We start from the raw sequence: 70,548 nt of genomic DNA, 5'->3' as shown, positions 1-70,548 counted from the left end.
CCTGCAGAGGTGCTACGGAGATTAAATAAGTGAATGCAAGTGAAGTGTGTAGAACAGTAGGGTTTGTAGTTAGTACTATTACCCCTGAGCCTGGCTTTTGGGGACATCCTTGTCTTAGAGTCTTTACGAATGCTGTGCTTTAACCAACTATAAAGAGGTTACCCCAACAGTGACACTACTGCAAGTTGAATTCCCCAGGACGCAGATTCTGCAATGGGGCTCAGCTTGCAAGAGATTTATTAGGGAGTGCCATCAGGCTCCACACTGCAGGAGGGAGGGAGGGAGGAAGCAGAAGCTACAAAGCAGGCCCAGCAAGAGCCCTGGCCAACCCCACGGGGAACTCCGGAGTTAGAAGGGCCCTTCAGAATCATCCTGAGCTAGGCCATTATACTCTGCCCCCATCAGTCATCAGATGCAGCTGCCGAGGGAAGGGCCTGGCCGTAGGAGGAACAGCTCTGCCCAGCTGAGCCCATCCCAAGGAGCTCCCACGGGAAGGTGGTCTGCGGACAGCACTCCCAGCAGCTTGGGCAACTATTTCATGGAAGGGGCTCTGGGCAGCCCACCACAGTGTTCCCCACAAGCACTGTGGTGGGAAGGAGGGTGAGGCAGTGTTGTCCAAGTGGGAACAAATGCCTCCTCAAACTTATGCTCCACCTGTCATTTGCCTCACCTGAGTCCCAAACTAGTTCCTTCCCTATTACAAACAATAAAATATCTTTTACAAGGTTCTTCAACCTCACGGAGTTAATGGGCACAGAGTAGATTCTTAGTAACTGAGCAATGTCATTGTTGTCACCCTCCTTCCAGCTCAGCTAAATGCTCAACAATCATTTGTTAAATAAATTAATGAACAGTGTGATTGTCGTCTTTTCCCAGGAAGCTTAAGTGGGTTAGCCGATTACTGAGTAATCCTTTTGAGTTCCTTAATCCACCCTTGCCTCACTCACTTTGCTGTTAGAAGTGCTGGGTCAGGATTAGTGCCCACCGGAAGACCAAGTTGGTACTTGTTGAGTGCCTACTGTGTGCAGGCACAATGGGAACAGGGAGGGCCCTGGTAGGTGCTCTTTTCTTCTCTGGCCTCTCTCTTGGTCTCCACCCACCCTGTAAATAGCGTTACTAGGTGCTGATCCCTATCCAAAGGTCAGAAAACTAGGGCAGAGTCACACCTTATCTATCCAGTTTCTTTCTCTCTACAATAGGGAGGAGAAGAACCCTAACATCAAAAATATATGTGCAAGGCTTCAAATGAGACTAGATTTCTGAGAACACATTGCAAATGGTTCTGTGCTGCTTGGTCAGATGGGTCTGGGGATGGACAGCGATGGCCTCTGCTCTCTAGCTAGTCTGGGTAGAAGAGGCCTGCACATGCTGTGGGACTTGAGATCTGGACAGCCTGGAGCATGTGACAGAGAGTCATGTTGAGGGTTCCAGGCAGGCATGGTTGAGCAGCTCAGGAGCTGAAAGGCTGAGAGCTTATGGTGACAAAAGGGTGAGATGGGGTCAGTTTAGGGAGGACATGAAAGTGGAAGGACTGGACATACATACAGGGCAAGACCCAGAGGGTGCTCCGACAGATGGAAGATATAAGGGTGCTACTCTGGGCTCGGTCTCCTCATCTGTCAAATGGAGACACCACAGGCTTCTTGTGAGGATGAACTAAGGGGATGTCGAGTGCCTGCCTGATGGGCAAATCAAATGAGAGCTGCTGCTGGGAAACGTGACCACAGGAAGAGAAGGAGCCCCAGGTACGCTCCCACCCAGGCTCCTGACACACATGCCCCTTGACCTCCTGGCCTCTGTGACTTTGCTGTACTATGGCCATCACCTGAACTGCGCCCCTTGGGGTCTTTTCCACCTATGAAGGGCAATTTTATCACCATCAGAGCTGGTGAGGGGTCTTTCCCCACCAAACTGTAAGGTTCTGGGGACAGAACTTGACACATGATCATCCCCACCTCGTCCCGTGTGTGATTCAGAGTCTGTGTTAGGATGTGCTTTAGGATGTGCTGGAGTGAGTGTGGCTACCCTGGCCCCGACCTGGAGCTGAGGCTGAAAGAGAGCCTGGAGCTGGATTCCAAGTTGGAGCCAGGAGCTCTGAATTCTAGTCAAGCTCAATCATGAACTTGTAACCTTGGGTATGATATTTTACTCTCCAAGCTCTGTAGGATGGAGACCACATTCTCCGTACCCATTGCCTCCCAGGCGCTGGGAGGTAGAGATGGGCCAGGGTTGTGGGGGACAGAAGCCTTGGTGTGCATTTTCTCCTTTGGTTCTCACAACAACTCCAGGAGGTAGGTATAGTTATTGTCCTTATTTTAGGCAGCCACAGGGCTCAGAGAAGTTAAGCAACCTAATCAACAACACCCAGCCAGCCGAAGCGATGTACAGACACATAGTAAACCACACAAGGCCCTTGGTAAAATATTGTTCTTATTGGGGGGCGGGGGTGGACATCCATAAATATCAAGTCCAGATGTCCTCTTAGAGCAGAGGTGTGGCAGGGAGAGCAGGGAGCACCAGGCAGCTCATCAGAGGGTGGGCTCTAGAGGAGCTTATATCTGTGCTTCTTCTAGTGAGCTTGAGACTTTGCCATAAAATGGGCACCTCCACACAACAGGATCCACCCCCTGCCACCCCAGCCCTTCTGGGCCCAACAGAAGGAGATGAGTCATTCATTGTTTCTTCTTTTTAATTAGCACATTGTTTTAAGTCAAAAATAATGGATGCTCAAGGCAAAATCATTTCCTAACAATTTAGGAAGCATAAAGTGAAAAGTTAGAGACTCCCAAGTTTTTCCTTCAAAAATATATTATACACTCATTGTATCACATATATGTTGCACACATATACATAACATGCTTTTATGTGAATGGGATTATAATATTTTCTCTAGCTGGATTTTTTTCACCTTAATATGTTTTGGAAATCTTCCCCATGTCAGTGAATATGGCTCCCCGCCCCCTTTTCTTCTTCTTCTTTTGCAATGCCGGTGTGAAACCCGGGGCCTTGTGCACGCAGGGCAAGTTCTCTACCACTGAGCTGCACCCCAGCCCTCCCTCCTTTCAGTGACTGCCTTGAACATAATCTACTTCACCATCCCCTATTGATGGGAATTCAGCTTGTTTCCTAAATTTCGCTGCTACAAATAATGCTACAAGGACATCCTTGCATATTTACTGTTGAACACTTGTGGGACTATCTCTGTAGAATTAATTTCTAGAAGGGGAATTACTGGATCAGGAGATATGAGCAAGTAAAATTGTAATAGCTAATGCCAAATGGTTCCCAAAGTGACTAATCCCATTTATCTGCCTGCACTGAGTGAGAATGCCTGGTGGTTCACGCCCTCCACTACCCTAGACATTAGTGATATTTTGTATATTTATCTCTGTAAATAGAGTCATTTAATTTCAACTAATTTGATTATTGAGAAAGATATTGTCTGTTTTTATTTTTCTGTGAATTACCTGTTCATAAGCCTTGCCCATATTTCTACTGAGTTATCTTTTTCTTAATACTTTTTAAGTGCTCTTTATATATTATAAATAGTAAACTTTTATCTTTTATGAATGTTTTAAATATTGTCTCCCCATCTATCACTGGTCATTTAACCTTTTGGAAGGCAAATTAATTTTTATGTCATCAAACCTAGTTTTTTCCACCGAAAGCTTCTTTAGATTAAGGACAGTAATGGAGATCCTGGCTTTCCTTGGAGATCATCTTAGAATCTTCAGGATTGTGCTTATGCCCAGACTTTGCACTCAGGGAATAACATGGACATATTAGCAGCTGGGGCTGAGAGACAAGCCCAGGTCTTGGCATCATACACACCTGGGTTTAAAGTCTGCCTTCAAACTACATATGACATTTGGTAAAGCTACTTTGCGACTTTGTGCCTCTGTTTTTGTTTTTATTTTTAATCTAAAATGCATTCAAATACAAATATACCCAACTGCTGGGATTCAATGAGCTATTGGCTAATGTGAAGTCAGTATAGTGCCTGGCATGCAGAAAATTCCCCATAATTGATAGCTGTTTCCAACTCGCAGCAAGTGCTGAGTAAGCAGAAACTGTTTGCCTGTCCAAAGAGAGGGTCTGGAGAGCAGAGGTGTGACTTCAAACCATGTCCCTTGTAAATGGCCCTTCAACCTACAAAGACTGGAGGCAGATGCAGGTATCTGTGGTTGGTGCCTTCCAAGATTCGGTCCCCTTTTTCTGCTGGAAAAAGATTTTCCCAAATTTTCTTTGAGGAACCATCTCTCCCTCACTTATAGTCCATGCACTTTGGGTAAGTGGGCCTGATCTTCTATATGTGCTTTGAAATAAATAATTTGAAATAATACTAAACTATAAAATCAGTGGAAGGAAGACCTCAAATTTTTCATTTATCCATGACTATTTTGAAACGGCAAATCTTCATCTTTTTCCTCCTCCTCCTTTTCCTTTCCTTTTTCATATCAAAGTCTTTAAAACTTGCATCTAAACACATGTGCTGTCTGCTTGTTAGGTCATCCATTACTGACTCATAGTATCTCACCTGACCCTCCATAATCTGACTTAATGCCTTATTATTACAGGTTTTATAAGGTTGAGGGAACCGAAGCTCATAGAGGTAAAGTGTCTTGCCCATTACCACACAGTGAGTAATTTATTGAGTCAAAACTTTAATCATACTCAGGATAGTACTTTGCACATAGAATGAGTTATATTTAAGTGTTAGAGCAGCTGCTATAACAAAAAGACCCAAGAGATTTTTTTTTTTCCAGTACTAGAGATTGACCCAGGGGCATGCTACCACTGAGCTATATCTCCAGCCCTCTTTATTTGATTTTAAGAAAGGGTCCTACTAAGTTGCCTAGGATGGCTTTGAACTTGCAATCCTTCTCACCTGACAAGGAAATTTTTAAAGTGTCTTAAAGAGCAGAAAATTTTTTTTTCTGGTTTCTCCCTATGACTCAGCTCCAACTTGCTTTTTTCTTGCTGTTCTGCTGACCATGACCTATCAAACTCATGAGCCACACGGCTGGCTCAACCAAGTCAACTTTTCTTTTCTTTTTAAACTTTTGTCTGCAGAGCAGAAGCTGGGGCACAGACACTTTCATTCCATCTCTCAAATAGAAGAGAAGTGGGCACACTCAATGTTTTGAGGCCCAGCAACACATATCACATCACATTTAATCACAGGATCATACTTAGCTGCAGGGAGGCCTGGAAAATATGGTTTCTAACTAGTAACCATGTGTTCATCAATAACTCAGGTATTATGGAAGAGAGGAAGGATGGATCTGGTGGACAACCAGCAGCCTCCAGCTCAGCAGGTGGTAATAGCAAGTGGCTCAGTTGTGATTAAGAGCTCAAGCTCCTGGGCCCCAGGGTACTTGGTGGGGTGAGGAAGGTATCAAAGGCCTGAGTCCTGTCTAAAGACAACTGGTGGAATTCAGTAGACCTGGCTTCAGTCAGTCATCACTCTGAATGCCCACCTTGGGCAACTTACTTCCCTTCTTTGAGTATTTCCTTATCTGCCTGTAAGTGGCTGCTGTGAAAGCCCCTGCCATAGCTCATGACACATACTAGGTGCTCACACAGTAGAATGGATGGGGTAGAATTTGGATATGGGCATCTGGAAGAAGGAAAGTGCAAGGCAGTGTGTGGGGAAGCCAACAGACAAGAATAAATGAGGCTTGACTAGGAAAAGCAATGAGTCCAGAGTGATGAACATAAGGGATCGATGGTCAGAGGCACAAGAAATATACTTAGATAGGAAAGGGCCAGAGGGATGGCCCTTGATTATCAGACTGAAGATCTTGAACTTGATCCTGTTGGTGATGAGGGGGCCGGAGAGGATATGAGTGAGTGGGGAAAGTGTTAGCTTTTTTCTTTGTTTTTTGATTACAAGGAGGTCACTCGACTATAAGGAAGCAGGTAGATGGTCCAGGACTGTCTGTATCTAGGCCCTTCCACCTTGTTACTTTGTCATTTGTGGGTTAGACCTTGTGATCCAAAAAGTTTGCTTCAACTACCATATCATCATTGCAGCCAGGGGGAAAAAAGGGAGAAAAGAGAAGGAGGGGGCTGGGATTGTGGCTCAGCGGTAGAACACTCGCCTAGCACAGGCAGGACCCAGGTTCGATCCTCAGCACCACATAAAATTAAAGGCATTGTGTTGTGTCCATCTACACTTAAAAAATAAATATTAAAAAAAAAGAGAGAGAGAGAAGGAGAAAGGCACTTTCTAGAAGTGCCCTCGAATCACCAACCCTCCCCAAAAGGCTCAGGAATACGGTCTTTATTCCAGGTGGCCGCGTGTCTAAGTAGAATTTGGAGCTTCTGGTACTGAGGAAGAAGATGGAAATGGAGACTGTAATCTTGATTTTGCATCATTAGCTGCAGTGGAGGTTACAGGAAAGAGAGGACCAAAAATGACTTCCAGGGGTGTGGTTTGGGGGACAGGATGACCCTTCCGTGGAGAGGAAACTAGAAGAAAGAACAAGCTGCAGAGAGAAGGGTAAGAATTGAATGAATGCGTTGAGTCAACCAGTGTTGACGTCTATGAGACAAGGGCCAGACAAATAGATCCAGAGCTCAGGAGGGAGGTCTAGATTGAAAATAAACATGTTTTGCAGTTATTAGCATGGTTGCCATGGGAATGATGATGCAGAGTGATCAAAGAAGGTGGCCAAGGACAGAACCTTGGGGGATCAGACACAAAAGAGAAGAGATGGGTGGAGACTGAGAAGGAACAGCTGAGGCAGTAGGAGAGGCAGCATCCAGGGGTCATGGAAACCCAGGAAACTGTTTTCCAAAGGAGGGCATGGTTAGCAACCCCCAATACTGCTGAGAAATCAGGTAGAATAAGGGCTAAAAAGGGGTCCTTCAATTTGATAACCAGGAAATCAAAAACCAAGTTGCCAGAGCAGTTTCAGGAAAGCAGAAAGGTGGGGTCTGGCAGCCATTGCTCAGCAAGAAAAGAGAAAATGGAAATAGGATCAGCAAGGTCACCATCTTGTTTAGGAAGACTTTTTGGACCTCAATGTTTTCATGAGTCAAGTGACCCATGTCTGGGGCTTCTTCAGTGGCTTTGTTTGGTTCGTTGGTTGGTTGGTTAGCTGGGTGGTAGTGCTGGGGACAGAAAGCAGGGCCTTGTACATGCTAAGTATAGCCTCTACCACCGTGCTATACCCTAGCCCCTTCACTGAGTTTTCACTGGACTTAAGGGCATTTGAAAAATTCTACCCCTGGGTTTGGCTCGATGGCACCTGCTCATGTGGGGTGGAATACCTCCCTTTATTCTGCAGATGACAGAACCACATTAAGTGAGGCTACCTGGACCATATATGGCACATACGTGGGTTTTCAGAGAAATGAAGGTTAGTTCCCCAAACACCAAAGTTTTGGAATTTTCCACCATCTTGAATGGGACCTTTGAGTAGAGGAAACTGAATGGAACTTTTGGCTCAAATCCTGGCTCTGTTACTTACTGTCTGTGTGACCTTGAGCAAGTCCTGTGACGCTGGAGCTTGCTTCCTGGTTGGCAAACGGGATGATAACAAACCCCAACCTACGTCAGAGTGTTACTGTGAGTCTCTAGACAAACACGATTATATCTAACATTGTCATAGACACAGGGCTGGGACAGGCATGCAGGGTGGCCTCAGGAGCAGGAGGTGGGTCCAGCCCAGAGCCCAGCCATGGAGAATACCTGGGGTCTGCAGAGGGACTATGGAACTGTGGATTTGGGGTCAGGAAAGTTGGGTTCAGATTTTGCAGAACTGAGGCTCACAGAAAAAGGGAAATGACTTTCCCAGGTCACACCCTCAAACAGGCAAAGCAGAGGCACCAAAACCAAAATCTGGAAGAGAATTTGATGTGTGATATTTTTTGGAGAAAAAAGGTTTGAAGTTGTCATGAAAAAAATCAGAATTTTGCAGGACTTCTTTAACATCACTGTGTGGTTTGTGTAATTTTCTGCACTAAAGGCTTTACACACACACACACAAACACACACACACACACACACACACACACACTCCGTCACTGCCCACATTCTAAGAGCACCCTGGCCTCTGCTCCCTTTCATTAAGATGACACATGGCAGGTTAAGGACGGGAGGAGAGAAAGGCCATCCAGAGACAAACCTGGGAATCAGAGATATGGGCTCAGCTCTGAGCTCCGCCCTGGCTTACTGGGCCTCAGTTTCCCCATCTGCAAAATGAGGCTTTTGGACCAGCAACTTGTTGGGGACCTTGGCAACTAGTTCTTATGAAGGCTTTTGCTTCCCCTTGAGCTTATCTGATTGCCAGCCAAGCGAAGCCCTCCCCCAGCTCGGTCATTACCTCATTTCCATTTTATTTACTTCATAACTCTTATCACCCTCTGAAATTATCTTGGCTTTTGCTGTTATTATTGTTTCTGTCTCTTTCTTTTAGTTTATTTTCTGTCTAGTCAGTGGTGTACTGTCTACTCCAAGTAAGCAGAGACATTGTGAGTTTGAGAGAGCCTCTGTGACCTTGGCCCCAAAACAGTGCTTGCTGCATAGTAGAAGTGAACAACCGTACAATAAATGAATGAAGGCAAAGCACAGCCCCAGACTCTCTGAGGCAAGTCCTAGCCTCCTCATTTCTCAGCCCTGTCACCTGTTCCCAGACATATTGGGTCTAATCAAAGGGCCTTCCTGGTAGAGTTCCTGGCCCCCAAAGTCCAGACTGTTTCCTGGCTCCAGCTGTGACACCAAGCCAAAGTCTTTACTGACGCCTTGTGGCCACAGAGACACATAACAGGGAGTAGGAGGCTTGTCAAGAGGTAGGGGATGGATCAGGTAACCCTGCATTCCTCCCTTGAAAACTGTTTATTAATTACCCATGTGCCCCGCCCTGTGCTGGAGACAGTGATGACCACAAACAGGAAGCAGATGTTTCTTGCCCTCCAAGAGTTGAAGTCATGTCTGGAGCAGGGGGGAGATCATGGCATCTAGGAGAGGAGCCAGGGGAGGATCCTGGCAGGAGGAAGGAGGGTGCAGTAAGGGCAGACCCACCCCAGTCTGAGTAGGCGTTGCAGGACCTCAGGATGCTCCTCCTGGGGGTATCTGTTTTCCAGCAAACCTCCCACCTCTTTCATAAAATCCTCCATGTCTCCCACAAATTTTATAGGCCATTGAAGGGAAAAGAGATAGAAAGAGAAAGTATCTAGTGTCCAGAGAAGCCATTTGGGACAGAAACAAAGAGGATTTAAGAGGATTTCAGCAAATCCTTTGTGATGTGCAGTGGTAATCTTCCACCTCATTGCTTCCAGTCAAATCCACCTTACTAGCTGTATTAGTCAGATCTGGTGATAATGCTGTAAAACAAACCAACCCCAAATCTCAGTGACCTACAAAACCGACTATTACTTCACACCTCTGAGTCTCCAGGTCAACTACAGTTCACTTGATGCTGACTGGGCCACGCTGGACTTCCCAGTTTGAATGATTCAGATCTGTTCTCTATATATGCATCCTGGGCTCAGGGTGAAGGAGCACCAGCTTACTTCAGATGGGGGATGGAAGCACCATGAGGTCTGGTCTTAGACTGGAACAAGCACCCTCTCCTTTCCCTCTACATTCAATTGGCCAAAATAAATCCCATGACCTAGCCCAAAGTCAATGTGGTAGTACAGTGGATGTTGTGGTGCTCCTTTCAGATCCCCCCCCCTTTTAGGGCCTATGTACGTATTCCCCAGCTGCTGGGAACCACTGCTGCTGGCTCAAAGTTGTGGCACTCATTGGAAATTGCCCTTGGCCATCAGGATCTGCCTCACCCAAAGTCATGGCCTGTGATTGGCTGGTGCCTGGCAACAAAAGCCTGAATCCTTCCCTCGATTTGGCACAAGCTCTAAAGCTCCTGAGGATTAGCCAGTGCCTTGGGTGACATCCCATAGCAGATCCCTCTGCCCACTCCGCCTCCTGCCCTCCACATTAATGAATCTGAGTACACTCTCCACAACCCTTCCGAATACTACTCTCTATCTCAGAATCCACTTCCAGGAAACCTACTATAAGGCAGATAGGCAAGTATATGCCATTCCAGGACAGCCATGTTATGGATGAGGAAGGAAGGAAGATTTTCAAACAAATACAAATTACTGCAATAGTTAAAAGAATGCAGCATGCAGCCTGGGACAGCGGCTCACACCTGCAAGTAATCCCAGCAACTCCAGAGGCTTAGGCAGGAGGATCACAAGTTTCAGGCCAGCCTCAGCAACTTATGGGACCCTCAGCAATTTAGCAAGACTATATCTCAAATAAAATAAAGTAAAATGGACTGGGAATAGAGTCAGTGGTAAAATATCCCTGGGCTCCACCCCATTACAAAAAATAAATAAATAAAGCGTCAGAATAATAGAGACAGATTTTATTTTGCAACAAAATGCTGAACACTTTGCTCACCCGGCAAATATGTATACAGGGTGAGAATTGAGGATGCCTCTGGGAGGTCCTTGTTTTGTGGTTGCATTGTTATATTTTATATATTAGAGTTCCAAATAGGTCATGTTATAGAAAAGGATCTGTGATTCAAAAAACAATGTCTCCAAAACACTGGGTTCCATGAAATCTATACATGTCCACCTCTGCCCAACTGGGATGGGGCAAGTCCCAGAACAATCCTCAGCCCCATAAACAGGCTGAACTGTGTCCCTTCAAAACACATGTGTTGAAGCCCTAACCCCCAGTACCTCAAAATGTGACTATGTTGGAGTAAGGCCTTTAAAAGGTAATTAAGTTAAAATGGGATTTTTTTTTCAGGGTAGACCCTAATCCAATGTGACTGGTTTCTCATAATAGGAAATGATAGACATAAGACCTGTACATGCACATTGAGATAATCAAAGAGAGACACCAGAATACAGCTATCTTCAAGCCAAGGAGAAAGGCCACAGTGAAACCAACCCTGCTGATACCTTGATCTTGAAATTCTAGCCTCTAGAACTATGGGGAAATAAATTTCAGTTATTTAAACTACCCAGTCTGTGGTATATGTCATGGCATCCCCAGCAGACTAACTCACCAGGGTAGCACTTTCACATCCTGGTGTACACAGAGGTGACTGATAGGGAAGATGTGCCCATCAGCTTCTCAGAGGGAAAACAAAGACATTGTTTCAACAATTGGAACAGTCAACAGTACATGAAATAAGTTATTTAACTTGAGAAACATGAAGCATGCTTCTCTCTGAGCTGCAAAAGTATAAAAATTGCAACATCTTCAGAGTAGCCATGCAAGTGACCTGAGCCTCCTTCGAGGCTGCTCAGTACTGTTTCTAAGCCTGGGCCTCAACGGGCTTCTGCTTTTGCCTTCTTGCCATCTGAAGACTCTCAATATAATCGACTGAGGGATGAGAAGCCACATGGAGCAGAGATAAGAAATGCAACCTATGGACAAATTAGAGTGCACCAAACACCAGCAATGTAAAACCACCTTAGACTATTGCCTTAGTCCATTCTGTGCTGCTAAAACAAAATACTTGATGCTGGGTACTTTATAAACAAAAGAGATTTGTTTGGTTCACAGTTCTGGAGGTTCAAGAGCACAGTGCTAGTGTCTGCTCAGATCTGGCAAGTGCCTCATTATGGATGACACCACAATGGTGAGAGTGTGGGAGAGAGTTGCAAGCTGTGCACATGTTAGAGGGGTTCAGGAGACGTGGCGGGACCCCCTTGTAATAACTCAATTCATTAAAACTAGATTTGGAGGGAACTAGTCCAAGCCCACAAGACATTTGTTAATCCCTTCAGAGGGTGGAGCACACATGACCTAATTATCTTCCACTAGGCTCCACCTCTTTAAAGGTTCTGCCGCCTCAACACCACCACACTGGGGACCATGCTTCCAGCACAGGAACCTTTGGGAGACACACCTGAACCACAGCAATCCTCCAGCATCAGTCAAGAGGCCAGATGATTACAACCACATCGTGATCCCAGGTGAGGCCAGCAGAACTGTGCATCTGAGTCCAGCCCAAACTGCTGATCCACAGAATCAAGAGTTAATAAAACGGTTATTGTTCAAACCACTAAGTTTTAAGGTGAGTTCTTACATAGCAATAAATGACACACCAAGCTAAAATCATATCAGCTCTCAAGACCATATTTGATAACAGTCTGGGGACTCCCATAGCCACCTGCAAACTCTTGCTGAGCCAGACAATTTTAAAAGAAAAACAGCAACTTGTACATTGGTTAATTGTGCATCTGTCTCCCCCAGGGGCTAGATGACCTCAGGGCTGTAACTCATTCTCCTACATCTTTTCATTCTGCAGATTGTGCTGAGCCAGGGTCTAGAATACAGAAGGTGCTCAATAGATATTTATTCAATTAGTGAAATGCCTTGGGACCTGAACATCTCCTGCTCAGATTACTGTAGCAGTCTCCTGACCCTCTCCCCACACCTAGGCTCCTCAAATCAGATAAAAAAAAAAAAAAACCTTTCTAATATGTGAATCTATCCAAGAGTGACCCCTAATCCAGAGCTCTCATTGGTTCCCCATTGCCCTTACTATGAAGTCCCATTTCTTTGGAATGATTTATAAAATCCTGCAAATTCTTGACTCCAAAGTTGCAAAGATCATCTTGTATTACTCTCTCCCTTGCTCTAAACCTAGTCACAGGGATTTCTTTCTGCTCCTTTCAAAGACCACACTCTGTGTCTCTGGACCTTTACACATGCTATGCCTTCTAGCATAGCATCACCAACACCAGCATGCTAGTCCTGGTGCGGGGCTAAATCTTACTCACCCTTTAGTATGTTTGATTGTCTGTTTTGTCTGAATGGAGAAATGACAAGCAGTATGGATATACACTGATTTGTGGGTAGTGGCTAATAATTTGAGTGAATGGTCAGAGACTCAGAAAGCACAAAATTGGAAGATTGGCAGTAAGGAAAATGGGAAGAGGTATTCAGATGAGTTTATAGAAATGGCACAAAATGTGAAGATATTTGCATCCTAAGTAACATCTCACACAAGGCATCCATGACAGAGGATGCTCTTGATAATCACAAGGACAAAATGGCATGTTCTGTGGATGTCAGTCTTTCTTTGGTCCCTCCAGTGTTTTCTCAGGAAGCTCATATACATGTGCTCCCGGTAGCTAGAATGCAGACTATGCAGTCAACAACATGGATTCACCTCATCAAGATTGATCTGGCCAATGCCACTACTATATAGTCCCATGTGTTATCAACAGAGACAAATGCAAAGTATCTAATACGTCATCCTTCCAACAGGGATCTCCCTAAGCACCTGGTGCCAAGTGGATTCCACTTCCCATTGTGGAATGGGCATGGTTTATCCTTACTGACTCATCCAGAATATGTTTCCAGGAATCCCAGGAAGTTAGTGAGAGTGGCCTCTCTCACAAAGACACTGGTGGGTCACTGTATTAATTTCCTATGGCTACTTTAATAAATTACTTTAAACTTGATGGCTTAAAATAACAATAATGTATTCTCTCGAAGTTCTGAAGGCCAGAAGTTCAACATCAATTTCGCTGGGCCTAAATCAAAGTGTGGGCAGAGCTGTACTCCCTCCAAAGCTCTCAGAGAGAATCGATTCCTTGACTCTTCCAGCTTCTGGGGCTGCCACCCTTCCTTTGCTATGGCCGCCTCATTTCCACCTCTGTTTATGTCTTTATCCCACATTCTTCTCTTCTGTGTGGGCAGTCTCCCTCTGCCTCTCTTTTATTTATTTTCTACCACATTTTTTTTAACCCTAAGAGTCTTGCTAAGTTGCCTGGGCTGGTCTTGAACTTGTGATCCTCCTGCCTCAGACTCCTGAGCCACTGGGATTGCAGGGATGCACCACCACACACAGTTCTGCCTCTCTTTAAAAAAAAAAAAAAAAAATTGTGGAGCTGGGGTAGGGTGGTACCTACCTGTAATCCTAGCTTTTGGAAGGTTGAGGCAGGAGGATCACAAATTCAAGGCCAGCCTCAGCAACTTAGCAAGAACCTGACTCAAAATAAAAGATAAAAAGGGCTGGGCAAGTAGCTCAGTGGTAAAACATCCCTGGGTTTAATACCCAGTACACAAAAGAAAGAAAGAAAGAAGACATTGTGGGCTGGGGTGTAACTTAGTGGTAGGGCAAATGTGAGGCCTTGGGTTTGATTTCTGGTACCACCCCAACAACAACAAAAAGGAATCTGTGATTGGATTCAGGACTCATTCTATAGTCTGGGATCATCTTCCCATGCCGGGATCCTTAACTTAATCATTTCTATAAACAAGATGACATTGACTGGTCCCAGAGATGAGACCTTGCTCTCTTAGGTGGCCATTTTTCAGGCTACTATATACACTCACAGAACTTTTACTTCTGGTCCCTACAAGTCTGGACTCTTAATTTGAAGGTCTCAATTTCAAGGGAAGGGAGGCAACAGTTTTCATTGAACTGGAAGTTAAAACTCCCCCCTGGCCATCTTCTACTCCTTATGGCACTGAACCAACAGACAAAGAAGAGTTAACATCCTGGCTGCATGACTACTCCCCACTACCAAGGAGAGAGGAATCCAGGGAATTCGATAGGCCCCTCTTAGTGTACTCAGCCCTCCCAATATGTAGATTCTGCATCCCCAGATACAGCCAACTGCAGATGGAGGGGAACACACACACACACACACACACACACACACACTGCATTTGTACTGAACACGTAGACTTTTTTCCCTATCATTATCCAGGATAGCTATTTATATAGCTTCTCCATCGTATTAGGTTTTATGAGTAAGGTAGAGATTATTTAAAGTATACAGGAGGATGTGCATAGGTTATAATTTTTATATACTACCTCATTTCATATAAGATTTGAGCATCCATGGATTTTGGTATCCGCAGTGGGTCCTGAAACCAAACCCAGTGGATTCCAGGGATGGCCATGCTCCCATGTACAACAGCAAAAGTTAATGAAAAGCTACCAGAAAGAAGTCTATTGCAGCTATGCACATTTTCTTCTTTCTTTGGTGCATGTGTGCATGTGTGCTGTATAAATAAATGAATGTTTTCTTTCCTCCTCCTCCTTTTCCCTTATTATTTCATAGAAAGATTTTGTAAATGATTGCTAACTTGAGTTTAGTGTTTAGTTACAGATGGGATTGTGATTGAATTAGAGCAATAATTAACATCACCCAAATATGGATTCGGTGACTGTGACTATGAGATCAATCCATCTGTTGGGGTTTTATGCTTTTCCTATTTGAAGGAGGTTAGAGTGTCCTCATTTGTATGAAGGAGAGTTTTGTTTCATGAAGTGAAAGCTACCGTCATTAGATAGATGTTCCAATGTGCATGGGTTGATGTGCATGGATACTGAGTGTCAGAGCTGGTCTATTTCCTAAAAACAGCATTCTATACCCTGATGCTGTGGTTTTGACATTAAAGGGTGAGAGGAGAAGGCAGAAGTGGAGGTTTTTCCCTTTGCTTCCCATCTTTATCAGCGATAGCCAGAAGTCAATTCCAATCTTCAGCTTTTTTTCTACAATCACTGTGTCCTTTAAAAGATCAACCAGAGTCCCTCCTCTTTAGATCTCTGTGCACCGGAACTACCCCCTCCATAAGCTTGTGGATTCTGATGACCCCAACCTCGTCCTATATTCCCGCCACTCTAGGAGTCCCTGCATCCTGCAGCTACTTTCTCTAGGTTCTCTCAGTGTTCTCTTTGTCCTTTTGGCCTTCCTACAACAGTGTAACCCACTCCCCATAGTAAATTTTGTTGAAAAATCTACCATTGTTTCTGTTTTCCTGGTCCAATGCTAACTGAACAAACTATTAGAAAACTGGTATCCACTTTTCATTCATCATCATGAGAGCTCAGCCTGCTTGAGAGGAAGGCTGAAACAGGAGACAGATTCCTCACACATCTAAGCACCTGGATCCAACTGAACATGAAGCCAAATCTATCCCCTCTTTAGTTCTCTGGGTCATATTTCATGTTTTGCGCAAGCCATATGGGATTGGATTTTTTCTATATACAAGAAAGAGTCCAAACTAATCCAAATCTCTTTGTCCCTACCCCCAAATCAAATTCCTCATCCACAGCCACCAAACAAAACCAAGACCAACCACCTCCTACTGAAAACTTTAATGAAACCAATAAGTTAATAAGTTAACAAAGTGAGGTACTTGCATATTTGAGAACCAGGTTGGTGAGGGAACCTCAATGGTGGAAGGAGGGAGGGCTGCTTCCCATGCCTCCTTTGGTCACAGGGTAATCCTATTCTCCTGCCCTCTCTGAAGATCTGTCTCTGAAGGGATGGAGGGGTGGCTCTCTAAAGACAGTGCAGTGCAAATGAGGCGAGCCAGGATAGGCTCCATCCGGGGCATGATGGTACATGCAGAGGGCATGGTAGGGCAGAGGCTGGGCACCCTGGGGCTGAGCAAGATCCAACCCAAGCCCTGGTGCTGGTGCATGCAGGTCCCCAGTTATGAGATGCAGGCAGCTTGGCCTCAGCCCCCTTGTTCCCTGGTACCCCACAGAGGGTTGCCATTGATCCACTACCCCTCACCCTCCTGCCACCTGCTTGGCTTTGCAGAAGAGGAACGCAGGAGTGGGGATTTGAAAGTGGGGCTGAGGGCCTGCAGTGGATGGGCACTTATGCAAGATGCGGGGCTGCCAACTGAAGTGGAGAAGTAGGGAGGGAGCAGTGCAGGTGAGAGGCAGGTACACAGGTGGTATATCATCCAAGTGCATTATTATGCTCTCTGGGACCAGGAAGGAGTGGGCCTGGGGTCTCTCCAGTGGTGTGAGGGTCCCAGAGGCCTAGGCCTGAGTTGTGCTGTGGGGACACCAAGGAGGGCCCTCAGGGGCAGAAGCAGCAGTTAGGGTTCCTGGTCCAGTAAGGAGTCTACCTTCTTGAGGAAGGGGAGCTGGTAAAGCCCTGGGCCAGGACAGACTTTAAAGCTCCCTCTTCTGGTCAGAGGGAGTGAGGGGCTTCCTCTTAGTGGAAAGGATAGTCCACTAGCTCAGCTGCAGAGACTCAGGAGAGGCTGAGTGACTCTGTGCTCATGTGTTCAAGCATGTGTGGTTTTATGCATCAGTATGAACGTGAGGATTTCTCTGGAGAAGCTAAAGGAATTTGTGTGACTGTCCATGGAGCATTGTCTGGGAAGTGTGGGGAAAATACAGAAACTTGTGCTGTCAAAGGTGTCTGGAGGACCAAAGAGAGGAGAGGACATCCAGCAGGAAAAGGAAGCCCCTGGAGGTGACACCTGCAAATGGAAAGAAAGGCCCAAGCACTGCTCTTGGGAGAGGGCAGGAGAGAAACAGGCCCCATGCTGAGTAGGAATGGGGTGGTAAGCCAAAGAATGGGGATGGGGTCATGGCCAAGCAGCCTGAGACCAGCTACTGCTGGAAGCCCATCTCCCATAGGAGAGGGGCAGAGGGACCCCATGGGGGTCCCCAAAGTTGCATATTCAATATAATTTGCATATATGATGCCCATCTGCCTTTTGGCAGGGTTCTGTGCTTTGTGGGTACCTGCGGGGGCACCTTGGACCCATCCCCAAGTGGGGTGGGGACTTGGCAGGAGGACTTCCCTGCTCTGTCTGAAGGGCAGGCCAGAGACCTCACCTTGCATAGCTGGAAGCTGGGTCAGGGCCCAGTGCCCTAGTACCCGGCTCCTACTCCTGGGCAGTATCCCCTGCCAGGCAGGCCATGTTGGGCCTTGATAGAGTGGGCAGGGAACCGAGGGACCCAAAGGCCACGGGGCAGCCGCTGCTGCTGCCCTCCATATGGCCTGGCATCTCACGCTCCTGGGGTGGGAGCTGGGCTCTGGCACCCGCAGCGGGCATCTCGCCCACCCAGGCTGCTCAATACTGCGTGTGGCCTCTCTCCCCGCAAGGGAGCGAGTTCAAGTAAGAGAAGAGTTCGGAGGCCTCAAGGGGCGGGTCCGAGCGCTAGGCCGAGGGCTGCTCGGCCCCTGAGAAGCCCCTCAGTCCATATTGGTGCTGACCGAGCGGGAGATGCTAAGCGTCTGTGCGGAGACGGAAATGTCCTCGTGGTCCACGGGGCTGTGGTAGTCCGAGGTGATGTCGGGATCGAAAAGCGGTACTTGCACGGTGCCCAGGCTGGCCGAGGTGCCGGAGCGCAGGCAGCGCGAATAGAAGCCCAACAGCAGGTCCAGCTTGTGCTCGATGGACTGCACCTGGGGGCGGGGCGCAGCTGGGAGGAGGCGTTCGGCTGGGACTCGGGGGCGGGGCACCACTGGAAGGCGGGAGTTGGCCGGAAGGGGCGCGGCAGGAGGCGTGGCGGGCGTGGCTCAAGCGGTGAGTGGGGCCTGGGCGGGACTTATCTGGGAGCGGCGTCTAGGGTGGAATTTGGGGGCGGGAGGAAGCTGGGAAGCTGGGGTGTGTTCCCGGAAGAAATTTAGCCGTAACTCGAACCGTCCATAAGACCGAGGAAACTGAGAGGGGAGTGGTTAAGAGAAGTAGGTGGGTTTGGGCGAGGCTTCAGCGCCTCACAGGCAGGGCTCAGCAGAGCTGACAGGCTTACCCGGATGCTTTAGCAGGAGTGGGCGGGCTTTTTGAGGGGCGGGGCTTGTATGTGGGGCGGAGCTTGGCCAAGTACTGGACGCGTGGGCCCGGGTGGGGCTGTCTGGTCGGGTGTTCTGGGCTGTGGCTCAGAGAAACGCACCCTCCCCTCTTCTGGTTCCTGCGTCCCCCGCCCCCCGAGTGCTTCTAGACGACGATCAGCTTCTTGGCCCCTGCGACGGTCCATCCTACACTCACCTGCTTCTCCACCTTGACCACGCGTCCCATCATGCTGATTTCATCCACCACCTCCGCATCTGAGGGTCCCTTGTCGCCCTTCTCCCGGGCCTTCCGGTCCCCGGGTCCCCGACCCACAATCTGGTCCACCCTGTGAGGAAGAGGAACCATCAAAGGTCCTGGATACCTGATGCTCCTCCCTTCCACAAGAATTCTAGGTTGCCTTTTGAATGGGAGGACACAGTCTTCACCTGTGGGAATGGCCACTGAGGAAGGAGGACTTTGCACTGCCAAATGGAGGCTTGAGTTGAAGCAGGGAAACTAGCTTTTGCTTTGGGGTTCCCCAACTGACCGAGCAAAGGCACCAATACATAAACATGGCCAGTAAAACATAGAGGAGAGATGGGAAATAGTGGACTGGGAAAGGGAAAGAGGTAGATACCTGGGAACATGAGTTATAAGGCTAGAGCTGATCCCATCTTTTCTGCTCTCACAGTGAAATTCTTCTATGTCCCCCATGCCTTTGGGGCTGGGGATGGAACCAGGGCTTCTCTAGCACTGAGCTATCCCCAACCCTTTGTAAAGATATTTTAGTTTGGGGCTGAGTCTCACTAAGTTACCCAGGCTGGTCTCAAACTTGAGATCTTCCTGCCTCAACCTCCCAAGTAGCTGGGATTACAGGTGTGCCATGATCTTCCTTTCACTCTTAAACCTATCCAGTAAGGTTTTTACCTCACCATTTCACCAAAACTACTGTTAGGTTCCCAAATGAACTCCATGTTACTAGATCCAATGATCAACTCTCAGTCCTCATTTCACTGGATACAGCTGATCACCCATTCTTCCTGCAAACATTTCTTCAATTGAATTCTGAAACACCCTCTCCCAGTTCTACCCCTACCTCCCAGCTGGTATTGGTCTCTTTGGCTGAGTCCACCTCTATCTCCACAACCTCTAAACATTGCAGGCCCCACAGCTTGCCTTTGAAGCCTCTTCTCTCAATTTACTCCCACTTGCTAGGTCGTATCTTCAAGTCCATAGTTTCAATTCCTCTATACCTTGTCAACACCAAATATGTGTGTGTGTGTGTGTGTGTGTGTGTTTCTAGGGGTCAAACCCAGGGCCAAATCTATTTCCCCATCCGAACTTTTCCTCCATACTCCACATCCCTACATCCACTGCCAGTGCAACACTCCCCTTTGAGGGCTGATGGGCATCACACAAACTCAGCCAGTTCCAATTCTCCTGATTGAAATTTGCTGTACTTGTTGCCTTCTCTGTGCCAATAAATGGCAGTTTCCTTTTTCTTCTTGCTCAATCCGAAAACCTTGGCTTCATCCTTGATTCTCTTCTTTCTTTCACCCCATCATACCCCATCAGTAGGGTTTCTTTTCCTTTTTTTTTTAACACTAATATGTACTAATTGTACAAATAAATAGGTTTCACTGTGATATTTCCATGCATGCATATCTCACATATTGATCATGTCCACCCTCCCTTCTACCCTCTGTCATTCTCCCCCAGTAGGATTTTCTGATAAGGTGTAAGAGAAAGAGCAGATCTACAATCTGACCACTCATTCCACCTCCCCAGCTGCACCCTGGTCCCATGATCTCTGACCTGGATGTCTGAAGTAGGCATTTCCATCTGTTTCTACCCTTGCTATCTTATAGTCCATTGTCACCATCGCACCTTTAGAGGGATCCTTTTAAAACATAACAGATCTTCCTTCTGTTTTTTTTTTTTTTTTTTCCTGTTGTTGTTGTTTTTGGTACAGTGATTGAATCCAGGGGTGCTTAACCACTGAGCCACATCCCTAGTTGTTTGTTTGTTTGGAGACAGGGTCTCACTAAGTTGCTTAGGGTCTCGCTAAGTTGCTAAGGCTCACCTTGAACTTGTGATCATCCTGCCTCAACCTCCCAGGTCTGGGCTGGCAGGGTACCCACCTAGTCTGCAGACTCTTGATCCGGCCTAGCATGTCCAGATGCCCTGCGGAGTACTGCTCAATGACATCCTTCACATCATAAGGTCGCAGTGTCTCCTTGAATTTCCTTTTGGCCACCAGGAACTTTAGAATCCTGTCAAGGGAGGGGTTCTCAGGGACCATCCTGTTCCAGTATGGGATTCTTTTCCAGCCCCCTCTCCATGTCTGTTACCCACTTATTGACCACCAGGGCAATTCCTTCTTGCACCACCACTAGCAACTGGGTCCCCAGCCTCCCTAACCACCTCTGTACCCCACAGGTTTCTTGGTGTTTTTTCATGTCCTATATTTGGATTAATCTGGGATGGCAGGGACTGGGCCTGATGCCCTTGGCTAGGTAAAACACAGGGGGCATCTGTGAACATCAACTGTTGAGGATGACCATGTCGGGGAAGGAATATTGCATTCACCCCACAAATACTTGGCACAGCTTTGGGGGCCCTGGGTACCGGAGAGGATTCAGAGCCCCCGGCTGGAATGAGAGACTGAAAGGACATAGGTAATTATGGGATGACAAAAACCATGTTCAAAGAATGAAGAAAGATAGCAGGGCCACAAGAAGGGAGGACCTCTGCTGGAGGTGCCCCGAGCAAGCAGAAGGGGATAAAGGGAGCTGTGGGAAGCAGAGGGCATAGAGGTGTGTGAGTGACATTCAGCTGTAAGTGGCAGGAACAAGGACATGATGGAAAGGGGGCAGTCCAGGGGTTACGGGACAGTGTGAGGAGACAGGGAGGAGATGAGCCATGAGAAGGAGGTGGGAAAGAGCCCCAAATCTCTGGCAGAGCATGGGCACTGGGAGGGGTGGGTCATTCACTCTGCTTTGGCATGACTGCTGTGCTAGCCCACATGAAGATGTGACCTGGAGGGTCAGAGTCAGGAGCAGGAAGATCAGCCCCAGGGAACAGGCTTGAGTTGGGAGAGAGGCAGTGGGGTAGAGTAATGGACAACTGTTAAGTGGTTCAGGAGATGGGACTGAAAGGCTTCTGAGTCTGAGTTCAGGATGACTCCCATGGCTGATGGTGGTGCCATTGCCCCCTGATGGGGACCCAGGAGGAGGAAGGGGTTTGGGGCAAGAGATCTACAGGTGCAAGAGGTCTACAGGTGGCCAAGGAGATGACCTGGCACTCACAGCTCAAGCACTGTGTTCCAGATGGTGGTCACATGAGGGGATAGACAGGATGTGTGGAAAGGGATTGAGGAGTAGCCTCAGACCCTGGAGAGAGAATCCAGCTCACTGATGTCAAAAAGAACACAAAGGGAAGAGGCTTATGGGCAGGTGCATGAGCTAGGGAAGAGAGGAAGTGAGTCCAGAAGGCAAGGGGTTCAGAGGTCTCTGGAGCTAGAACTGAGCTAGAAATGAAGACTGAGCCAGAATTCCTTGCCAATGAGTTGGGGCCAAATCTGCGACTGGGCCATGGCTACAGGTCCCCACTTAACTCCTGAGACAGGGAGATAGGCAGTGGAGCAGGGGCTTTCAAAATTTTTGACCAAGACCTACCGTGTTACAGCACAAACTAGTACACATGCACACATGAGCACTCGTGCATACACACACAGATAACTGAAATATAAATTTCATAAACATTATTTGCCCTTAATATGAGAAATGCATTCTCATATGTTTTTAAATGTTGATCAAGGCCCACTAACTTGGTTTCCCTAAGTTGATTTCAAACCGCCTTGACCTGTGGTTTGAAAAGCATTGATCTAAAGAAGTCCTAGGGGAAACAGGCAGGGAGAGAGTCTGAGACATCAGGACAAAAGGAGGCTGAGAATCAGAGAGATGCATGGAAAGGGTGCATAGACAAACCCCAGGAGAAACAGGCAGGCATGGATACAGCTGGGGAAAGAGAAGTAAAGAAGCTGGCACAAAGTGGGAGACAGAGAAGGGAGAGGAGCAGAGAGGCAGAGCAGAAGAGACCGGGAGGGTACTGCATGTGTGAGGACAGGGACCATGATGGGCAGCTGTGCCACTGGAGCCTGGCCCTCTGGGCATGATATGTAAGAGCAAACCCTGCAGGGAGCCATATGCCACCTCCCCACCTTGCCCATTCTCCATCCGGGCAGCGTCTGGCACACTGGGAGCTAGGCCAGGCATGGCCATGAGAGCGGGCCCAGATGGGGAGCAGCAGTGGGTGGCAGATGGGAGAGGGTGCTCACCTCAGGCTTCAGTCTCACCTGACGGAGCGGATGACCGTCTTCACAGCTGGCATGACGTCGTCCACAGTGAGCTCGCACTGGTAGCTCTTCTCCTCTGCTACTTCCTCTGAGGGGCCCTCTGAAAAGACAGGGGCAGCCATGTGTTTCAAGGGTCAGCAGCAGAAAGTGCCACTCCAACCCCCACCTCCATGGAGGTACTGATAAGAAGACAGGACCAGAAAGGGACCAGAACCTTCTTGGGGCACAAGACAGACCAGGCTCCTGCCTCCCTTGCTTCTGCCCTTCACAACCCTACCCAGCATGGAAAAACCCAGTCTGCTACATGCCCATCTGTCCCTGTAGTCAGACAAAGCAAACATCTGCCAGATGTCAGATGATTGACAGCTGCTTTAGGGCACATCTGGTCTGACCTGGGGAAAATGTGATAAACATAGCCCTGGAGGAAGTCCCACTGGCCCCACCATGCAGGACAGAGAGCCCTGGAGAGAAGGCACCTGATACTTTGCACATAATCATGCACCATCTTATCCTCCAGCTACAGGGGATGGAGGCGCAGGGAGGGCTCCTCTGGCCAGCTGTGGGAAGCAAGGCCCTTAAAACCAGGATAAGAGGAACAGCTCCTCTGGGGCTGGCACTCTGCCCTGGAAGAAAGGCAATACTCTCCTCACCCACCAAAAGAAAGGGGCATGAGCAGGCAGTAAAGGAGGTCCCTGGCACCAGCCTTGCCCAGGTTTCTATGGACCAGCACCTCCCAAAGACTGGTTTGTGTCTTCTGTAACTTTCCAGGAAAAGGCTGAGTCGTCAGCCAGCAACATCTTGATGCAGTACAGGCAGAGGTAGCATGGCTACCCACTTCTTCCAAGGACAAAGTGCCTCCAGTCCTCATCCACCATCCTTGTCCACTCACATCCCATTTCCCCTTCTGAGGCCCGCCCTGCAGCATGTTCTGCAGCTGGGAAGAGTCTGCCAGGGGACCCAGTCCAACACTTCCATTTTCCAGAAGGGGACACTGAGGCACAGAACTGGCCTAAGTCACAGTGTGAGTTATAGGGAGAACTAGAACTCAAAACAGTCCCCCTCCAACAGTTGAAAAGTGACCCCCCTCAGACACCAGTCTCATGTGTGCAAGCTGCACTGGAGGGCAGAGAACCTGGGCTTTGGAACTGGACAGGCCTGTGGGAGGACAGGAGCTCTGCCACGCATGAGCTGAGAATCTCAATTTCCATGTCTATAAAGTGGGAATGAAAGTGGAGTCATGGGAGAAGCAAATGAGATAATCCCATCAGGGCTCATGAAATGTGGATTTCTGATCTTTCCAAGGCACATTCATTGTCATCTAGCTGGGTTGTTTTTTTTTGTTTTTTTTTTTTTTGGTACTAGGGATCAACCCCAAGGGTGTTTAACAACTGAGCCACATCCCCAGCCCTTTTATACTTTTTATTTAAAGACAGGGTCTCACTGAGTTGCTTAGGTCCTTGATAAGTTGCTGAAGCTGGCTTTGAACTCATGATCCTCCTACCTCAGCCTTCTGATCCACTGGAATTACAGTCGTGTGCCACAGCACCCAGCGTCATCTAGCTTTAATGGAGCACTTACTATATTCCAAAAACTCTTTGTTCACCTTCCATAGATTATCTCAATCTTCACAACAGCCCTTGAAGCAGATACTATTATTGTTCCCATTTTACAGGTGAGGGAAGTGGAGTAGGGCCCAAAGAAATTAGGTCACTTGCTGAAGTGACAGAGCCAGAATTCAGATCCAAGCAGCCTAGCTCCAAAGCCTGTGCCCTCAACCACTATCAAATGCCACCCTCTACATTCCCATTTGATCTCCAATAATCTGGTGCCCAGGCTACAGCAAAGCAAGTGTTATGATGCCCATCTTATAGACTAGAAAACCAGAGTCCATCCCCACCCCCTTTGGCAGGTCCTGGACCCCAAACTTCTGGGAGCTCACCCTCAGCAGAGGTGCGGGGTTTGAGTCTCAGAGAGGCCCGGAAACGTGTGCGGTCATTGAAGCTCCAGCTCTTCTGCACTTTGGTGGGGCTGGTGGCCTCACCCACCTGCTCGCTGCTTGGGGAGGTGGGCATTGGTGGAGGTGCCAGGTGCTGCTTGGAAGGACCAGTCCGCCGCTGGGAGCTGCCCATGCGGATGCGGTCTTTGATGCCCATCCGGCTGCTAGCAGAGCAGGGCAGGTTGGGGAGAGAGCCAAGTTAGCTGGTGCTGGGGCAGGAGGTGAGTGGGGACAATGCTGATCTAGGACTTGGGGGTGACTACTGGGTCTGGATTCCCCACCAAACAGACTTTCTAGGATGGAACAACGGTGTGGTGAGGGGGGCCCTGACTCCAACAAGAAGCTGAAGGGAGGTCATTTGGAGCCCATCCCATACCCAGTCCCACCTCCCACCCCTCTTTGCCAAGACAGATAAGGGTGCACAGAAGACAGATGTCAGAGTGAAAGGACTGAGAGAAACCCAAGAAGGAATCAGACAAGACAGGAGGACGAAGGATCTGGGCCTGGCCCACGGGTGGTTGGAGGGTGGAGGCAGTGACCCCGTTGGGCACAGACAGGCTGCTGAGGGATGGGGAAGCTCACCTGGCCATGCACACTGAGGTAGGCCTCCAGTCCTCACTGTACCAGGGAGAGGCTGGGTGGAGTCAAGGAGGCATGTGTGTGCACATGTGACAGTGTGGGTACAGAGGTAGCAGAGTGTATACACATGGTATGTGTGGACATGTGTCAGCTTGTATTTTCTCCTTTCCCCACTGCTGGAGCTATCTGATTCGGCATGGGTCAGGTCAGGGTTTTAGGACCTGATCTAGCCATGCAGATGGGCTCTGCAAAATAAGATCTCCAACACACGGGCTTCTGTGTGAAGTGCCAGTGGACAGTGCAGTGTGATGTCCGTTGAGGGCCTAAGCCTCATGAGTCTGGGTGCTGTATGCCTAGGATGTGCCTGGTACCCGCCCTCCCAGTGAAGATCTATTTCAGTAACCTGTTCCGTGGTCTCCCTTGCCTGAGCTCTGCTCACCTGGACCATGGGGTCCTGGATCTCCCTAGAAGATTCCCCCTTCAGTGCTACTCAGTTCCCAGTTCAGCTTACACTGTCTGTGTGCACATGAGCACACACATGCAGATCTGGACACACGCTCTAGGCTCCCCTTACTATACCCAGCCCCTCACCACATCCCCCAAACCTTGGAGGGAGACAGGCGGGGGTGGAAGGAGGCCATGGGTTTACCATCACCATGAAAGGCCCTGATTAACCAGTACCTGGTAGAGTAACTCTGGTCCAAGAAGTTCAAGGACCACATTATTGCTGTTTGGGTCAGACCTATGCCAACATCCTCCACCCTATGCCCTTGGCATCATAGCTGCCTTGCCTGATGCCATGTGCCACTGGAGGATCCCTGCAGACAGCTTTGGGGCCCCCACTGCCTTGGGCACCAGCTCAGAGGGGCACCAGCCAGTCTCAAAGGAGGCCTGAGGTGGGGCAGGGTTGAGGAAGGAGACTGTCACCTACTCTCAGGGACTTTCAGATCAACAATTAAGCAAAGGACACATTCTGGTTTCGAGGTTGGGTGGGTACCAAGGTCCCCCATGCCCAGGGCATGGGGTGGAGGGTATAGAGCCCAGCTGCTGAGGTAAGAGATCTCGAAACCAGGGGCACCTTCGGGAAGGTGGCCCGGATGTAGGGCCATCCTTAGGGGAGGGGCCTCTGCCCAGAGGGAAGAGGTTAAAGGTCAGGTATTGGAGCCCTTAGGATATCAGAAGGGAAGGTCAGGCCCCAGGGTCCCCTCGACACATCCCAAAGATTCCAACCGAAGTTTGAGGTTGGCTTTCCCAAACTTTCCCCTGCAGAGCCATTCCTGCGGGCTCTCCTCATGCTGGCAAGCACCCCACCACCCTGCCCATCCGTGCAACCCCTGCCCCTGTCCTCCACTCCTCCAAGCTGGAGAGGAAGAGAGAAGGCTGGAGAAGGCCCTGAGCTCCAGTCAAGGGCCTGGAACTCTGGATCGCTGCACCCAGCACATCAGGCACCAATGGCGTTCTGGGGAAGGGAGGGGTGACCTCTATCTCAAGAAGTGTGCAAACAAGCTGAGTGTGCACTCAGCAGAACTTTTGGAGGAAGGAGTCTGAGGCTTGCACTAGAGGCCTTGAAAGGTCCCTTTCCAGCTCTGATTCTGTGACGGTGGAGGGAGCTTCCAGCAGGGTTTGTGGGGGTTCTGTAACTTTCCAGCCATCTGAGGCCCTGGGCTCCTCTTTAATGCAAGAAGACAGTTTTACCAGGAGCAGCCCTGGATTCCTGCTCCTTGGGCAGAGCCCAGAAAACAGCTCACGTCAGCCTCTCTGGAGCCTGAAAGCTCAAAAAAAATGGAAAGAAACCTGGCACACAGTGGGCACCAAAGAGCTCCTTCCCTCCCAAGCTCATCAGAGCACGCAGTGTCCCACCTGCCTGCCTCGGTGCTTTCAGTCCTCTCCGCCACGTCACGCAGTGGCTCTGGTTCTCCATCCCTATTTTACCGATAAGGAGAGAAGTGAAACAACTTGCCCGAGGTCACAGAGCTCCCCTGGGATGGGGCAAGTCCTGGGCCATTTTCTCCGCCTCAGAGATTGTGTTCTTTTTCCAGGACAAGTGATCAGGGTGAGGGCGAGGGCAGTGGTTCTCAACTGGGGCATTTCACCCCCCAAGGAACATTTGGCAACGTCTGGAGATATCTGGGGTTGTCACAGCATTGGTGTTCCTGGCATCCAATGGGTAGAAGCCAGAAATGCTGCTAAGCATCCCACAAAGCATGTGTAGCCCCAAGCGAAAGAACTGTCCAATTCAAAATGTTGAAGGTGCCAAAGTAAACAACTGAGGTCTAAGGGGTCTGTTGGTGCCTAGGAGAAGGATAGGGTGAGCCTGACTGTGGCTGTCCTCAGGAAGTGTCAGTGTTGCCATTGACTGCCCTCTGACTGCCCTGCTGGACTCAGACCCACTTGCACCAGGAATTTCTTTAGGATTCATCCTCTGCCTGCCAAAGGCAGCCTCCCCACTGTCTGGCTGCACACGGCCCCTCCGCTCCAGTCCCCTCCTCAGGGACTAGGCAAACAGTCTCATAGCTGGCCTCTCTGTCCCACTCTTGCCCCTCTGTCCATCCTGCCCACTACAGCCAATCTTGCAGTGGGTCAGATCTGACCTGGAGTCTCTTCAGCTTCACCCTTCAGTGTGTCCCCATTTCCTACAGTCATGGTTCCCAAACTGTTTTTTAAAGTGAGATCTTAACTGCCAAATGTACCAAATTGAATAAGGTCAATTTTGTAGGCGCCAAGCAGTTTGGGCCCGGCTATACTGCATTTATGATCTGCGTCTCAGGCTGGAGTTGGAGCTCAGGGCTAAAGTGCTCCTGGGTTCAATGCCCAGAACAAACAAAACAAAACAAAACAAAAAACAATCTGCATTTCATATCTGAGGAAACAGAGGCACAGACAGCTATGTGACTTGCCCACAGACACACGGCCAGTGAGTGCAGACCAGACTGTGATGGAGAATCCACATCTCTTAGAAATGCTGCTTTTCTACAGAAGCACATGACAGCCAGGGGCTCTGCTCCTCATCTGCTACCACAAGACTCCAGAGGCACCTTAGGGAAACCAGAGATCCACGAACTCAAATGTCAGGCAATGCCAACAAGATGAAGCAGCACTGGGGCTTAACCTCAGCCCTGCCTTAACCTCAGCTCTGACATCCCACTCTCAGAACTGACCAAACCGGGCTATGCACTTGTTTCCCATGGCTGTGCTCTTTTGCCAACTTGCCTGGTCCATGTCCCCGCTAACAGCCACCCCTTCCAGGGCTTCCTCTGGGTTAAGCGCCCAACTCAGGCTTCACAGCCCCTCTGCTTCCTCCTCTTATTGCGCTCACTGCACCAAACTGCAGTTACTCTTTGCAACTCTCCAGGGACCATGTTTTATTCATCACTGTGTCCCCAGGGCACACAGCAAGTCCTGGCATGGCAGGTACCATGAATGCAGTGGTGATGCAGCTACATTAGGGATCTGGAGTTAGGGAGGTGCCAGGCCTATCCCCTTCAGCCATCTGCCGCGTTCCAGGCAGACAGTGGGGAGACAAGAAGCTAAACCCAAGGCCCAGCAAAAGTCAGAGTGGGAAAGACCCTCAGAGAGCCTCTAGTTCAATCTGCCCATTCCACATAGGGAAAACTGAGGTCCAAAGAAGGGAAGCAATTTGACCAAAATCATACAGGGGTCAGAGGCAGAGCCAGCGCGCATCCCCAAGGCTCCTGCAAGTGTCCCTTCCAGCACACTGGGCCCATGCCCCAGACCTGGCAGAGGCATCCCCAGGAAGGCAAGGGGCTCATCAGGACCCCGAGGCAGATGGCAGGCGGCAGGCACATGCACCTTGTTCGTGGCCCGTCCTGTCCCCCTCTCCAACCCCCAAAGCTGGGGGGATGAGGAAGAGTGGGGGCAGGAGGAGCAGGCGAGGGGGTACCTCGGTCTCCAGCTGGCGTGGATCCGAAAGAAACTCCGTTTATTACTAAACATCTGGCTGGAAAGTTGAGAACAAGACACGAACAGAGGTTAGTGACAAAGGGACAGGTGGGCAGAGCGTGGGGAGTTGCCAGGATGGGGCCGGTTTCTGGTGGCTGGTGGGAAAAAAGGACCCCCACCCAAGTCATCCTCCAGCTCCATCCCCAGAATGCAGAAGTTCTCAGTCTGCATAAGGACCCCCTGGGAGCATTGTGAACACGCAGAATCCTGGGCCTCCTCTCCAATCCAACTCCGCAGGTGTGGAGAGAGGGCCAGGCATTTGCATTTCGGACAAACACCCCACGAGATGCTGATGCAGGCAGTGGGAGACCACACTTTGAGCAACTCAACACAAAATCCTAAAAGGAAATGCCATCCCCTGGCCATCCCCCAAGAAGTCCTGCTTCTTGGAGCTCTACTTCCTGGGAACATGCTTAGTTTGGATCCATCCCCAAGCATCACTGGGGACGTAGCCAACCAGGTGTGTGTATGCGTAGGTACATATCTGGAGACATCCCAGCTGCAGTAGACCTAGACAGCCAAGGTTAAGGACAAGACCATTTAGCCTGAGCCTGGGGACTGACCTAGAAGACACAGCTTGGCTCTCTAGGGTCTCTGGGAAGAAGTGACACTCTACCACCATCACCATGAGTTCCAGACACACAGACACTCCAGGACAGACAGACATAGGCTGGGAGTTAGTGATAGCCAAGCCCTCAGCAGTGATCTGTTCCTGGGCTTCAGTGAGTTCAGGGTCCCATAGAAGCCGTTGGGAGTTCTATAGGTGCCAGGCTCCAGGCTCCCCTCCATTCTCATGCCTTCCTATTCAAGCAAGGTGAGACCAGAGTGCCCTAGAAGCTGCAGAGAGCCCATGCTCTTGGCATGATTGTTGGAATGCCAAAACTTTTGAGTTTCTGCCTGTGAATCGCAGTTTGGTAGGGATGGGGATAAGGATGAAGGGCCTTCAGGCAGTGCTGGAGAATCCAAGTGGTCCTATATCATGAACATTTCTTCCCAGGGAGCTCCCAGCCTGGCCTGGCCAGACATGCTTCCCTTCCCCTCCCTCCAGTTCCAGACCTGGAGGGGTGCTCTCTCTCTCCCCACTTCCTGTTCAGCCCCTAGCCCAGAAGTGCCCTAAGGACAGGGAAGGGATGCTACCCGCTACCCCTCCCCCAGCCCAAAACACTTCATCACTCTATCCTCCAGGAGAAACTCAGAGAACCCAGAGCTCCTAGTCAGCCTAAACATCACTGATTTTCTGCCAGGAACAGAGTGATTTGATGACTTTCTCAAGGACACACAGATCAGGTGGCAGAGGCAAGCTTCCACGGCACCTCTTCCCTGGTCCCTTGTTCTGGGCCTGGGGCTCAGAATTACAGCTAAGGCTCAAGGCCCAGATGCCTATCTGGTTGGTTCAGTGATGACGTGTGAAGATGAGGCAAAACAAAGAGATGGGTAAAGGGCAGGGGAAGGTATGAAGGGGACTGAACCCTCGACCTCAAAGCTAAATCTACAGAGGCAGCTGCTTGTCCCCATGCTGTGAGTGAATGGGCTGCCCTTATCCAAACATGTTGGAGCTCCCCCACTTATGAACACATGGCAGGGCAGGCCAAGCATCATTCTTTCTTGGTTCTTCTTTCAAAATGCAAAAGCTCCGGGAGGGACAGGTCAAGGGGAAAGATACCGTTGTGAGTGGCAAAGAGTACCTCAGTAAGGAAGAAAAGAGAATCCCAGGAGCACCCGCTGGGATTAGCAAAGCTGTGGACAAGGGTTGCATGAGACAAGAGCATTAGTTGCTGGCTGGGTTTACGTAGGTCCTACAGCGGTCTTAGTCACAGAGCTCTCTTTCCAGCTGGCATCTGGTTCCCGAGAGGCGACTGCAGGGTCAAGCCCCTCCTAGAGCAACATGCTGGGGAGGGGGTTCCCTGCCCTCACAACCCAGAGTGGTGCCCACGATTACCTGAGCCGTAAGCACCTGTGGCCAGCGGCCTCCTCCTCTCTCCAGCTTCCCGGGAGGGATGGGGGTGCAGGGATGGAAGAGTGAGGGGAACGTGGAACAGAGAAAGAAAGAGGACAATGGCATGAATGGGGGAGGTGACAGGGTAGGATGGTGCGGACATCTCTCCCACTCAGACTCTCGGAGTCCCAGGAAACGAAAAGGTGAGTCCAGCCTGGCCTCTCCAGAGAGGCCCTCAGTCTGTACCTGTCTGGCCATCTGATGACAACCGCCCAGACCTCATGAAGAGGCCCAGGAGGCCCCCAAACAGGCCCAGACACCGACAGAGTAGCTGGAGGCAGGTCTGAGGGAGGATAAGACAGAGAATGGAAGAAGAGGAGGAGAAGCAAGAGGAGGTGGTGACCCCAGGGGGCCCCTACCTTTCCCCAGGGCAGAAGGAGGCGCTGCCCGGCCGATGGCAGGTGGCAACGGGCGGGTAGCGGGAGGGCGCTCCATCAGGTACTGGCGCCCGCCGCACCTCCAAGGGCCGTAGGCCCCCATTGCGGGCCCGCTGCACGTGCTCAAACAAGAGGGCCAGCTCTCTGCAGGAGAGGGCACCATCAGCCACAAGCAGGGCCCTGGCACCACCCCCCTCACCTAGTGGGCTCTGAGCTCCTGAGCTCACCCGCCAGGTCCTGCTCTATAGGGATGCTCACAAACACCCAAGCCAGGCCAGACCAAACAGGGGTGGAAGATGGAAGACAATGGCTCTCTTCTTCCCTTTCTACACTCAGTTCCTGGGAAATCCTCAGGGACACCAGGTTTGGTTGTGCAGACTGGGCACAACTCAAGAGCACCCGCACAAGGTGGCAAATAGGAGCTCAAATTCAGCTGACTCTCTGCTCATCGAGGCACAGTGGCACTATGCCTGCTGGAAGGCCAGCAGCAGCCCTGAAATTCATACCCTTCCGATCTGACTATGGATTTTAGGGAAGACAGACCAAGGATGGAGATTTCACAGGGCAGCTGGCCCAGCTTCCCTCTCCTGTGGCGCTCACGCCTGCTGCTGGGTTCCTGGAGACTGAATTTGGGCCTGGAGCTGCCCCCTGACTCTCTAGGCCACTTCCTACCATAAGCCAAAAAAGTAAAATGCCCCCCTCCACTGTCCCCTGCCTTCCCACCAAAGGGATGAGAAAGCTGAGGCCCAGGGAGCAGCAGAAGGTCCGATAGACCCCAAATCTCCAAACCAGGCTCTGTCCCTCTAACCAAGGGACCCAGACCACCAGACTCCATTTCCCCGCCTCCCTCACACCACTTTCTACCTATCCAGCCCCTGCCCCAACTCCCCACCTCGCCCTGGTCAATAGGGCTGCTCCTGAAAAGGAGGCTTCGTCTAACCTAGCTGCCATCTCTGTCTCCGAGGTGGGAGCTTGCCTCTGCCAGGAAGGGAGATGGGGGTGGGAAGTGTGATGCCCCCTTCCCGGGCCCTCTCTTCTGCCCCTCCCAGGAAGCCCACAGGGCTGGGAGGGAGCTGGAACAGGCCAGGTGAGGGCAAGTGGGATCACGCAACAGCTGCTCTTGGAGAACTAATGAGGCAAAAAAGGTGCGCAGAAGCGCTGAGCGCAGCAGCCTGGCCCAGCCGCGCACCCCACGCCCGCCTGCCTGTGGGAGCGTGCCAGATCCGCGGTCTTCATTCCTGCCCCAGGGCTGGCCAGGCACCTGGCCACATGCACCTTGGTGATGCTATTAATAATCCCTTGAATGGAGCCACCCCCGTGCAGCCTAGGCTCAGCCAGGGCCAGTGGGAAGACTCTCTTCTGGGTGCTGAGGCCCAGTCGAGCCCAGTCACATATGGGGGCTCAGGGCAGGTCCTGGCACATGTGTTCCTGACCATTCCACACTCTCTTCAACCAGCTGCAATACTCCAGGCTGGTAAGTGCCACCAGTGTCCCCCACTTGAGACTGAAGGGAAATGAGCTGGCTGTGTCACTGGCCTCAGTGGCATCACCAATGGGTGAGCATTCTGACTGACAGTGCTCCATGAGCTGGGCTCAGCCTGTGGGGCAGAGCTCCACCAAGGCCCTATGTCCTGTGTGCTTCTCAGAGAGAGGATCTTCCAAGCTCTAAGTAAGGTAGAACCTATAGAGCCAGCCCAAAATGCTCCCATGGGAGCTGTCACCCTCTCCCCACCTTCCAGGGATGAATCCCAGCCCTTTGTGCTCCCTGGGTATTACTGCCAGCCCCCACCCACTCCCACCCCAGAAGGACCTACCTGAAGGATGGGAGGATACTGTCATAGTAGTACCAGGTGGCCGTCAGGTAGGCCCTGCTAGTGTCGGTGGAGTACAGGCGCCATGCAGCCTGGGGATATGTGGAAGAAATGGGGCATCAGTGAGGTCTCTCAGCCCCCACCAGCCCTCTGCCCCTGAAGGAACCTAGTCCTTAGCCAGCCAAAGGTTGGCAGAGCCAGAGGCCAGTCCCAACTCTATAGCCACCAGCAAGGCCAACCTAGAAATTGAGGCCTAGAGAGAAACGACTTGCCCAAGATGGCCCAGAAGATCAACATGAGTCAAGGACCCTGGAGCAAAGGGGTAAGACCAGGGGTTTTATCATCAGGCAGATGTGGGTTTCCAATCTCAGTTCTACCCCTTTCAAGTGTGGACAAACTAAATGAAGTTCCAGAACCTCAGTATTCTCCCCCGTAGAGCGAATCAGCTACTACTTACCTAACAGCATGCTGTGAGCATGTTTGTCTATTCAATGCAAAGCTCAGTGGTGACACATAGTAGGCACTTAATGCCAGGTCCCCCTGTTAAACCTTCCTGTTAACTCCCTTCTTCACATCTGGTAAATATCTATTTATTGTGTGTTCAATTAATGGCACCGATCTCAGAGCCAAGTAGAGTATCTGGCACTTGTAGGTGTCCCACAAATGTTTGGAGAATGAATGCTGACTGCTAACAGCAACTCTGCTCTATCTTTCCTAGCTGCTTGTCACTAGGAACTGAGAAAGGGGTTGCTGAGGAATGCTGAGGGGTTGGTTGGAGGAAAGAGCATCACCCACCAGCCCCTCAGCTTCCATGGGCTTGCAGGACTTCCTTCATAGCAGGAGGAAAGAAGGTCGGACAAGAGGAAGTCTTTGAGATATGGAGAAGAGCCAAGGAGAGACTGAGTGGGATGATCAGCCAAGGCAGAGAGACATGGAAGCTGCTAGGCAGGACAAGGCAGAATTGGGCCCTGTATACCCCCCTTCTCTGGGTGCCTCTTGTCCTTATGGGGTTGCCACTGTTGACCTCACCGGCCAGGCGCCTTCCAAAGACAGAAATATTTTTACTTCCTGCTTGCCTAGGCCCCTGGCATGGGCTGGAGAGCAGCTGCCAGAGCTGTCTCATTAATTATGGGCACTACAATACCAGCTGTCTCTCGGCACGAACAGTGCCAGCCGCCTGCCCCTACAATGCCCCTCAGAAGGCCAGCTCTCAAGGGACAGTGGCCATTGTGCCCCGAGGGACATTATGAAGAAAAGCCTGGGCTGGTGGCTGGAGATAGCGGGGATGGGGAGAGGGGGTTTCACCCGGGTAAAAGAGATAAGGAGGGGCTGAGTCAGACTTGGGTTTGGGGGTCAGAGGGTGGCGTGGGGGGAGCATGCATAGGTGGGCTGCGTCAGTATTCCCCAAACCATTTCCTGCACAGAGTTCTCCTGCACACACTTCTGACTGGAGAGAAGCCAACACCTAATCACACGGTCACAGAAAATAAAGCCCTGGCCTCATCCCACAGCCACTCAGATCACCCATCACTGAGGGCAACGAAGACCACATGCTCCTGGCTTCCCACCCACTCCTCTGGCTGCTCCTCCTCTGTCTCCTTGGCAGGCTCTTTTCCTGCCTGGCTACTAAATATTGGAGCTCTCAAAAGCCTAGACTTGAACCAAAACCTCTTCATTCGTGTGGCTTCTTGTGGAATGCCTGAATGAATGAGCCCAGAGTGCTGCCGCGGATGGCTGCGCAGCTGAAGGGCAGCAGAGCTGGGTCTTCACAGGAGCCTGTCCAGACCCCCATCTACCCAGGCTGCACAGAGCTGGGGCCAGAGTTGGCAATGGCGCAACTCTAGTGAGCACCAAACTGGGCATTTGGTGCCAGGGAAAGTTTATGAATCTGTCAACATCCCAGCTCTGTCTGTGCCTTGCCACGTGACCCTAGAAATGCCACATCCCTCTCTGAGCTTCAAAGTGGAGTTGTAGTTGTGAGGCTGGGCCACATGGATTGGCACACAGGGGCCAACACGCCAAGTGGGTGCGTCATAGGGCCTGTGCCACAGGGCCTCCTGGGTGTCATTTACCTGAATGAGGTTGGCTGCTGGCATCCTCCGCTTCTCGAAGTGTTTCTGCCGGTGCTGTTCCTGGACCTTCAGGGCAAAGCCGGAGCCGAGAATGCCCTAAGGGGATAAGGGAGGGTTGGGGGAATGTGGGGAGGGGAGATAACCAGGGTATCCCTATCCCTGCCCATCTGACTAGGCGTTGGCTTCTCTCCAGTCAGTACCCAAGGCTGCCTGGACAAATCTGTGATTTGGACTGAGAAAGTCTTGCCCTCATCCTCCCCCACCAACATAGCAGAACAGAACTCACGGCAGGCAGGGCAAAGAAAGAGATGCCCAGTAAGGCGAAGCCAGCAGCCAAGACCCTGCCCAGCCATGTATGTGGTGTCTTGTCTCCATAGCCGATGGTTGTCAGTGTAATCTGGAGATACAAATGGTTATCCACAAGACGGATCACAGAGGCCACCCACGAGAAGTTGTTGGGGGCACAGACAGGTGGAAGACTGGTCAAAAGGAAAGGGTTCTCTCCCCCCATCCCCAGATATTTTCCATAGGGGTTGTTGACAAGGACTTTTCAAGGGGGCAGTAGGGGCGTACCTAATACCTCTCCAGTGCTGTACACAAAGGCTCGGGGACGGGCGGGGGGCTAATGGGAACAGGGCAATCCACCAGAGTAGGTTGGGGGGCAGAGTGGCATAGGGGCTGGTCAAAGGGGGTCCCAGCTCTAGTTCTAGAAGGGCCTGATCAACCCTCAGGGGCAGAATGGACAGGTCTCAGGAAGTTTCTGGGGAGAGTCCCAAGGAGAAGGGCAGCCCTGCACAGACTCTTACGCACCGTCCCCCACCAGAGCGAGTCGGCATAAGAGGAGAAGTCAGAGTTGGCATCCTTCTCCGCCAGATAGACGAGGAAGGAGGCAAAGATGAGCACCAGGAACCCGATGTACCAGGCGGTGATCAGCTCCTGCCAGGCAGGTGAAGGGACATGAGGAGCTGTGCCTACCAGAGGGGCAGGGGCTCCCTATGGCCTATGGACCATGTTCTGAAGGGGGATAAAAGTACCCGATCTCACCAACCCCTGGCAGTGGCTCTTCTCCATTTCCTTTCTCAGCTCTTCACTTCAAGGAAACCCTGCCTCACCTAGAGACCACCAGGACCCCAGTCCTGCCCTTGACCTGCCCGGTTCCAGGCTCGCACCTCCACCCCCAGACCCCTTGGCTTTGCCCCCCAACACTACTTACAGGCTTGGGGACCTACATTCTAGTCCCTTCCCAGCCCCACCCTCAGGCCCCATCCCAGCTCTCCAAGTGGCAGTGAAAACTGTCCCTTCAAACTCAGAAGCTTCCAAGTGACACCCTCAAACCCGGCTTCAGGCCCTGACTCCTAGGCCCGGCTGATGCCCAGCTCCAGCCCCCACTTGCTCCACCCTGTAGGCCCTGCCTCTAGCTTAGGTCCTGTCCCCAGCCCCGCCCTGCCCCGCTTCCAATCTCCATGCCCACCCCGTCCATAGTCTCCCTTTCCCCCCCTACCCAGCCAGGGCTCCGCTCAGGACCGTCCCTCTGCCCAACTCAGCCTCGCCCTCCGGCTTGCCCAGCCTCACCTTGCTGTGTGCGTAGACCACGGAGCCCAGCAGCTTCCAGGTGCCACCGCGTCGGTCCATGCGCACCATGCGCAGGATCTGCAGGAAGCGCATGCTGCGCAACGCAGATGTGGCAAAGATGTTGCCCTGTGTGCCCGCGGCGATGACGGCCACCGAGGCCACGAAAACGATGAAGTCTGCAGGGCAGGAGGTGGCAAGGTCACCAGTAGGGCTGCGACAGGACCCAGGGTCTCCTGGGGCTGTGAGGAGGTGGCAGATTGGGATGGTCTGCCTAGTCAGTGTCAGTAACCAGGGCCAGGGTTAGGGACGGGGTCAAGGTGTCAACCCTGGGGCCTGGGGTCGGGAGTCAGGCAAATCGAGGAAAGCCTTATACCGATGACACAGAAGGGTTTTCTGGCGAAACGGAGGCGGCCCTGCCATCCTCGATAGCGGCAGCAGCAGCCCGCCGACCAGACGCGGATGATGTACTCCAGGCCGAAGACCACGATCATCACGAACTCCTGCGGGATCAGGGCCTCAGTTCTGCTGCCCACTCTCCAGGTCAGAGACTGGCCCAGCCTGAGTCCTGCATCAGGAGCGCCAGCACCCTCTACCAGACCCCTCCACCGGACCCCTCCACCTGACCCCTCTCAGTTCTTACATGGGCTAGGGCTGAAGGGGATTCCAGAAAGGAAGTGACCACTTCTACTTTCTCTAAGAAAACTGAAAGCCGGAGCCCGTCCTCCCCTTTCTGCCACCATTAGCTGCAGGGATTTTTCTATCCCTCAGTCTTGCTTCCCCTCCCAAACATCCCAGAATCCTTAGCTCTACCTGGCTGAAATAAAGGGGCAGCTATCCATTAGCTGTCTCCCCCCAAGGGGTGTTAGTTTGGTGCCTTTTGTTTAGGCAGAGATGGAGTTACCGACTTGTCCTGATAAGGGTGGAGCCTACTCATCCTGTCACTATTGGGCCCATCATAAGGCCTCCATAGAAGCAGGAGGTCCTCCTACACCGGCTATAATGGAGGATGATACCCAGAGAGGGGTAGTTACCAACTAAGGGAACTCAGCACAGGAATCTGCTCTCCAACTCAAAGCCTAGAAGCCTCTCCCTACCTCAGCCCTCAGCCCACAGCCTCCCTTGGACAGGGACTCTCAGCACTTACCAAGATGAGGAGACACTCATTGGCAAATTCCTGGTGCTCCTGAATAGTGGACAGCACGGACAGCACCAGGCAGCTGAAGACCAGCAAGAATCTACAATTGCAGCATGAAGGGAAGGGTTAGATAGCTTGGGGGCAGGACAGCAGAAGAGCCTCTGGTAGGAGGCTGCAGAATCATGGGAGGAGGGAAGCATTGGTGGGCTCTGTGCTGGGCACCAAAGGCAGCAGCCCCCAAGTTCCAAGCCACCAAGCTCACAGACACCTCATGATTCTCTCAACTGCACCCAGTATAGCTGTGTCACCAAGAGATGGTCACTCAGCTGAGTGGCAGTGTTGTCTAAGTTGGCAGTGGAAACACATAGGCTCCCGTGTTCCTCCAGGCTCATTGATCCACAAGCCGTGGATTGGATTGGTTTTAAGGTTGTCTTGAGAGAAGTGTCCCAGAGGTCATCCAGGGTCTCAGGGAAGGTCAGCACTGAGGGAGGAACCACCTTCCCCAGGCACTCCAAAGAAGTCAGAGCATGGCCTCATTGGCAGAATGGGGACAACTGGCCCTGTTCTTATCAGCTCCTTTGGAATTAAATGAGATGGCTACAGAAGGAAAGAGATTAGGAAGGATGCAGAGAAGGATACAGAGAGGGGAATCAGGCAGTGAAGAGGTGGGTTATAGAGAACTGCAACTCCCCTGTGTGCTGTGGGAAGATACCAAGTGGCCCAGAACCAGATGTTTAGAAATGGCAGGAAATTCAGCTAGGCATGGTGGCACACACCTGTCATCTCAGCAACTCAGGAAGCTGAGGCAGGAGAATCACAAGTTTGAGGCCAGTCTGGGCAATTTAGTGAGACCCTGTCTCAAAAAAACAAAAAGGTCTGGGAGCCAGGTACGGTGGCGCACGCCTATAATCCCATCGGCTTGGGAGGCTGAGACAGGAGAATTGCGAGTTCAAAGCCAGCCTCAGCAATTTAGCAAGGTTCTAAGCAACTCAGTGAGACCCTGTCTCTAAAATACAAAAAAGGGCTGGGAATGTGGTTCTGTGCTTAAGTGCCCCTGAGTTCAATTTTCAGTACCAAAAAAAAAAAGGTGTGGGGGACGGGAGGGGCTGGGGATGTGGTTCAGTAGTAGAGCACCAACCCTGGGTACCATCCTTAGTACCAGGAAGAAGGGCAAAAGAAGAAAGGAAGGGAACTTTAGAACCTAACTCATCCAACACTTCCTCAATTACACACATGAAGACACTGAGGCCCAGAGATGGAAAGGATTCACCTGGGTCATCCAGTATTGCCAGGACAGAGCTTAGAGCCAGGGTTCCCAACTTCCCAGTGGAAGGGAAGGGAGAAAGCCATGGGCATGCGCCTTGAAGAGCCTGTGCACACAGTAGGGAGACCAGGATGAAAGGGCGGGGCTACAGGAGCAGCAAAGAAGACCCAGGCTAGACTCCAGACAGCCCTCTTTGGGACAAGGATAGGCGGAACATGCATGTGCCCTGGAAGAGGCTCCAGGGGGCACGGACTTCACTGAAAATACATTCCTTGTGGATTCATCCACCAGCCTTTTCCACGTGGCCCCAGAGTCCCCACTTCTGCACCATTGCTGACACTGCAAATAGCTCACCAACTGAGCCTCCATGCACTCTTTACCTGTCACAAACACAACCTGCTCTATGGAGCCTGGGATCCCACATGCCTGGTTCCCTTTTCAAAACTCCCTCCTCCCTGTGCTTGTCTCCTTCTATGTGACCCAAGTCACTTCCTGCATGGTTTTATTTGTGTTCAGGTTTCATGTGGCAAGGGCATGGGCATGAAGTCAAATCCTATCTGAGAGCCAGTCTCCCTATCTGTTGAGGGAGGAAAAACAGGTATAGGGCACGGCTCTGCGGGGGCCCCATTATATCTTCTTGGAGGGCAGGATCTGGGGCTGCATCCCAGCAGATGCCGGGGTTGAGGAGGCAAGTGGCAGATGTCCATAAAGGGCTTTGGATGAATGAGTGGGAAGGAAGCCTCCTTGGCCAGTTCCGGCCAAGAGCCGAATCAGCAAAGGCACAGGGAGAGGAAGGAGCACCGGCTCCTCAGATCCAGTCATTAGCCACAGCCATGGCTGGGCTGGTGGCTGGGTGGTGATTGCAGCTGGCACAGGGTTTGGGACAGGAAGGGCCCTCCTCTGGAAAGGGTGGCTGCCAAACCTTTATGGGCCTTCACTCTGGCCCTCAGCAGAAATCCTTCTGCCTCTTTCTCAGCTGCCCAGGGCCTCAGTAGCAGGGGCCCTGGGGACTTCCTACTGAAGCTGTTTCAAAATTCTTTTCCTCGACACTTTTCTTGCCATGTCAATAGTTACACATCTTCAAATGTCCACAATAGGTTAAGCGAAGAAAGCCAATTACAAAACTTCAAAGCAGGGCTGGGGATGTGGCTCAAGAGGTAGCGCGCTTGCCTGGCATGTGTACGGCCCAGGTTCTATCCTCAGCACCACATACAAACAAAGATGTTGTGTCCGCCGAAAACTAAGAAAAATAAACATTAAAAAATTCTCTCTCTCACTCTCTCTTTAAAAAAAAAAAAAACTTCAAAGCAATGTGATCCCAATGTTTAAAATGTAGATGCTTTTTATATACGTACCAAAAGTCAGCAGGGCTTATTTTTTGGTGACAAAATTAGTGATCGGGGCTTTCGTTTTGCTCTTTTTGCTTATTTCCTAATTTTAAAAACTTTTTAAGAACATGGGTTTCTTGGGTAATAACAGCAAACTAATATTCATTTAAAATCCATTTGCTTTAAAATAAAAACAGGAATCCTGTCCCCCTCCCTTACTACAGTGGCCTTTGCCCTTAGCAGGTATGAGGGTATGGTAGCCCCTCCTACGAATCCAGCTCATGTGATCACCTGCCTACTTGACTTCTCTTCCTGGATGTCTGGTGGTTTCTAAAACAGAACATGCCCCCCACACACAAAAAAAAAGAAAAAAAAACCACCTCTCCATGTATCCATAAACCTTCCATCTTGGTAACAGCACGCAGGGGCTCAGGCAGACTGAGTTATCTTTGATTCTTCCTATCCTTTGCCCTGTACATTCCTGCTCTGTAATAAATTCTGTTAGTTCCACCTTTGGAACATATTCATAGCCAAGTGTCACTGTCCTGACTGAGCCACCATCACCTGGCTCCTGCCTCTACTCCCATTTCACATAACCCACCCCCTTCAAAGCAGCCAGAGTGATCTTCATACAAGACAAACCATTGCTGTCCTCAAAATGTCCCACTCTTCTCTGGGATTATCCCTGGAAGGACAGGTGGTGGGAGGCTGAAGAGGCGGGGATCTAATAGGTGAGGGAAATGACAGGAATCGCACAGCAGGAAAGAGGTTGTCACCTAAGTCTCTGAACCATATTCCCTCAGAAACGTTAATTGTCATCTACGCTCAGTCAGGTTCATTGTAAAACCACAAGTGAATAATCCAGGTCCCAAGACATTAACAAGTATAACGGTGGTGACATGATAGACAAGGCAAGGACAGTGAGCTAAGGGAACTGGGAGGGCCCCAAGAAGACTTCAAGTCAGCCAAAGTGACTAGATAGGGGCAGGGGTGCCTCAGGCAGAGGAAGTAGCCTGTGCAAGCAACGGACATGTGGGAGTCTGTGCCCAGGATGACTAGTAGTTCTTCGTGGTGGGGACTTAAAATGAAGGGGACAGTGAGGAAGCCATAAAGGGTCAGATCCTCTAGTGGCACCCTCAGGCATCTGAACATCATCCTAAAGGCAATAGGGAGCCACTGAAGAATTTGAAGAGGAATGACACAGTCTGATTTGTGTTTCAGGACCACCACACGGGGGCAGTGTGGAGCGCGGGGCTGATCAGGAAAACTAAGCACAGGGCTTCACAATAAGGCAGCTGACAGATGATGGTGACCTTGACCAGGGTGGTGGCGGCAGGGAGTAGAGAGAAGGAGATGGCTTGGAAAAAGCTGTAGGAAGAAGGAGCTGGTGATTAATTAGAAATGGAGCGAGTGAGGGAGAATGGCCCCTCTGTTGTGGTCTAGGGAACCGGACAGACAAAAGTGCTATGGGTGAGCGGGAAGCAGGAGGGCCCGTGGGGGGCGGTGGAGGGAGGAGTGCCACTGAGAGCAAGTTACAGGGACAGAGAGGGCTGTGGGACAATGCAGATGTGGGGGACATCAAGGTAGAGGTCACAGAATAGCTGAGACAGTCCAACAGGCATGTGGTGAATTTAGCCAAGGCCCTGTGGAGCCAGAGGGAAAAGGGGCCAGACAGGAAGGCACACCAGCGATGGGAGGGGAGCCGGGGAGAGGCATCAGAGAGGCCGCGTGAAGCAAATGTTTCAAGAAGGGAGTGGACACGTGTCAAATGCTGCCAGGATGTGAGATATGGTCTGAAAAATGTCCTTTGGATTTGGTGACACGTTGGTTACTACTACCTTGGTCAGGACAGTGCCAGAAGGAGAAGAGGGCCAGAGCAGGAGAGGATGGTGAGAAAGTGGAGGCGATGAGTGAGACGGAACTCTTCAAAGACATCTGACTGCAAAAAGGAGAGGCCCGGTAGCCAAGGAGGAAGGGAGCAGGGAGTCTCCTGAGAGGAGCACCTCAGAGTGGAAGGGGCCAGGAAACAAGAGCCAGAGCTGCAGGAGAGAGGGGCCAGCAAAGGGAAGAGGTCCCCAGGGAAGCTGAGGGCAGAGGACTGTTGCTACCCAGGAAGGCCCCTCCAGCTGCCTCCGAGCAGGCAGGGTGAGGAGGCAGAGAGAGGGTGGGAGAGGGGCTTGCTCCCGGGGGCACCCTGTGAAGAGGAGGCAAGGCCCACCTAGGGAACAGCGAGTGGCAGATCTGAAGAGAAGGAGCTGCTCCAGCCGGAGAGGGCTCCCATGGGAACACAGGGCCATTATCCCCCGGCAGCGAGGATCAGCTCAACACCTGGAACATCCCAGGAGCTCAACACAAGCATTTTTGTGTTTTGTCTAGTTTTTCTGTTGTTAAGGCTTGATAATCCAGCAAGGAAGCAGCCTGTTTGGGACCAGGAGACACAAGCCCCCCTGAGGCCAAAGTATCTGCACACGCAGGCCCTGCCCCTTGCTTCCTCCAGAGCTTCCTTCCTCCTTTCCCTCACCCTATACCAATCCTTGCCAGTGTCTGGGGCCTGCCAGCCACCAGCTGGCTCCCTGGCTTCTGCCTGTGGCTTGGGGAGTGTGTGACTCCCTCCTTGCTCCCCAGACCAGGGTCCCAATAGCAGGGTTCTGTCTTCCCTCAGCTGGAGGACTCTTGGGCCAGTCTGTCGCCACTCAACCAAGGTTCCTGAGGGCAAAGGCCGTGAGCCCCACCACCTGCCTGCAGCAAGGGACTTCTTGAATCCCAAACCAGAGCTGATACTGAAGAAGGGACTTAGCCAGACTTGACAGACACTTCCTGACAACAGGGTACAGGGTGGCCTAGGGGCCCCCCAGTTCTCTGGGGAGAGCGGGACCTTCCTTTCTCGTGAAGGGGGATAAGGGGAGGGGCAGTCAGCTGGCCTTAGAGCGAGGCTCTTTCCAAGAATCCTCCAGGGCTGGGAGGAGAAGTTTCCCCTGATCCAGCGATTCTAAATATGGCAAAGGGAGCAAGAACACGTGATCCTCGGCTCCATACCAGGGCTGCTGCTGTGCCGCTGCTTCTCCGGGTCAGAGGCCTGAGTTGGGGCTCGGGGCTGAGATGAGATCTTGATGGAGCCTCAGTTTCCCTGTCCACAACATGAAAGTGGGGGCCAAGACAATGACGGCTAAGGTTCCCTCTGCCTGATGACTCTCCAGCAGTGAGGTGGGAGGGAGAGAGTTGGTCCTCAGCTCAGTTCTACTTTCTCTGACGATGTCCCTGGAGGGAGAGCAGCTGCCAACACATAGTGCAAACTATGAAAAAAAAAAATGTCCCATCTTGGGAGGACCAACTAGACAAATGCGTTGCCTATAGCCTGACCCCCTGTAGCTGGCCTCCTTAAAAACAGGCATCCCTGGCTGCGGGCTGACATGCCCAGGCACAGGCTGTATTTCAGCACCACTTTAGCCCTCGATGCCAAGTCCCTTTGTAGTGCACCGACTGCGCAGTGCTGTCCATGGATGGCCCCAAGCCCCTGCCCTGGCTGCCGCTGATTCATCCAGGGCTGGAGAATGACCCAAGAAGTTTCCATCTGTAGGTAGGGCTGAACCAATCAGATGCTTTCTCAGGAACAGAAATAGGAATCTAGCAGAAAGGTAGCAGAGGCACAGGGACCAATGGCAACAACACCAGCATTTCATCTCCGCTCTCTATCCCATGAATCTCAGATGTGATTCCTGCCATGAAGTCTCTGCAACATTCTTCTTTCCTTACCATCTGCCAGTCTTGAATGTGAGTGTGTGTGTGTGTGTGTGTGTGTGTGTGTGTGTGGTGCTGGGGGCTGAACCCAGGGCCTTGCCCATGCTAGGCAAGTGCTCTCCCACTGAGTCGCACCCCAAGGCCACATGTCAGTATTTCTTGAGCTAGTGTGAGTGACCTCAGTACCCCAGCATATGGAAGGTGCTGTCTTCTGAACAAGACATTTGGTGAGAGCTATAGTTGGAATGTGGTTTGTCCCCCGGTGGCTCATGTGTTGGGAACTTGGTCCCTAGTGTGCTAATGTTAAGAGGTGGTGGATGTAGAAGGGGTGGAGCCTCGTGGAGGTTATTAGGTCATTGGAGACATGCACTCAGAAGGGATGAACTAGTTCTCCGCGGACTCCAGACTTTGGCTTGTTGTTCCACCACATGATCTCTCACTCTCAGTCACTCCTGCAACTGTGACACTATCTACTATGAGGCCTTCACCAGAGTTAAGTCAATGCTGGCACCATGCCCTTGGGCCTCCAGAACTGTGAGCTAAATAAACTTCTATCATTATAAAATACCATCTTGGGTGTTCTGTGATAGTAACAGAAAACAGGCTGATACAATGCAGAACAGCCTCATCCTCTCCCACTTGACCCATCCCCACAACCCTGGTTTGTCTCCCTGCTTCCTTCTGCCATGCCAGCGAGATTGCCTACTGCACCAGGTGAGGGAACTGAGCAACAGTCAACATAAGCCAAGGACGGAACAAGGAAGAAGCAGAGTCCATCCATCTTTGGGGGGCTAGCCAGGCAGCACTGACTTCTCACACAAGGAGCCATGAGCCCTCCCAATCAGAAGGCCATGAAAGTGAAGAGGAACTAAGGGTTGGAATGTACACAACCAGAATTTCAGAAACTTAAACAAGAGGGCCGGTGGAAATCTTCCCCTAGCTCCACTGAGAACCTCCATATGCATTCTAGTAGCCCAGTTTTACATGCTGGGTTTGGCATAAGATTTCATTTGAACAAAGAGCTTTGCTGTTTTTTGTTTTGTTTTGTTTTGTTTTAAGTGTGAAATCTAGCTGGGCATGGTGGCACACCCCTGTAATCCCAGCAACTTGGGAGGCTGAGGCAGGAGGACTGCAAGCCTCAGCAATTTAGACTCTCAGCAATGTAGTGAAACCCTATCTCAAAATAATAAATCAAAAGGGATAGGGATGTAGCTCAGTGATAAAGCAACCCTGGCTTTAATCCTCAGTAATTTAATCTTAGCATGGTTGCAAGGAAGGCCCTACCCACCCGGCAACCTTATTCTTCACTCCCAGGTACCCAACCTGGAAGCTGATACTCCACTAGCATCGTTCTAGTCCCTAATCACAGCCAATGAAGCTTTTTTTTCCCTCCCCACCTTTTTTATTTCACCTCCCCACCTTTGTATGCTACTTCTGCCACTAAACTGACTGGGTTAAGGGGAGGCCCCACCTGATACTCTCTTAACCCCCCAACCCCCATCTCTATATTCATTCACCTCCATTACCGAGTACACCTCAGCATATGAAAGGCTGTTTGAGTGGCTGCCTCCCACAGACCCAAAGATCCTGTCCTTTCCCCACTGCATGCCCTATGCCTGAGCCAAGTGGGTGATGGGAAGAGATTTCCTGAGACAGGGTGCATCCTCTCATGAGTACCACTCCTTCCCAGAATGCGCTGCTGGCCCTAGCTGGTTCTACACCTCAACCCTTCCCAAAGCAGGAGGGATTATGAGGAAACCACACAGCCCAGAGCCATGGAGCATGCACTCACTCATTCCTTCATTCATTTAGCAACCACACACTTAGTGCTCACCCTGGGCCAGGCATAAAGGCTTACAAAGCCCTGCCTTCTTTTTTGGCTGAGAGGTGGGAAGGAGAGATGGCAAATAAACCAGTAAATGTTCAAATTGTCAGATGACTGTGGAAAAAAATTAAGTGGGAAAGGGGGAAAGTGTGAAGTGGGGGAGACTATTTTACAGAGTGTGGTCAGGGAGAGCAACTTTGAGAAGGTGGCATTTGAGTAAAGATGGAAGAGGGAATGAGCCATGTGGGCACCTGGAGAAGAGTCTCTGAGCAGACAGAAAAGCCAGTGCAAAAGACTTGAGCCAGAAAGGTGCCTGGTATATTCCAGAAGGATCAGAAAGGAGCAGTCTCCCAGGTTTGTAAGCAGTGGTGGAGGAGGGGGCACAGAGAGGCAGTGGAGGTGGAAGCAGAAACCCACTGGCTGCTGAGGACTGGCCAGTACTCTAAGAAAGACAGGCAAGTGTGAGCAAGGAGTAGCATGAGATCACCTATATTTGCAGAGGACTGCCCCGGCAGCAGAGGGGAGAACACACTAGGGTGGGGCGGGGTGTTTTCCCCACCTGGAATTGGGAATCTAATGGTACAATCCTAGCAAGAGATGAGGTGACTTGTTCAAGGAGAAGTGGAGGTGGCAAGATGTGATCAGATACTGGCTACATACTGGCACTGAAATTTCCCTTAGAAATCCACAAATCCTCTCCTTTATATGTTACCAAACTGAGTCCCAGAGAGGGACCTGACTTACCTGTGATTTTATGGGAGATTAGAGACAGAGCTGGGCCTGGCCCCCCAGATTTCCCAGTTCCTGAGGTAATGTTTTAATATCTCCTCTTTCCGTGACAGGACCCAGTCACTTACCCCTCACTCCTACTCCAAAATTCCCCTTGTCCTGGGGCCAAGAGGGACCAGCCCCTGCCCTTTCTGCTGTATGTATAGGGTGGCACTGGGTCCAAGGATTGCTCAGTTACCCAGCTACTTGAGCTTAATGGGGGTCAGGGTCACCTCTAAGGAATCTTGTCTTCTTAGAATCAGCAGAACCTGTACAGAGGGGGGAGGAAGGAGGGACGGGAAGATTCCAAAACAGGGGAAAGAGCTTAGTCTCTGTCACTTGGTTCTCAGTACTCCCAGAGCTGAGAGTACCAAGAGCTGACAGGGTCGAACAAGAGCTTCCGGGAGGGCAGGGCCCCCTGGGGAACTCAGGTGCCAAATAGGAGCCTATCTTGGGAGTTCTGCAGACTCAGCTTCCGAAGACCCCACCCAGTGGGGGGTTTGTGGGTATGAAGCAGGAGGGGAGTCTCAATGTCTTCGCTACTAATAAGCAAAGCAACATGCAAACTCACAGGCCACACCTGGGGCAGCTACTCACAGCTGCCCTGAGAGCATGCTCCCCATGGGATCCCCAAACCCAGAAAGAGCCAGACTGAACCCAATAAGCCCTGCAAGAAAGGAAAGCCTTGCTGTGTCAGCAAACTTGGGCTAGGTGCTTTGCTTCTCTGGGCCAGTTCCACAGCTAAGATAGAACAGTTGGGCCAGGGGGTTCCTTAAGCTGGAAACTGGAAGGGCATCTGCAGACACCTCTCCTCATTTTCCTCAGCATCCTGGTAAAGGGAAGGCTGCCCAGCCTGCAGTTCCAGCAAATCCAGAATCTTCTAAGAGTCAGGAGCCTGCTTGGTGACTCTAAGAGAGGTGTCAGGATTGGGGGCAGCTGAGGGGGAAGCACAAGGGCATAGGCAGAGCTAGGAACCTAGGTCCACAGGTTCACTCTCCTAACTCTGCCAACAGTCAGCTGAAGATGTGAGAAACTGTCTCAGAGTTTCAGTTCATGAGGAAGGGATTGAGTAAGGGTCTCTTAAGGGCCTTGTTTTTCTCTGGTCCATCTGGGACTGGTCGCTCCAGCTTCCTGCATGGAAAGTGAGGCCTGGACAGCTCCTAAAGCTACCAGTCCTCTGGGACTTCAATGTTCTGAAGTCACCGGAAGAGTGTCTTTTACATTCCATTTGCATGGAAAGTCTAGATGAACTTCCTTCTCTTCCAAAACTCTCCCATAAGTGAATAATGATATCAAGGAGGAGTCAGGACAGACCGAAGCAAAAATTCCAATGATCCGTTAACCACAGAAGCGGTGGGAATCAGGCAAAGGGGACAAATTGCATCTCTGGTACTGCCTGTATGTATAACCGCCACAAATGGACTTGAACTCAGCTCTGCTTTGACTGTGGGACTTTGAACAAGTGAACAGTCCTTGTCTGGGACTCTGTTTCTTAGTCTGCCTAATGGTGCCCGTGGTACCCGGTCCTGCAGTCCGGAGGCAGGGGTCTAACCGGAAGACGCCCACGTGCGGCTTGGGTTCACCTCAGGACACAAGAGGCCAACAACCAGACGGCCTCCTCGGGAGGGGGAGGGCTCCTGAGGGACTCCTCCCCCGGCCAGCCTTCGGCGCGTCTCTGACGCGGGGTCCCTTCCCCCTCTGCCGCGGCGCCGCGACTCGGCGATCCCGGGTCTCAGTGTGGGCGGGGCGGGCTGGGCGGGCCAGCGCTGGGCGTGGCTCTGGCGGACCTGGAGGGGCGGGGCCTCGGCGAGAGCAGACTCCGGGCGCGGGAGGGGCGGCGCTAGGCTCGGGTTTCTTCCCCGCCCGGCCGGCTTCTTTTTCCGTTTCCAAATTAACAATTGAAAACTCGGCGGCCTGAAAGGCGAGCAGCGGGCCAAGCGGAAAGTGTGAAGGAACCGTCGCGTCCCTGAAGCCTGGGGCGGAGAGGGAGGACGCGACACCCCACCCAAACGCGGCTTGCCCACCCGCCAGGGCTGGGTGCAGAAACCAAGCGCCCCGGGACCCCGAGGTACCAAGGCTCCTGAGTCGAGTCCTGGCCTGATCCAGCCCCGGGTACTGTCCAAGCCGGGGTCGCAGGACCCAGTGCCCAGGCTCGGGGCGGTGCCAGCCACTGAGGGGACCAAGGGGGAGGGTTAGGGGGACGGGTGCCAGGGCTGGGTTTTCACTCTCAGGCTGAGTGCCCAGGAGGGGCAGGTGCCAGACAGCACATTATATAGCACGGTGCTCAAGAGCTCCCAGTGTCAGGTAGTTTCACGTGTGACCTCATATAAGTCATTTCACTTTACTAAGACTCAGTTTCCTCATTCAGAAAATGAGAGAAAAGATACACCCATATACTTCCACCAAATAGAGCTGCAAGTGAGGAATAATAATAATAAGATGCATGTGAGAAGATACACTGGCTGACAGTGACCACTATAGGTAGTAACTATTATTATCTTGTCTTGATAATGAAATAAATACTGAATCCTTGTTACCCCTCCAACTCCCACCCCAGAACCAAAGTTGCCCATTCATGGGCATTACTGGAGCTGAGCCATCTCTTGCTCCCCTCCCCTCCTTAGGGCCTCCTCAAAGCCCCTCTCAGTAGATAAAGAAACCTAGTCTAGCATGTGTGAGGCACTGGATTTGATTCTCAGCACCACATATAAATAAATAAAATAAAGGTCCATTGACAACTAAAAAATAATCTTAAAAAAGAAAGAAAGGCCAGCAAGGCTCTGCAGGCCTGTAATCCCAGCAGCTTGGGAGGCTGAAGCAGAAGGATCACAATTTCAAGGGCAGCTTCAGCAATGTAGCAAAGCCCTAAGCAACTTAGCAAGACCCTGTCTCCAAATACAAAATAAAAAGTGCTGGGGAGTATAGCCCAGTGATTAAGTGCCCCTGGGTTCAATCCCTAATACCAAAAAAAGAAAAGAAAGAAACCAAGGCCAGGAAGGTTTTTGTAAGGGGCTCAAAGTCCATCTGGAGTGAGTAGAGAGAACCAGGGGCTGGGCATTGGGCCCCTCCCTATGGCTCAGTGTCTAGAGAAGCAAGTGCTGACCAAGGGTTGCTGGAGCAAATGAATGGTAATGGGGAGAATCCCTGTACCCAAGTCACCGGAGACCCAGCTCAGACATAGATAGCTAGAGGGTGGGCACTAGGGATAGACACAGTTCTGGTCCTCTGGCCCCCATAAATTAAGCTATGAATGCAGGGACTTTATTTATTTATTTATTATTTGGTACCAGGGATTGAACTCAGGGGCACTTGACTACTGAGCCATATCCCCAGCCCTATTTTGTATTTTATTTAGAGACAGGGCTTCACTGAATCGCTTAGCGCCTCGTCCGTTGTTGATCCTCCTGTCTCAGCCTCCCAAGCTGCTGGGATTACATGCGAGCACCACTGCGCCTGGCCAGGGACTGTATCTTGTTCACACTCTCTCCAACACCTAGAACAAGGCTTGGTGCAATGTAGGCTCTCACTTAATATTTACTGAGTGATAAAATGAATAAACGAATGAAAGAGGATCCAGTCAGCCAGGGAAAGCTTCCTGGACAACTGAGGTGTCCTGACTGGTCTACTGTTTGAAGGGATCTACTTTGAGGAAGGGAGTGAGGGTGATGTGCTCTTTTCTCCAACCTGAAGACTCAGGGCAGTGGAATGGCAGGAGACAAGACAGAGGAGATAGGAGGTATGATCCCAGAGGGTAGAGTAGATCGACTCTTTTTCCTAAGCCTCCACTTCCCACTCCTGGCCAGAACAGACTCAGCCCTATTCTCCCTCCAGCTGCCCAGTTAACTGCCTACAGGAATCCAGCGCTCAGCCCAGCCCCAGCCCATGTTGCCTCAGTCTGAATGCCCCTCCTCCACTGACAATCCTACAGTCGCTTCTGTTCCCATCTAAACCCAAGCTCCTTAGCCCAGCCTTGGAGGCTGTAAGCACCCTAAGAATCAGCCACACTCCTCCCCCGTCCCCTGAACATTTTCATGTTGGTGACTTCTGTGCCCTTCTATCCCAAGAATCCCTGTTCTGCTTTGGGAAGAAAAGCTGTTCCAGCCCCAGGTTAGGATTCTAGGGCCCCTCTGGGCACTCTTGAGACCCCCTTGTCACTCTCTTCTCTGACAAGCTGTGAGCTGAAACTGTTCCTACCTCTGTCCACTCTCATCTCACCCCCTCATTGAGATCCATCCTCCAGGGCAGGGCCAGTCTGACTCTTGCACGTTCCGCAGGCTAGCCCAAGTGGATACTCAGACAATATCTGAGGAGTGAACAGAAGACCCAGCTTGCCAGGACCTTGAGCCTCAGTGACTTAGACTTTCACCCTGTCCTCCGAAGCCTGAGAGTTCTGGGAAGGCTGTCTTAGGGACGCTGCTGAGGTGGGCAGGTAGAGGGGAGAGTTGATGCAAACTTGCCACTAACACTGGCAGGGAAGGGAACAAGTACAAATGGAGAGCCACATATTATAAGTCTAAATACTTAAAAGTTTAAATCAAATTAACAAGGTATTCAATAAAATACGTTCTATCCTTCCTGACACATGCACCTGCAAAACAATCTGGAAGTTTGAATTTAAATTCCTAGACTCCTTGGAGTCCCAGGCTGCTTGAAACCTGGCATGAAAGGGACATCCAGCCCCTGCTACCCTCTGATCCATGGCATGCCCCCATCTCCTCCCACACTGGGCTCATCTCTCCTTAGGAGGGGCCTTGGGTACACACCTGTGGATGCCCCAGCCTGTTCATTCAGGTTCCATCTACACTCACTGCAAATCAGCTGCCTTCAGGCTCACACACCAGCAGCTCTGACTCAGTGTCCTAGATCAAGGAGGGCCACATGCAGACTCCAGGTTAGTATGTAGGGCCACACAGGCTGAGTGGGCAGAATTCTGGACCCCCTCCCAGATCAGCCCTGCTGTGGTGTGTTTTATCTATGTGCTGTGCTTATGCACCAGGTTTCATTTCAAGGACTAGATCTACTGATTAAAACAGATTGAAAAAAAAAAGAAATAAAATAAAACAGATTGAAGCCAGGCATGGAGGCACACACTTGTAATCCCAGCAACTCAGGAGGCTGAGGCAGGAGGATTGAAAGTTCCGGGTCAGTCTCGGCAACTTAGTGAGGCCCTATCTCAAAATGAAAAATAAAGAAGGTGGGGATGTGGCTCAGTGGTTAAGCAACCCTGGATTCAATCCCCAGTACAAACAAACAAACAATAAATAAATAAATTGGATTGAAATTTTTGCTCTAATCTAGACCCTCCTTCCCACTGAACACAGAGAGAAATTGGAAGTGGCCAAGTCATGTAGACAATTAGAAGAAACCCAAGGCTCAGTCCCAGGGCTCCGGCCTCTCTCCTAGGCCTTGGCCTCTCAGAGCTACCCAAGGCCTGGGAACATGCTTCTGATCAACAAGACCCAGGGCCTCCAAAGGGACAGGCTGTAGAGATTGGTGCCCAGTTCCTGGTGGGGTATAAGCAGGCCTGTTACTGGGGCCTCCCTCCTTGACAGGGAGCTGGACCCTCAGCTCAGGTCTCCCAGCTCAGAGGGTGGATTGAGGAGCCAGATCAGGCCAGAGAAGGAGAGGGAGTCCTGGTATAAATAACCCGTGGGGGGCCGGGATGTTTGGGCCCATCTCCCAGGCGACGACAGTGTTTACTGCCCAGCAGGGGTGGGGGGGGCATGGCCCACACATTTGCCTCCCTGACTTGTAGCCAAATTTCTGCAGGAAGGGGTAGCCCAGGATTAGCCCCAAACACTTCATCTCTGCACCCCAACTAATCTTCTGCCCTAACATAGGTCCTAAACCTCCCTGACAATGCCCCCATGCTCCGGCCCCAAATGCTGCATAGCACAGCACCTCCATCAGCCCCAGCTGCCCCAGCATTTTCCCCCATGATTCCCAATTCTGCCCAAATGGTGGGAGGGTGGGGAGCATGAGAAGGGCAGAGAAGGCCCCAAGCAGAGAGCTGGGTGTATGCCAGGGATCTGAACTAGGGCCACTGGGCACAGTGCAGGGACAAACCTCTCCCACGGCCCTGGCCAAGACAGAGGGAGGGCTGCAGCTCAGGATTAGGAGACTCCAAATCCCTCTCCCCAGCCCTGGGCGCATCCCATGCCTGTCATGTGAGGAGCATTAGATAGTCAGATCCCACCGTGGGAAGGACTGGCAGGTGCCCCTGTGGTCATTCCACAGGCAGTACCCCCACCTCGCCCCCCGGCAAGCCAGGCCCAGCAAAAGAACGTTTGGTGCAGGAGGGCAAGGGCGAAGGTCTCCTCTTCCACAGGGCAGCAGCTGCAGCCAGGCTGATCATGGGCACAGGGTGAGCTGAGTTCCAGCCAGGAGGCCAGCCTGGCCCATTACACACACACACACAGCCCCTGCCCAGCTGCCGCATGGGTTTTGCTTGTGATACCAGCTGATTTACATGGGGAGCACAAATTGGAGCTGTGTCCATCAAGGGTCTGGGTAGACACCTGGACACCTGGGGCTTCTGATACATCTCAGTCACTTCTCAGCTGAATGACCTCAGGAAAGTCACTTCTACCTTCAGGGCCTTGTGTGTAGAATGGTGTAATAGCTCCTCCAGAGCTGTTACAGGAATTCAGTGGGATGCACTGAACACACAATAATTATACTCCACAACAGGCCAGGTATGCTTTAAAGTACCTTTGTGGAGCCAGGCATAGTGGTCCATGCCTGTAATTCCAGCAACTCAGGACACTGAGGCAGGAGGATGGCAAGTCTGAAGCCAGTTTCTATAACTTAGTGAGACCCTGTCTCAAATTAAAAATAAAAAGGGCTAGGGATGTAGCTCAGTGGTAGAGTGCCCCTGGATTCAATCCACAGTATTGCAAACAATAAATATAAAATGCTTTGTGGACTACCAAGTGGGAGAGGGGACCTCCTTCCCAATATAAGGGAACAATTTGGACCCAGAGACTAAGACTCAGAGAAGTTGAGAAACCTGTCCAAGACCACCCAGAGGGCACTTGGGCCCAGGTCAACTTTGGTGAGGTTCTGCAGAAAGGTGGGCATTGTTTATCATGTTGGAGACAACTGAGACTGAGGGTTCTGATTTGGGTTCCACCATTGACCTGAGTTTATTTAGTTCCTGTCGGGTTTGCAGCCTCAGCTTCCCCATCAGTAGATTGTGGGGGCTGACTGAGACCAGTTATTTGCATACCCTGGAGAAGAAAAGAGAGAGAGGAGCTGGAACTGGTCAGCTACCCAGGCCCTGCCCCCTCTCCAGAGTACCCACCATCATCTGGGCCAAATCCTTGTGTGCTCCCATGAGACACTTTTCTAGAGACCCCCAAAGACCCCAAACTCATATCTCCAGACTCTCTTTCTAGATAGTCTCAGGGCCCTCACCTACCCTCCCTGCTTCCAAGGCACCCCCGCTCAGCACACATGCCTCCCCCTACCCCCACCCCCCACTCGGGTTTGCATAAGCTGCAGAGCTTTCCCTACAGGCAAAGTCCCAGGGCTCCTGGCCAGGTTGAGGCTGGCAGGCCCTGGGCAGGGTTAGTGGACAGCTGTGGAGGAGGCACTCAGAGGGCTGGCCCTGGGGGAAAGGAAAAGGAAAAAGGAGGCCCAGTGCAATGGCTTCCCCGGGGCTTCTTGCCAGAGACCTCCCTCCGCCATCTTCCTCACGGTCCAAGACAGGAGTTTACAAAATACAAATCTGCCCAGGTCCACCCACCTCCAGTTCCAGGAAGGTGCTGCTCTTCAGCCTGGCACTCTCCCCACCAGCCCAGGCCTGCTAGCATCCCAGCCTCTTCTTGGACACCCCTGCGTCCTCTAGGCTTCCACTCGGCTGACTTCTTGTTGTCCTTTGCAAATGCCATGTTCAGCCTCACTTCTGGGTCTCCGCCTGGGCTAGTCGCTGTGTCCGGAACACTGCTCCCTGCTTCTCCTCGCCTGGCTGACTCCCATCCCTCTCGTCCCTCCTATCGCAATATAAGCCTCTTCCTCTGGGAAAGCTTCCCTGCTGTGCCCACTTTAGGGCTGTGTGCAGCTTTAGGGCTGCTCTGTGCGGGGCTCCTGCAGGACTCTGTACAGTCGCACTTATCCCCCTGCCTGGTAATTGCCAACCTCTGGGCCCCCTTGTTCCCCAGGGGAAGGTCTGATTCACTGCTCTGTCCCCAGCATAAAGCATAAGGTCTGCCTCGAGAGACTACCAGTGAAGTTTCCCAAATGAGAGCAAGTGTAGAACAAGTTCCCAGTATAGAACAGGGTAGGAGCAGGACTTGCACTTGAAGGCTGCAGGCAGTGGGATAAGTGCCACTAGAACTGGAGTTCTGAGGTCTGAGTCCCTACACCCAGGCAAGTTACTTAACTAACATCTTTGTGCCTCAACTCCCTCATCTGGAAAAAGGGGCCCAACAACAGGGTTGTTGAGAGACCAAGTGAGAGAAGGCATGGCAAGTTCCGGAGCAGCAGCTGGCCCTTGGTAAGTGCTCAATAAACACTTGCTATTAATATCTTTATTATTATTAAGAGCAAAGCAGAGAAGGAGGCTGAGCCCCAGAGAGGGAGGTGACTGCTGGAAGCCACCCAGCAGGACTGTGCCTCTTGCTTCCCCACTCCAAGCCCGGGCCATAACATGCACTAGGGGCGCCCCACCCCCACTGCAGCTCTGCCAATGCTCCCACCCTGGCCCAGCACAGGGTCTCTGCACACTCAGGCTTTCAGGGCACTCTGTCGTCTGGACTGAGACCAGAGAGCATTCACCACCTCCTGCCACCTACGGTCTGTGACAAGGCACGTGCTTAACCTGCACACTGCAGTGCCCTCTTGTAGATTACAGGGATAATGACAATACCTACCTCATAGGGCTCTTGAAGTACATTGTGAGAAATATTTAGCACAATACCTGCTATAGATTAGACTATGACTCTTATTACTAAATGCCAGACTCCGTGCTGAGAACTCTGAGCCTGGCTCCCGGGAAGTGCATTATTTTCCCAGAGTTCCCCAGGCCTCAGCCCAAGTGTATCTCTGAGCTGCCATCCAGGGCTCCTGAGGAAAAGAATTTCCAGGCTAAGTGACCTGCTCTTACAGGGCCTAATACTCCCCTCAAGGTCTCTTCCTCAAGGTTCAAACAGTGCAGGCAAGTGAGGGCCCAAGAGAAGTGGCAGCCCAGGAAGGGAAAATAAAATATTAAAACCAGCCAGGTGTGATGGCCCACGCCTATAATCTCCGCGTCTCGGGAGGCCGAGGCAGGAGGATCACAAGTTCAAAGCCAGCCTCAGCAAAAGCAAGGCACTAAGCAACTCAGTGAGACCCTGTCTCTAAATAAAATACAAAAGTGGGCTGGAGATGTGGCTTAGTAGCCAAAGGCCCCTGAGTTCAATCCCCAGTACCAAATATATATGTATTAAATATATATATATATTATATGAGGCTGGGGTTGTGGCTCAGAGATAAAGTGCTCACCTGCAAGAGGTAATGGGTTTGATGCTCAGCACCACATGAAAATAAAATAAAGACATTGTGTCCACCTATAACTAAAAAATAAATATGAAAAAGAAATATATATATACTATATATATTAAAACTGACACACACACACACACACACACACACATTCTTCAGAGCACTTTGTAATTTACCAAGTACTTGGTACAGGAGGCAGCCCTGTGAGGTGGGCAGGTGGAGATCATAACTGTACTTCTATGTGGAAGGAAGTTGGTGCCTCAGAGAGGTTGGTTCACCTGCCTAGTATCACACAGTCTCCAGGAAGCAGGTGCAGGCACCAAACCCAGCCTGCTGATTTCTGATCCAGTGCTCCTGATTTTGGCTGGCCCTGCCCCCCAAGTCCAATCTTGGAAAAGAGCCCAGGGCTGGTCCTGGGAGGCAGGGCCTGAGGCTCCTCTGTCCCCCTAATCCTTCCATCTACCCTAGAATACTCCCTATTCTGGCCCTCCGGCTAGGAGGGAAGGCGCCCAGACTCAGGGATTTCACGCACTGGTAAAATTTCCAAAAACACTCAGGGGACTGCTTAAGGTTGTCAACTTTTTATTTTGCCAAGTAAGGACATTTAACCAAAAAAAAAAAAAAAAAAAATTCCCAGCCCATCATTTCATAAAAGAAAAGACATAATCTCAGACCCAAAGACAGTCCTTTAAATGGAATAAATTTAGATTTATGAAAAAGTCACCACATTGTTCTTATTATCCTCAGTTCTGCCTTAGGCCACTGAAAACTACCCCAGTGTGCTGATGTGTCTGAGAACCCTCTGGAGCCTGGGCTTGGGAGTCTCACAGATATGGGTTCAAATCCTGGCTCTACCACAGACAAGCTGTACAACTTGGCCCATCATTTCCCTTCTCTGAGCCTTAGTTTCCTACCTGCAAAGTGGGATTGTCAATAGTGCCTGCCACATAACGGGGACTGGAAGAACTAGATGACCTGGAGTTTGCTTGCTCAGTCAAGGGCTGGTTCCTATTCAGTGTCCCTGCCCTGGCCCATCCTTCCTATAGCTCCCCACTGCCCACAGGATAAGGCCCATCTCCATAAACCAATGATCAAGGCCAAGCCCTGAGGGCCCTGGATACCCCAGAGACTGCGATCCTGGGCAGAGGGATTTTGAAGCCCCATCTCAAAACCTTTGCTCTAACTGTTCCTTCCACCTAGAGCACACACTCTCGGGATAAAATGGCAAGAGTTTTCAGCACACAGAGGACCAAGGTGTCCTTTCACTTCTCTCCAGTTGGCAAACACCCTTCTCCTTACAACTGGCCTCAAGGCCACCGTCCTTCCTGCATTCCTTTCCAAACCATGTGCCATGTAGGGGGCTCAGACCCCCCCTTCCCCCATGGCTCAGTGTGGAAAAACCAAGAACACATGGGGTACAGTGAGTTGAGAACCCCCAGTTGAGCCTGGGGTAAGGAGTGCCTCCCAAGAACTGGGAACATGCAGGAGGGACAGAGGTCAGCCTGATGATGAGGCAGGTGGGAGAAGGGAGGGAGCCGCAGGCAGAAGGGAAAGCACCACACGCTGGAACACAGAGGGCTTGGGAGTCACTGTTGTCATGGGCTGGAATTCTGACTGGGTCACGGACAAGATGTATAACTTGCTGGGCCTTGTTTTTCCCTTCTCTGAGACTCAGGTTCCTCTCAGCAAAATGGGAACAATAATAGTGCCTGTCACTATAATAGTGGCTTGGACGTATCAGCAGGCCCAGGAGGAGCAAAGAGTACTTGCTGAAGGGGTCCTCCCTTGGACGCTGCTGTGGGGGTGTCACCGTCAGGTGCAGCGAGGAAGGAGGGCAGGTTTTGAGAGGGATGCTGGGTTTCAGATGCCCAGGGGAGATGCTCAGAGGTGGCAACACAGGAGCCTCAGGGATGACACTGTGGAGAGGGAGGCTGTCCCCAGGGAGCTGAACCTCTGATGTCCCAGGGGGTCAACTCCCTGTTGACAGAGCCAGGGAAGCAGGCCAGGGAAGCTGGGGGAAGTCTGCACCTAAAAGGAAGGGCCCCGGGGGCTGGGGAGGAGCTCAGTGGTAGGGTAGCATGCCCAAGGCCCTGGGGTCTGCCCAGAACAAGAAAGGAAGGAAGGAAGGGAAAGGAAGAAAGGGAAGGAGGGAAGGAGAGAAAAAGAGCACAGGAAGGGGCCCAGACCCCGCTGTTGGGGAAGCAACAGGGTATAGGTAAGTCCGGGCTCCCAGGAGCCTCTTTCTCAGATTGAACCCTGCCTCTGCCAGTTATCAGCCATGTTGACCTTGGTAAGTCATTTAACTTCTTTATACCTTAATCCTCTTATGTGTAAAACAGGCTAATGTGGATTTTTTTTAAAAGATAAAAAGCATGGGAAGCCAAGGCTGGGTGGCACGCGCACATAATCCCAGCTACTTGGGAGGCTGAGGCAGGAGGATTGCGAGAGCCCAGTCTGAATGATTTAGTGAGATCCTGTCTCAAAATAAAATTTAAAAAGGGCTGGATATAGTTCAGAGGTAGAGAACTTGCCTAGCATGTGTAACGTCCTGGGTTCAATCCCCAATACTGAGGGAAAAACACCTTCCGGCATCCCCAGGTGGTACTGCCCTCCCTCTGCAGGGTCTCGGGTCACACACTCTCCTCGCACCAGACTGCCACCATCCCCAAGATTAAAAGTCAGATGAGAGAATGACCTGGGGGGGTGTTCCCTCCTTGTAGAGGACAGAGGCAGAGTTCCTGCCCCCCAGCCCCCTCACACACACTGTAGTGTATAACTCCCACCTCCTGAGCTGTGTCCTCAGTCATTCGCTTGCTCCTCCCGGCCTCAGTTTCCACATCTGTGAAATGAAGTCCTGAATCTGCTCAGACATGAGGCCTCTGCTCTGGTAGCGGGGATTGGAGGATGGAAGAAAAGCCTATTTCTGACCTGCTGGTTCTGCCCCCAGGGGAGGAAGTTCCCCCCGAGGCCTGCACCCCCATTATGCCCAGGGACTGATCCCTCCAGTAGAGGGTGGCAGTCAGGCCAAATGGGCAGGAGCAGAGGCGCCAGGGTTTGTGCTGACAAAGCTGTTCCTTCCTCCCTTCTTCTCTCCCTACCCTTCCCCTCCCAGGGGAGGGCCAAGCCCAGCAAAAAATAAACCCAAAGACAGTGACCTGGACAGGCCTGAGGCTCCCAGGGAGGAGCAGCAAGGAAGGAAGGGTGGGAAGAGATGCAAGCCAGCCACCTGCCTCCCCCAATTCAAAAGCCAGTGGTTCCTGATCTGATCCCTCCTCCATGTTGGGCTCAAAAGGAACAGGCATCTCCCCTCCACCCTCCAAAATGTGGAGGAGGGGTGACATTCCTCTGCTTGATGGGGATATAGAGTAAATCTTGTCAGGTCCTACTAGCAGGGGTCTACAAGTTTTGGAAAGAATACTCCCAGGGAATCTCATTCTATCTCTTGGTTATTGGACAGTCCTTTCTGATATCTGACCTCCATCCCTTTGGTGTCAGTGGGAACCATGCTCCATTTATCTCCAACAAGCTTTCTCCATCCCATCTGCCTGGCCTAGGTATCTGAGAAGTCAGGAAGAGTTTTGTCCCAAGATTTTCTTTCAGCACCTAGAGACCCCACTCTGTCCACTGTTTCTCTGGGAGGAAAGGAAAAGGAAAGAAGGGCCAAGTTCCCGGCTCCAGTGCCTCCCTCCCTCAGGCGCTGTCCCTGGATTTCCAATTAGTCTGCTGCCTGGGGCTGCCCCTCCTGTTCCTCACTCCCCTTCCCTCCCCACTCCCCACAGCCAGGTGCCAACCTCCAGGTACACAGATCCTATCCTGGGAACAAAGCTTCCCAGAGAGCCTAGAATCCTGGGGAGCTCTTTGGGTGCCCCAGGAGTCTGATCAGTACCTTCTTTCCAGCCCCTCAGAGCCCACCACACTGGGGGCAAGCGGCCTCCCCGGTTCCCCTGTAAGTGCTATCCTGTCCTCTGATGGGTCCCTAGGCAAGGGACTGGAATATAAGCCCCCACCCACTACAAAATCCCAGGTCCTGAATCAGCAGTTCCTGTCACTCATCCAGCACGGCTCTGTGCTCTGCAGCCCTAAGTGAGTGACCCACTTTCCTGACAAGCCCATTTTATAGAAGAGGACAGTGAGGCTCAGGGATAAGGGTAGAGTGCAGGGCACCTTCCCAGGGAATGTGAGACAGATCTCTACAACTCTTTTGGATTCTCTGCCCTCATTCCCAGACAGCACTGGATCAGGAGAGAGCGGGAGATGGCCTGCCTCTCTCAGGGGCCCAAGGCTCGCTCTCTGGGGATCCCTGGGGCCAGGCTAGCTGCCAGGGTTTGACCATGATGCCCAAACTTCAGCTGCAAAATGGCACTCTGGTACACACAGTCTCCCCATAACACACAGACACACTCACGCCTACACACATGGCCCTCAAGCCTCTAAAAGAGGAGGCAGCAGAGGTCAGTCCTCCCGTCTGCTCCATGGACTCCTCACAGTGGGCTCCTGCTCCCTCAGACCCTGCCCTGGTCCCCACACCTGGCACAGTGTTGATGTTCTTCAACTACATTTGTCAAGTGAAAGAAGAAGCAAATCTATGTGTGTCCTGGGGCCCCAGGTTGGAGTCCTGGTGCCTCCATTATCTAAGGGTGTAGGCAAGCAGGTGACGTCCCCTCACCCAGACTCATTTTCCTCAGTCAGGAAATGAGGATGATGATGCCCACCAGACATAATGGCTGGGAGGATGAAATAAGAGAACGCAATTAAAAGGCTCCGATGGAGGCTTGGTGGCACAAGCCTGTAGTCCCCACCACTGAGGATGCTAAGACAGGAAGATCAGTTGAGCCCAGGAGTCAGCCTGGGCAACACAGCAAGACCCCATCTCTCCCCCCACTTCTCTCTCTCACCCACACACACAAGGTTCAGATGGGCCTGGTAGATGCTCCACAGAAGGCCACAAAGACAACCATCAGGCTGTCCATGGAGAGCCACTCACACGGTGACACCGGCAAACCCAGCTCCTACTCTCCTACGCTCACTGTGCGGAGCCAAGGACACTGGTCAGTCAGACCTCTCCCCACAGGCAGAAAAAGATGACAATAAAAACATTATTGTAATAATTGCAATGACATCAATGGCTCAAGACTGTCCCCAGCACAGCGGCACATTGCTACCTGTCCTCCAGCCCTGACAGGCCTAGAAGCAGGCATTATTTCCATTTTTCAGATGAGAAAACTGAAGCTCAGAACAGGTGAAGTAACTGAGCGAGGACACAGGACTGCTGAGGGCAGAAGCAGAACTGAACCCAGATCGGTCAGACTTGTGCCAGGCTCTTACCTCCCTGTGGGACAGGCTCCGGGGAAATGAACGGTGCCCCGGCTCCCCACCCTGGACCCTCAACTCTCACACTTGGGGCTGCCCCAGGTCAGACACTCAGAATTCCCTGTTGAGCCCCATGGCCCACCAGAGGATCTAACCTGCCCCCAGAACTGCATGGGCAGAGCACGGGTGACAGGGAGGGACAGTGAGGGGGGGGGCGGGGACACCTCAGGCTGCTGCGTGAGTCTGGAAGCCCCCTGCACAGCTCCTCTGGGGGCAGGCCCAGGCTGCAGAGCCTCCTCTCCCTGCTCCCAGGCACTTTCAGCGTCTTTGATGGCTCCGAGAACCTTAAATTAATCACCCACTCAAAGTGCTACCATCAGCCCAAGAATAACCATTCCTGAAGCACTCCTGGCTCCAAAACTCCAAGGTTACTGGTTTCTGCAGCAATGGGAATTGAAGTCAGACTCCAGCAGGGTTTCCTCAATGGAAGAAAGGAATGTACTATGGAGTTGGGGTGGGTAGGTGGACAAAGAAGGTTCTACTAGGACCCCCAAAGGAGAATCAGGAAGGATGGAGCAAAGGGGTGCACAGAAGAGGCAGGTGACCTAGGAATAGGAGGGTCTCTCCACTCTCCCCCTCCTTAGAAAGGCCAAAAAAGAGACTGGGGCTTAAAAAAAAAAGGCAGCACAAAAAAATGTGGGTCACCCTCCAAGAGCTTCCCGATCACAAGGTAAAGTTCCTGGAGTCTTCTCTATGGACTGGGATGAGGAACTTTGCTGTCTGAAGTCCTGGTGTGGGAGGCAGCGGCCTGGGTTCCTGGCAGGGTCCTACCACTGCCTCAGTAGGTGTGGCCTTAGAGGAGTGTGGGTCACTTTCAGAGCCTTGGTGTACCCAATAGTACACCACAGGGTTGGAGGGAAGGTGCTTGGGGACCCTCCAGGGGTAGCGCAGGCCAGCAAAGTTCTAGAAAGCCAGCTATCTTGCTCCTACACCGTCCTGTGGCTGCCCTCTGACACAGATGCACAAATAAGCACAGATCATAGGTGCCCTCTGCTGCGGCTGTGGCTAGATAAAGACAAACCTCCAGGCAGGGGTCCAGCTCCGATCGGCCCTGGGGTCTGGGCTGGGGCCACAGGCCCAGCATGCGTGCCTAGGAAGTGAGCGTAAAGGTACGGGCCGTGCTTTAGATTCCTTTCCCTTGGTTGTGTGCTGCATGTCCATGTGCAATATGCATGGACATGTGTGTCAAGGTTGCAGCAAGCATGCAGGAGACATTCAGGTGAGCACATGGCAGGAATATATGTATACAAAAAGAGTGCCCCTGCATTGGGTGCTACCGGGCGGTTTCTATTCAATTCCACAAAATCCTATCGCTGCTCCCGCCCCCTCCCCCAGTCCCATCTGTGTGCTGGGTGCTGAGGACAGACGGACAACACAGGAGTGCTGCTCCCAGGGTTCCTGCAGCAGAGGGCCAGCTGGGCCTGAGATACAGAGGACAGCAGCTCCGAGTCCCACCAGCTCTGGGCTGGGGCACTCTCTCTGGGCAACCTCTCCTGAATCTGTTTTCTTGTCTGTCACATGGGGAGGAGAACAGCAGCCACCTCGTGAGGCTGTGAAGGATACAGGGAGAGTGATTTAAAAGCACGTAGCACAGTGCCTGGCACACAGTGGGTGCTGCCACCCGGCTGGAAATCTTAGTTCAAACTCCAAGGGTGCACTGGGTGGCCACAGGGAGCAGAAGGAGCAGTCCTGACAGGGAGTCAGGCATCCTGGGGTCTGGCCCTCTGCATCTGCCACCAACGGACCATGTGACTTTAGTCTCTAGAGCCTTAGTTTTCTTGGAAGCAAAATGGGGCTGTCAAAATATGAGGATGGACCTGGCAGGGAAGCCTGGGGTTAGGGGTGCCCTTTGCTGGGATTATTTCCATCCCAGGAGATGTTCCTTCTCAGACAATCAGGGTGGAAGTTTGGGGGCTCCAGAGTTAAAAGCCTGAGAACCCCAGGAACTGCCGCCACCTCCTCCCCTCCCCATTCCCACAGTTTCTGACCCCAGGGACAAGGCTGAGGGAGGATGTTTACAGAGCAGTAAACCTTCACATAGAGAACGTTCGCTGGGCAGCTGGGGGCTGGAGTAGCAGGCAGTGTCTCACAGAGGCTTGGGAAGCATGGTGGGCAGTGGGGCCTTGCTCTATACCAGCCCCTTCCAGCCCTCAGATTTCAAGGGAGGGTGGTGTGGCCTTCGAGAGGGCTCTGAAAAGGGTGAGCTTCTCCATTCCCAAGGCTCAGGAAGCAGGATGGACAGTGATGGGTATTTTGTACCAAGAGCAAGGCCCAGGAAAGGCTGAGGAGCTCAGGGGCTGGGGCGCAGGGTGGAGAAGTGGGCTTGGAGGCAGGACCAAGGACTGAAGAGAAAGGAAGAGCCCCAGGGCCCAGCCACCCCTCATTCTGGATCTCAACAAGAACTCCGGAGTTGGCACTTCTCACTTCCCAGAGCAGCAGCTGCTGAGAGGAGAGGCTGAATCAGGCTTGTCCTCTGGGCAATCCCCCAGCCCTAGGTGCCAGGAAAGGTGCAGCTTGTGCAAAGCTCGTGCTGCCTATCTCCCTGGGAAGGGGTACTAACTAACTGCACACTGGACTCTCCCCACTTGGGGAAGGGGAGGGCTAAAAGTCCAAGGGCAGGAAGCACTTTTTGGCAAAAACACACAAGACCCTGCAGTGAGTGGCTGAGAAACCCCACATCTGGAGCTCCTAAAGAACAGGAGACACTTCTGTGTGGGTCCCCTCCCCCAGCCCCAATAATAACAACCATCCCTCACCATCCGACAGGCCCCTGCAGCTTACCAAGCTCTTTCCTACCCATTACCTCATCCAAGAGGGAGGCCCACAAGGTTGGGGTTTCTGTCCCCTTTGACAACCTACAGATCTAAAGCTCAGAGACCAACACAAAGTCACAGAGCACCTAAGAGGTGGGACTCCTGGCCCTCCTTGACCTCTGAGATGAATGAAGAGTTCCCGAGATCTCTAAACATCCGGACATTTTCACACCACATTTCCTCCCTGAGAGCTCCAAGAAATGCCTCAGCCTGGGCTCCTGGGGACAAGTGCTCAGGACAAGCATGCCCCTGGCCAGGGCATTCCTGGCATCCGGAAAGGGCAGGATGTGGGGCAAAGGTGTCAGCGGATTTAGCTCCTGGAGAGGAAGGAGAGGCCCTTCCAAAGGTGGTGACTACAGTGGCCGACTGAGAGGTAGATGGCAGGTCCTTTACCCCCAGTGACCCTCATGGGGTCTGAGAGGTCAGGCCTTGGGGGCTAAGGAACCCTACTCAGAGTTGATTAGCTTTCCTAGGCCCAACTATGCCTTGGAAAAGTTATCTCCCAAGAGGAGCCTATGGAGGACACAGCTGTGATCTGAGTGTCTCAGCTTCCTTGGGCACCTGAGGCGGCTGCCACAATGTCACCATTTTTTTCCCCTTTGTTGAGGATCAAACCCAGGGCCTCCTGCACCCTAGGTAAGTGCTGAATTGCACCCCCAGTCCTCATACAGTCACTCTCAATGAGCAGCTCCTGCCTCTCACACCCAAGGCCACCAGCAATGAACCTCATCAATCCAACTATCTTCTGTATCAACAAACATTCATCTCAGGCCTCCCAAGGGATGGGGCTACTCTTAACTGTTGACCAAGCCTGACTTTATGTCCTGAGCAATCTCACTTCTCTGTCCCTGGCCCAGCCCTGCAGGGTATGCACAAAGTCAAGGCTGCCACCCCCAGGCACAATGGCAGAGGGAGTTTTCTACTTCAGCCATTAAGTTCTATGGGTCCAATTTCGATTGGGCAGAAGTAGGCAAGCAGGTACTAGGGGGACAGGCAAGAAGACAGAGCAAAACACAGGTGGAAAAGGCCAGGAAGAAGAGTGGCCAGGTAGACAGGTGGAGAAACAGAAGCAGATAGAACTGGACAGGCCAATGGAAGGATGGAAGGAGACCAGCAGGAAGACTGCTGGCCAGTTAGGTGGAGAGATGAACACACAGGCCAATTCACACACAGGTGGAAACTCAGTCTGGCAGAGGGACAGCCAGACAAGCAGAACTGCTGAACAGTCAGGTGGATGGACAGTCAAGTGGACCACCCAGGAGACCCCAAGACCAAAGGACCCCAAGACTCTGGCAGTGGTGAGAAGGGATTAATAGCTGCACATTTTCCGGGCACATTAGGTCTCTTTCGGGCATCCCAGAGCCAGGCCCAGCCCTTTAACTGATATCCACTGGGCCTCTCATGTTCCCTGCTGGGCCAGGCTGTCCCCCAAGACTAGTTCTGAGCTGCCAAAATTCACTCTTCACATCCAAGAGGGGTCAGTGTTTTTGAAAGTTGTAGGAGTCTGCTGAGGGGGGGGCGGGGTTCAACGTCAGTGTTTCCAAACCAACCCCTCTCCTCTTTCTTTTTCCCCTGGTGCCCAAAGCCAGGCCTGGTGCAGCGGGCCAGCAAGGCAGGCGAGCTGGGCCCAGCCAGCTGGGCAGGGCAGGGCATCTACTGCTGCTGCCTGAGAAGTTGAGGATGGAGGGCAAGACTAGTGGAAACAGATAAGTCAGACACAGCACACAGGCCTGTATGACCTGGGGAGACCTCCAAACACCTACAATCTGAGACCAGCCCTGGGCTGTGCTTGGGGGGGGAGTCCCCGGAGAGGAGCATCTCCAAGGGGAGCCAGGTGGGAGCCCATCACAGCTTCAGAGCTGGAAAAGAGGTAGCAGCAAGTGTGGGGGCCAAGAAGTCCTCTTTGTGTCTGGGACACAGGGAGTGAGAGGTGGGGAAGAGGAAAAAAGAGCCCCACATCAGTGGCTCCAGACTTGCTGAGAGGAGGGGATTAAGAAGCTGGATGTGGGGAGTACCTGAGACAGGAGCAGGAGGTGGTGATCAGGACGGAAATAAGGAGTAGAGCTGGAGGAAGGCTAAAGCTAGGGCAAGCAGGGGTCAGAGCTGGGAGATCAGGGTTAGGATCAGACTGGGGGTTCAAAAACGGGGCTCAGGCCTGAGAGGGAGAGGCGAGGGTCGGCCGCGGGGTAGAGGGGTAGGAGGCGGAGCCAGGGCGGGCGGGGAGTCCCCAGGGAGCCCGGCTAGTACAGGGACAGCGCCGGGGCACGCCAAGGGGCGCGGGGGTCGCAAACTCACATGAAGACGTGGTAGACGAAGGCCCAGCCGCGGGGCCGCTCCAGCACGTTGTAGACCCAGTTCTGCAGGCGACGGTAGCGCTTGTGCGCCGCGGAGGAGCGCTGGCCACAGGCGGAGCCGGAGCCAGAGCCCTGCCCAGGGAGGGGCGCGCCCGGCGGCAGGGGGCTGCCCAGGAGGCCGAGGCGGCGCGGGGAGCCGCCCCCGCCGGCCTCGCCCTGCTCGCTTTGCACCGCCGTGAGCGCCACCAGCTCGGCGCGGGGGGCTTCCCCGGGCTGGGGGCCCAGGCCGAGGCGGCGCGGGGGGGCCTCGGCCATGGGCGGCGCCGGGCGGGGGGGCCGGGGCCCGGTGCGGTCCGGGGCGGGGGCGCTCTCGGAGCGCTCAGCGGCGCATGGCTCGGACCCGGGGCCGGCGGGCGGCCCGGGCAGGCGCGGGCGGCGGGGGCTAGGGGTCGGACCGGGGCCGCGCCGGGGCCGGGGGCGGGCGCTCGGAGCCTGGGGGCCGCCGGAGCCCGCACTGACCGCCCGCTTCCCCGGCGACTGGGGCGGCTCTTTCCGACTCCAACTCTCTTATTACGCGCTCCATGCCGCTCGGCTTTCCACCTGCCGCCGGCGCGCGCTCACATGTCAGCCTCCCCCGCCCCGCCCCTCCCCCGCCGCCCCCGCCCGCCCCGCCGCCGCCTTCCCAAATCGGGAGGGAGCGAGCCAGCCTGCAAGCGCGGCCAGGCGGAGGGAGGGACCGCGCGCGGAAGGCGCGGGTAGGGCGCGCGGATCGCCGACTCCGTGGCGGGGCTGGACAGCGTGGCGGGGGCAGCGCGTGGGGCCGGGAAGCTGGGCGTGTGCAAGTGGTGTGCACCGATACTGAGGGCAATGTGGCCCTGAAGGGCGACCTAGGGTTGGGACGCCCGCTGGGTGGTTGTGGAAAGTGGGGCGTGGAGTGTGGAGTTGCGGCTGCGCTCCTGGATGGGGCATGGTGTCCTGTGGAGTTTAGCGTGCCTGAGTGGAGGGTTGTCTGCTTGTGTGTGCAGAAGGGTGGCTTCAGGTCCGCGAGGTGATGGGTCGTGGTTACGTGTGAAGATGGTGTGCAGAGTTCAGGCTGCGCTGCGGGAGGTATGCCTGTCGGGTTGTGTCCTTCGCGCATTGTGCAGGGTGTTCAAAGTGCGCCCAGTGCTGAGTGAGCCCCGAAATCAGTTGCAGCTGCTCTGGCTGCTACCTGAAGGGCCTGGTGCCCGAGGGCTACCCAGATATATTGGGCAGTGTGTCTGTTTCCTCACACCTCTGAACTTCCCATCCTCATCACGTAGGAGGAGCCCCCAATTAGCACCCTGTACAGAACAGGAGCCTCCCCTGATGCGCCTACCTGCTCCTCCTAGATCGTGGGAAACCCTCCATTGCCTCACTTCCAGGTCAGGAGACCAAGTTCAGGGCAGATGGGATGTGGAGAGGTAAGCGCTGAGCAAACCTTAGGGGAACGGACACTTCCCTTGCAAAGGCCCCTTAAGATTTGCTTAGATGGGATTCTGATCCCACCCAAAGGAGGGGAGACTCCCAGAGCACCCGCTCTCCACCCGACTGGTTCTTCTTAGTGCCTGACCTCCATCTCCAGCCTGGGTTGGGGGCCTCTCCTTTTAGCCTTCAGGGCGCTGCACAGGGTAGTAATTTGGGTTTCCTGATCATCCTTCCTTTTTTTCTTGTCAAATGCTGTGACCACACCAGCCTCTCCCTCCTCAGGCCCTGCCCCGGGGTGAAGCGCTTCCGCAGCAAACTCTTCCCGGTTCCTCCGGGAGGATCTCGGGGGACACAGCCGAGCTGCGGGAGGGGAGAGCGAGGGGGCGGGAAGGCGAGCTCGATTCTCAGCTGTCAGCAAAGGCAGCATTGATCTGCGGAGCGGCCCGTGGGGGAGGGCAGGAGTCAGGGCTGTGGGCGGATTAGGAGGGGGCTGCCAGGACCTGGAGATCGCCAAGCTGGTCTTAGCAACCGGTCCAAACCCCAACCACCTAGTGACCCTATTCCCTCTGCCTCCTGGGGTCTGACAGGAATCTCTCCTGCTGCTCTTAGCTCTGGGTGTGTCCAGGGCCAGAACCTGGTGCTCCTGGGCAGGTTATGGCCCTGTCTGCTGACAGCCAGGGAAGGTTTCATAGACCCTACTGTGGATGCAATGCCCAGGCTAGGTTGAGTCATCCCCTATTAAGTTGAAGCCAGAACCCCCCACCCCCACCCAACACACACATGCCACAGATATGTGGCACTGCCTCCCCTGACTCTGTGTACAACTGTATCCATCAGTAGCCCAGGAGATGGGACTCAGGTCTGGTTGTGAATGGTGCAAAGGAAAGCAGCTGCCAAAGGCCTGGGGTCTTTTGAGACTCTTCAGTGACAGAAATGGGACTTGAATTCAGGTTGCCCTTATCAGCATCCAGAATATCTAAAATTGGGTCTGTTCTGGGAAGTCTGATCCTCTAGCTCAGCATCACCTCTGAACCCTGTGCTCTCTTCCCAAAGAGAACAATATACGTCCTTTCCCCTCATATGGAGCCCTCCCTGCAGGGAGAGGGTCTTTCATCATGTTTCCCAACTTTGAGTTCCAGATTACTCTCTCAAAGGCAGCAGGAAGAGGAAAGAGACTGAAGTCTCAGCTAGAGGGATGGAGGTTAGATCTTAGGAGGCACCTCCATAGGGCACTGAGGCCTGCTTCTCCTGCAGGTGCACTTGTAATAGAGGAACAGGTCCACTCTTACTCAAAAGGGAGAGACTTGAACCCTTCATAAGAGATGGAAGGGATGGGGGAGATGGTTCTAGGAGACACTAGCACAGTTTAGTTAGTGTGTGTGCATGGGAAAGCGGAGGAGGCAGAGGAAAAAGTCCACTTTAGAGAGGACAGGTGGCCACTGTGAGTGTCATCCAGTGGCCTTCCTGCCCCCATCCGGATTCACAGGACATGACTGGGAGGATGGACTTTCCCCATGGCAGCCTCAAGTGACTAAGACACTTTTCTGAGCAAACAGCTGTCCCAGGCTCCCTCAGTTGGCCTCTGCTGGAAGGAGGCAGAGTATGCTGTGGTTTCCCACAGTCCTTCCTCCCCTCTCCCACCTGTTCCCTTGACCCCACCCTCAGCAGCTCCCTTCCCACCCTCAAGGCCATGTCCCTCCCTGGTAACACTATCCAAACTTCTCTGCTCTGCACAGACTCACTGTCCCACCTGCATAGTCCCTCCCCTGCTGTGGGCTTCAGTTTTTCCATCTGTACAAGAAAGGGGCAGAATCCTTGATCTAATTCATCAT

At 52.1% G+C, this 70,548-nt stretch overlaps 1 protein-coding gene across 1 annotated transcript; it reads right to left on the bottom strand.

Moving 5' to 3' along the window:
- Positions 1-16,123: 16,123 nt before the first annotated feature.
- Kcnq4 (potassium voltage-gated channel subfamily Q member 4) lies at positions 16,124-67,585 on the bottom strand. Its single transcript, XM_027937417.2, has 14 exons — positions 67,272-67,585; positions 38,397-38,487; positions 37,626-37,752; positions 37,253-37,428; positions 36,491-36,616; positions 35,967-36,077; positions 35,681-35,776; positions 33,612-33,700; positions 31,780-31,941; positions 24,829-25,049; positions 22,890-22,989; positions 20,674-20,805; positions 18,749-18,878; positions 16,124-18,165 (listed from the first exon to the last, which is right to left on the bottom strand). Exons 1-14 carry the CDS (start codon positions 67,583-67,585, stop codon positions 17,953-17,955), a joined length of 2,088 nt encoding a protein of 695 aa, XP_027793218.1. The 3' UTR covers positions 16,124-17,952.
- Positions 67,586-70,548: the final 2,963 nt, after the last annotated feature.

The sequence above is a fragment of the Marmota flaviventris genome, chromosome 10, assembly GCF_047511675.1.
Source record: "Marmota flaviventris isolate mMarFla1 chromosome 10, mMarFla1.hap1, whole genome shotgun sequence".
NCBI lineage: Eukaryota > Metazoa > Chordata > Mammalia > Rodentia > Sciuridae > Marmota > Marmota flaviventris.
The sequence above is the reverse complement of the archived record's forward strand: the minus strand, read 5'-3'. Positions and strand labels throughout refer to the sequence as shown.

Bases quoted from the DNA above. Each gene is read 5' to 3' on its own strand.
- Kcnq4 (XM_027937417.2), bottom strand. From the start codon at position 67,585: ATGGCCGAGGCCCCCCCGCGCCGCCTCGGCCTGGGCCCCCAGCCCGGG. The intron at 36,078-36,490 runs GTGCGTAAGAGT...TTGTATCTCCAG, and splicing joins ACTCGCTCTGGTGGGGGACG to ATTACACTGACAACCATCGG. The intron at 18,166-18,748 runs GTGAGTGTAGGA...CCCCGCCCCCAG, and splicing joins TGGTCAAGGTGGAGAAGCAG to GTGCAGTCCATCGAGCACAA.